A 72089-nucleotide genomic window follows, 5' to 3' on the forward strand; every position below is an offset into this window, starting at 1 on the left:
CATTTCACAGAGACTCTTAAATTCTCAGATTCACTGATTAAAGCCTCATGCCTTTTATTATCCTTTCTTTACCTTCTAATTTATTGAGTGCAAAGTGTGAAGAAAGTGTGAGGTCTCTGAGGGCAGAAATAATGAGGACCACAAAAAAGAAATGCCAATTATATGATGTGATGTGATGGAGGTGGTAGCTAGTGCTATGGTGGTAATAATATTGTAATATATAAGTTTATCAAATCAATATATTGTACACTTTAAGCTGACACAATGTTACATGTGAATTATATCTCGACAAAGCTGGAAAAAAACTCCCAAGAAACAAAAAACAGAAACAATGAGAAATTTGGACCTGTCCAGTCTGTGATTGGGATAATCCTGCTCTCTAATGGGGATTCAGTTGCTTCCCATGGGAGTGCTTAGCATCTGTGTTTGCTTAAGCCTTTCATGAATCCAGGTGAGCTGTCCAAAGCCTCTACTCATCATTTTTATTTCTTTATGAATATTCCCACTTATGGTGTCACCTTCCTCTGCCCAGGAGGAAACTATGGCCTTGGAGTGACTTTGGAATCCTCTCTCCCCAATAGAAATCACAGATTTGCATTGCTCAGGAGACCACTGATAGAGTTCTTCTTTCCAAATGTCAAATATTGGTATTGACTCCATGACTGTATTATTTTGTGGCTACAACGAGGTCACTGTTGCATGAACATGAACAGTTTTACACCAGTCTCTCCCTCCGCAAATACAGATTTCTTTGCTGTATTGTCTCTCTCTACCACGTTCCCTCTGAAACGGTCTCCTCACTGTCAAATGTCTTTTGAAGCTCTCAAGTAAAGTGCCTACAATATTTCCACAGCACTTTGTACATTCCTCTTATGGCATCTTGGAGTATGCCTGTAGGACAGTGATATCTCTAATCTTTCTGCAGCAGTCTGCATCCTACCTCTGTCAAGCATATAATATACACTTTGTAAATATTTGTGGAATGAATAATTGAAAGTAGGCAGTGGAAGACATGAATGGGTCTCACCTTAAAGCAGTATCACTGATAGGTCCCCAGCATGTACTATAGCACCAGCCTCTTTTAGGAACCATGGTATCCATAGATGCCCCTTTTTTTTGGCATTAAGGTTATCTCTTGCCATTTTGAGAAAGTGAAAGTTAATATCTATCTTTAAATTTTAGTGTTGACTCATCCTCATAGAATTTAAATCCTTTATGAATGACTTAGTCATTTCTTTAGTTTCCTCATGGCTGACTTCATTTCCTGATTTCTCAGGGTGTAGATCATAGGGTTGAGCAAAGAGGAGATGACAGTGAAGGTGACAGAAATGGCAGTATCTGTGGGGAGGGCAGTGAAGGGCCGGGCATAGACATAGATGCAGGGCACAAAGTGCAGGGTCACCACAGTGATGTGTGAGGTACAGGTGGAGATGACTTTCCACTTGCCCTCTCCAGTATGAGATCTTAGCATCTTCAAGATGACTGTGTAGGATATGAGGAGAAAGAAGAATATAAACCAAATGAGTAACCTACTATTGGAAATCATCAGGAGCTCCAGAGTTAACGTGTCAGTGCAGGTGAGTTTGAACACCTGGGGGACATCACAATAGAAAGTGTCAAGAACATTGGGTCCACAGAAGGGGACGGACAGCAGCAGGGAAATCAGCACAATGGAGTGGACAAATTCCCCCACCTGGGAAGCCACAACTAGGCTAGTGCATTGTCCCCTAGTCATGATAGTCATACAATGGAAGGGTTTTGAGATGGCTCTGTAGTGATCAAATGTCATCACAGAGAGAGGAAAACATCTACACTCCAAGATGGTGGAAGAAGTACATTTGAGTGACACAGCCATTGAAGGAGATGGTTTTTCTCTCTGACAGAAGATCAGCTAGGACGTTAGGCACTGTGATGGAGGAAAAGCAGATGACAAGAACAGATAGATTGCGGAGCAGGAAGTACCTGGGAGTTGAAGGTGAGATTCAGTGAATTGTAACCATGATGAGCAGGTTTCCCACCAGAGTTGTCATGTACACCAAAAATAAGAAGACAAATAAGACCCAGCTGAGCTGTTGTGACTGGATAATTCCCAAGAAAAGAAATTCTTTCACTGTGGTATAATTTCCCTGCTCCATTGGGTCCCAGATCCTTTTTGAAGTATATCTCTGGAAGAAATAACAGTGCAGTTAAAGAATGGGTTAGGGAATCTACTGTTGTCTTGTCTGTCACTTGAGTTTGGTGTTTTCCTAGGGAGGAAGTTCATTTTTTATGTATGCAATTCTGTATGCTGCCAGTAGATGGAATATGACCCTTGTTTTTGACTCAGTCACCCAAACAGGTAGGTTCTATTACTGTGGCCACTGAAACACAGGTGACAAGTCTGTGAACTTATTCAATTCTACTTTTCCTACAAAATATGACACTTAAAATAGTAAAAAATAAGCATGAAGCTGACATGAAGAAGTTTTGTTCACAAAAGACACCATTATGAGAATTAAAAGATAACCTGCAAATGGGAGGATATTGACAATAAGTATAAGATTTAAGTTCTAAATATGTAAAGAATTCTACAAATCAGCAAAAAAGATAGACAGCCAAATAGAAAATGGCAAAAGACAGGCAGCAAAACTTTACCAAAGAGGATATTCAAATACCAATTGAACTTCATTATCATGGAAATGCAAATTAAAATTACAGCAAGAAACTTTTACCTATGTACAAAAATGGCTAAACTGAAAAAGATGAAAAATATGAAATGATGTTGAAGATGTGGAAGAATTGGAACTCTCATAGCCTGCTGGTGGGTGTGTAGAATTGGGATAACCACTTTGCTGTTTGATTATATCTGGTATTGTCGTATATCCATATCCATATCCATATCCATATCCATATCCATATCTATATCTATGTTTATATCTATCTAATCGTCTATCTTAGAATGGATATATATATATATATTTTCTCTCATTCAATTGTATGTATAGATTGTTCTTAGGATGGAGATCTATCTCCATCTTTAGAATAATCTATTTCACTCTTAGGAAGTATGTACACATGTACATATGTTATGTCCAGCAAAAGGCATATCCTAGAATATTCATAGCAGCACTGTTTGTAATTGCCCCAAATGGTAAATGACACAAATGTCCATCAGCAGCAGAAAAGATAAATATATTGTTAAATTCATACAATGCTATACAGCAATAGAAATGATCTACATACACTACATAAAACAATATAAATGAATCTCACAAACATAATGTATAGTCAGATAATCCAGGCCAAAAACAGTGTGCATTTACTTATTTTGTTCATATAAAGAACAAAAAATATACAAAACTAAAGCGAATATGACGGAGACTTTTGAGGTGCTGACAGTGTTCTGTTTCTTGATCTGGGTGCTTGTTACAAAATATATTCAGTTTGTGTGAAAATTCACTGACCTGTACACTCATGTATACTTTTATGTATGTATGTACATTATCCCTAAGTAGAATGTTAAAAATAATTAACATGATGATTATAACATTTTACTCTCATGTCTAAAGAATGACTTTCATTTAAGTGAAATTTAATTGGCCATCCTCTTCATAATGGTTACTGTTATAGTTATGTAGTTACAGACTTTACCAGCTACAACTTGAGGGTTACATTTTTATCCTTTTCTCACCTACAGACTTTAGGTGTCTCCATCGAAATTTGTCTTATTCCAAAGACTTATTCTCTTAACTACTGCAATTATACTTCTTCACAGTGTTGATAAGCCCTTCCCAGAAAATCCTGAAAAGGAAAAGGCTCTGGAATATATTTTCAAATCAAGTGAAATTAGTACACGGATGTAAGAAGCCTTCACATGGTGAGTGAGAGGTGTGGTTGAGAGTGCCTTAGTGTGAGATGATGTCAGAAGTAACTTTGAAAGAAACCAAAACTTTGAAAAAGCAAACTTTGTAGCCTGTAGAGGTACCTCCACCAACAATGTGGATCAACTTCATAGTGCTCCAGTGGCAGGGGAAGAAATGAGTTCTGAATAGCATTTCTTCAAACATGAACTCTCAAAAATAATGGATCTGGTGGGTTCCTACGGATGCTGTCTTTTTACAAATAGCGGGAAGGATAATTTGAAGGTATAAGATTATGCGCATTATATTGAAACTCATGCACACAAGAGCGGGTGTGGGGAATGAATAAAGAAATATAATTATATGTTTTGCAGGGTCAAAATAAGGATCACGAGGATTTCTTAACAATCACCCCAATGGGGACCATCCTTCAGAAACAAGCTTATCAAGCATCTTGTAAGAACCTACAAACTGAGTGTTATCCCTATACTCCAGCTTCCCACTGAGCAAATGCTTCTCCGTTTTCTCTTTCCTAATATTGAAAAGCCTCTACTCTTGATTGAATCCATAGCAGTTTTAGCAGCATTATTCATATTCAGTAGCACATGTGGACACAGATAAGCTAGCCATTAAAACTCCTTACTTAAAGCCCCAAACATCCATTTCTAGACAAGAAGCACAGCTGGCCAGGCAGCATGTATTAAATTCAGGAATTGTCATTAGAGTGCTGTTTTTCAAGGCAATCATCCTCCTGAGAGCTGGGGATATCAGCATCTTCTCAACATCTTTGAAATCACTTTCAGCCTCAAGATCCTGCCAAGTAGAATACATCCCATCCCCTGAAGTCAATTGACCTTCTTCTAATATTTTGCAGGCCACACTTCCCCTCTTCCTAGTAGTGAAAATCTATCCCTTTTCTCTGCTTCATTGTGTTTTGGTTTCAATAGGACAATTTCACACAATTGCAGCATTTCTGAAAAATCAGCACTAACAGCTTTCCCATTTCAGAAGTTCACATACACCAACACTAACTGACACCAGCCTTCAAGTGGGAAATTGACCCTCTTGTGATGCTCCAACTGCATCTTAGAAGACTTAGGTTCTGGGGACATTCTATGTTTAATGGAAAGCCTACCTTAAGGCTACTGATTTTGTTATTTTCTTCCTTCAAATGGGAAAAGGCAACCTCAGGGCACCATATCATTTGGCTCTTCCACTTTTCCTTACAGTGCTTTGGCCACCTCTAATAATCCCTCAGCAAAAAGCCTAATCATGTAATCAGCAAAAGGAATATCGCTGGGTATGAATATGGAAACTGAGTGGCTAATTCAATGGAGTTCCTGTGGGTGTTATTGTAATGTTATCAAACCTTCCTCCTCTCTCTCCCTCCTCTCCTTTCTTGCTCATCTCACATGTACGTGCAGAGGCATCAGTGCACATTCAGTCCATATCTTTTTCTCTAGGCCATGCAATAACCCTCTTGGCTTATGAAGAAAATGTTGTGTTAAACCACACCAAGGACTGTGCTGTCTTCTTTCTAACAATAATTGCTTTGCTTTAATGGGCTAGGAAGTAAAGCTTAAATAAAATGGTAGCAATGGAAAAATCAAATCTTTCTGGTTACCATCAGGGTAGCTATCACAGAATGAATGATGTAGAGATATATATGCAATTTCTGTAGAATTCAATATACACATTGTACATATAGAATTATCTTAGTCTACATCTCTGAGATCCACAGGTCCCTTAGAATCTAGGAAGGTAGCATGGTGACAGCTGTTGATATTCATCAGTTTACTTGAGAATTATTTTATGTTATGGGTTCATGGGTACTCAGAGATGTTGATCATTGAAACATTTGATCCAGGGAGCAATATATGAAAGATTAGTTTGATAGGTACATGAGTGACCAGAGCCAGTTGACTTTTCCATGGCTCTTAGCAGCTGAGCTTAAAAAATGATAAAAGCTGATTGAATTGGAAAAAAGTGCAGCCCAGCTTGTGATTTTATGTCATCCAGATAAATGATATAGGTTTATGTAATCAAGTGTAATTCTTTCCCCTTCCCCTGAATTATTGAATCAGATTGTGTTATGTGTTTAAACGTACTTTGAGGATGTTTCAGGGACAGTGATGCAGCAGGAGTTCCTGAGTTCCTGCATCCTTGGGATTATGCTTCTGAGATACAGTGATTCAGACCCCATAGATCTTTGGTGCTATCCAATTCTGACATAGTGATAAAAATCTGATTAAGTGAGTCACAAGAGATAGGAAGGAAAGAAAAGGACACATTTGCATGAAATAGACTATAAATTGGTTTGTGTTATGCATTTTTCATAGGCAATTTCATATAGAAAATCTTAGAGACTTGTGACCAATGCTGAGCAAAGGTAGCAGGACCTTATGAATGGTGACTTGGCAAATGTGGATTATTCTTAGCATTTTCATGCTAAGGGAAGTAGGTTAATATTGAAAAAAGTTAGAATTTGTTGACCAGATGACAAGAAATGGCAATGAATTGAGCCAGTTAGTTAATGAATGCTCATGGTGTCATTCCAGATCCAATGTAGAACATAAGTGAAGTTTGTCCCCAACACTCAATATCTTTTGGCTGACTCTGCTTGGGATCTTCTCCATCCTGGGATATCTGATTTCCTGTTCTGATGCCTTATCTCTACTCTAAAAGCCAACGGTATATCTTTGACCCATTACCTTTTTTTTTTTTTTTAAGGAAGATTAGCCCTGAGCTAACATCTGCTGCCAATCCTCCTCTTTTTTCTGAGGAAGATTGGCCCTGAGCTAACATCTGTGACCATCTTCCTCTATTTTATATGTGGGACGTCTGCCACAGTGTGGTTGATAAGCAGTGAGTAGGTCTGCATCCAGGATCTGAACCAGTGAATCCCGGGATGCTGAAGGGGAACATGCAAACTTAGCTGCCATGCCACAGGGCCGCCCCCCCCCCCATTACCTTCTTTTAATGTGAAACTCTCCTATGCTTTATCTCAACAGCTTCAGGATGACACTTAAAGCTGTAAAAACAACAGGCAAACCTATTATCATGTTTTAATGACAGAAAGCTAGAAATTTTAAGATGAAAGATGCTTTGAATTCCATGTACATTCCAACGTTTTCTACCCCATTAGTTTTCTCCCAGTAATGAAGAGTATGGTTCATATAGCAGAGTGTAACAGGTCAATGGGGTTTAGGATTAGGTTTAGGGTAAGAATGTGTATTAGGCGGATCAATAAGGATGATATTAATAATGACATTAGCCTTTCACTGAGAACTTACTATCTGCCAGGCACTGTGTGTTTCACATATTGCATCTCATTTTAGCGCTGACAAAAACTCCATGAGATGGGTATTATAACACCTTTGTATAGGTGAACCATGACCTGTGCAGAGATAAAATAATTTGGTCAAGATCACACAGCTAGTGGATGGCAGAGATGGAATTTGCAGCCAAGTCTGTATGACTCTGAAGTTAGAACTTTCAGCTATAATGCTTTACTTTTACCATTCTTTCCCAGATGAAAACACTAGCCTGTATTTCCTCTTCACAAACACCAGCCGACTGAAAATACATTTATTAGAGTTTTAATTTCCTTAAACCTTCCTCTCTCTCTCTCTCTGGGAAGTGGAAAGTGGGAAGAATGTACATCCTAAATAGTGTAGCCCATCTGAGATTGGCCCTTCTAAGTCCACAACTGGGAAATCAGTTCTTGAATGAGAATTTCTTACTCTTTGTGTGGGATCTCTGAGTGTTTGCCCTTGTCTAAACTGATCACAAGACTGTGAATCTGAAATGTCTAGTTCTACATCAGATAAATCGCTTTAGGCTATTATGGGAAATCTTTCAAAGCTTCTTCATTCCTGATAAGAATCCAGAAGGACAGTCACTGTGTACCTTTGAGATTCTCAATAGGTCACAAGCCCATTTGAACTTTAAGAAGAAATAGTCTTAAACTTCGATTGGACATATGTATCCCATCTATATGTGTACTTCAGATGCACTGATTGTGAGATCTTCCTAGAAAACGATTGCAGTTTGGCATAGACAGGTCCAGTAATGTAATAAGTTATATTCAAATGGCATAAGAGCAATCAATGGGGTATCTGAAGACTTATCTCTGTAATTAAGTTGATATGAGATCTTGAGCTAATCATTCTATCTCTAGGCTTCTGTTTATTTACCTCATGAAAAGGAGTTGCATTCAATCAATCTCTTCACTTGCCATATAGTTGTCCTGATTGACACATTGTTACTTTGCTATTTGAATGGAAATGCATCAATCAGCTCAATCCTATAACACTAGTTACTTCATGCTTAGCAGAAGCTTAGGTTATCAGCAACCTATTTATGTAACTAGAAAATTAAATTCCCAACTAAGTGTAGTTTGTTTATTGACCATATATTTGAGTATATAAATAGGACTCTCAGGAAAATAATGATAGGTGTCCTTGGTGATGAGGAGGTTGGAGACTCTTACTCTGTTCCATCACAGAAGGCATGAGTCTTCTCTTCAGTCTCCTCATGGCTGACTTCATTTTCTCTTTCCTCAGAGTGTAGATCAAGGGGTTCAGCAGAGGACTGATAACAGTGAAGGTGACGTAGATGGCTTTCTCCATGGGGAGGACAGTGAAGGGCCTGGTATAGACATAGATGCAGGGCAAAATGTGAAGTGTCACCACAGTGATGTATGAGGTGCAGCTGGAGATTGCTGTCCTCTTGCCCACCCTGCTTGAGACCTGAGAATCATTAGAATGACTGTGTAGGACACAAGCAGAAATAAAACCACAGGGTAGTGACTAAGCCACTGTTGGAAACAATCAGGACCTCAAGTGCAAAGGTACAGGCAAGTTTGAAGACCTGAGGGACATCATCATAGAAGCTGTCAAGAACGTTGGGTCCACAGGATGAGAGAGGCAGCAACAGGGAAATCTGGATGAGGGAGTGGACAAAGCCACATACCCAAGAAGCCACAACGAGGACAGTGCATCGCCCCCTACTCATGATGGTCACATAAGTGCAAGGGCTTGGAGTTGGCTATCTAGCAATCAAACACCGTCACAGAGAGAGAACAAATGTCTGTTCTACCAAGGAGGTGGAAGAAAAACAACTGTGTCATGCAGCCTGTATAGGATATGATCTTTATCTTTGACAGAAGTTCTACTGGGATCTTCAGAGCAGTGATGGAGGAGAAGCAGATGTCAAGGATGGCTAGATTGGGGAGCAGGAAGTACATTGGTGTGTGAAGGCTAGACTCACAGGTGACAATGACTATGATGAGGAGGTTTCCCAGCAGAGTTGTCTTGTACACAAAACACGAAAAAAGAAATAAGACCAAGCTCAGGTTTTGGGACTAAGTCCAAGAAACATAGTTTCTTTTACCCTGGGGCCATTTTATAACTCCATTGAATCATATTTCTTCTTCTTCATGCAGCTTGGAAAAAATTAAAGTGTTATTTTAGAAAAGGTTTATCTCCCTTAATAGATTCAGGTTGACATAGTCAGGTATTAGGTCCAAAGACTAGTGAGATGTTATGACCACATGAAGAGCAGTTTTGAGGTTATAGCGAATGAGTCCAAAATGACATCTTATTACAGAAGCATGCATTTAATTATTTTTCTCCCGTATATTATAAATATTTTAGAAAATGCATAAAGACCATGTTCTCACTATACAAGTTCCAAGTATCTAAGGTAAACGGTTGGATGTTAAATATTCAGCAACAGACTATTGTGGCATGAGGGATATAAAAATGGATGCAGTTTGGTGTGTGGGTAAGGCAGTGCTTATTTGGTACAACTGGGGTCCTTTGAGGTTCCATAGCAGTGTGGGGTTTTTTCCAGACTGGGTTTTCTATTCAAATCGTTTAAGAACTCCTATGTGCAGAATGTATCTCTTTGGACTGAATTCTACAGGAGCATCTGTCCCTTTCCTAAATTACAAATTTAATGCTATGAAAAATTAGAACATTTTCAAGCCATAAAATTATTCTCTATTTTTCTATTTTTCTTTAGGGTATTTATTTTGTTTCTCTCTTTACTTTAAACTACTTTGGGTACCAAAACCCCTGTGTGCTCAATAGCTCCTCAGCTATGAAAAGAAAAGTGGCAACTCAGAGTTTCTCTTCTGTTTACTGGTCAAATTTCTGTGTTTTTTAAAATTTTTATTGTGGTAACATTGGATTATAACATTATGCAACTGTCAGGTGTACATTATAATATATTTCAAATTCTGTGTAGATTACATCTTGTTCACCACCCAAAGACTAATTATAACCCATTACCACACATGTGAGCCTAATCGCCCCTTTCACCTTTGTCCTTCCCCTCTTCCTCTCTGGTAACCACCAATCCAATCTCTGTAGCTATGTGTTTGTCATTGTTTTTATCTTCTACTTATGAGTCAGATCATACGGTATTTGACTTTCTTCCTCTGTCTTGTTTCACTTAGCATAATACCCTCCAGGTCCATCCATGTTGTAACAAATGGCCGCATTTCATTATTTCTTATGGCTGAATAGTATTCCACTGTGTATAAATACCACATCTTCTTTATCCATTCACCCCTTGATGGGCACCTAGATTGCTTCCCAGTCTTGGCTATTGTGAATAATGCTGTGATGAACATAGGGGTTCATGTATCTTTATGTATTTGTGTTTTGAAGTTCTTTGGATAAATACCCAGCAGTGGAATAGCTGGATCATATGGTAGATCTATTCTTAATTTTCTGAGGATACTCCATACTGCTTTCCACAGTGGCTGCACCAGTTTGCACTCCAAGCAGCAGTGTACAAGGGTTCCCTTCTCACCATATCCTCTCCAACACTTGTTTCCTGTCTTGTTAATTATAGCCATTCTCACCGGAGTGAGGTGATACCTCATTGTAGTTTTGATTTGCATTTTCCTGATAGCTAATGATGTTGAACATCTTTTCATGTGCCTGTTGGCCATCCATATATCTTCTTTGGAGAAATCTCCGTTCAGATTTTTTGCCCATTTTTTAATTGGGTTGTTGGTTTTTTTTATTGTTGAGACCTATGAGTTCTTTGTATATTTTGGATATAAACCCTTTATCTGATATATGGCTTGCAAATATCATCTCCCAATTGTTAGGTTACCTTTTCATTTTGTTGATGGTTTCCTTTGCTGTGCAGAAGCTTTTTAGTTTGATGTAGTCCCATTTGTTCATTTTTTCTGTTTCTCTTGCCCTGTCAGACATGATGTCAAAGAGCGTACTGCCTATGTTTTCTTCTAGAAGTCTCATGATTTCAGGTCTTACATTCAAGTCTTTAATCCATTTTGAGTTGATTTTTGTGCATGGTGTAAGATAATGGTCTACTTTCATTCTTTTCCATGTGACTGTCCAGTTTTCCCAACACCATTTATTGAAGAAACACTCCTTTCTCCATTGTATGCTCTTGGCTCCCTTGTTGAAAATAAGCTATCCATAAATGTGTGGGTTTATTTTTGGGCTCTGAATTCTGTTCCATTGATCTGTGTGTCTGTTTTTGTGCCAGCACCATGCTGTTTTAGTTATTATAGCTTTGTAGTATATTTTGAAATCAGAGAGTGTGATACTTCCAGCTTTGCTCTTTTTCCTCAGGATTCCTATGGCTATTCAGGGTCTTTTGTTGTTCCATATAAATTGTAGCATTCTTTGTTCTATCTCTGTGAAAAATGTTGTTGGAACTTTGATAGGGATTGCATTGAATCTATATATTGCTTTAGGAAGTATGGACATTTTAACTATGTTAATTCTTCCAATCCAAGAGCATGGAATATCTTTCCATTTCTTCTTGTCTTATTCAATTTCTGTCAACAATATTTTATAGTTTTCAATGTATGCATCTTTCACCTCTTTGGTTAAGTTTATTCCTAATAGTTTATTCTTTTTGTTGCAATTGTAAATGGGATTGTATTGTTGATTTCTCTTTCTGCTACTTCGTTGTTAGTGTATAGAAACGCAACTGATTTTTGTATGTTGATTTTGCATCCTGCAACTTGACTGTATTCATTTATTATTTGTAAAAGATTTTTTAGTGGATTCATTAGGGTTTTATGTGTACAAAATCATGTCATCTGCAAATAGTGGCAGTTTCACTTCTTTTCCTATTTGGATCACTTTATTTCTTTTTATCTCCTGATTGCTCTGGTTAGGACTTCCACTATTATGTTAAATAAGGGTGATGAAAGTGGGCATCCTTTTCTAGTTCCTGCTATTAGAAGGTTAGCTTTCAGTTTTTCTCCATGAAGAATGATATTAGCTGTGGGTTTGTCATATATGGCCTTCATTAGTTTGAGGTAGTTTTCTTCTATATCCATTTTATTTAGAGTTTTTATCATAAATGGTTACTATATCTTGTCAAATGCTTTCTCTGTGTCTATTGAGATGATCATGTGGTTTTTATTCTTCATTTTGTTAATGTGGTATATCACGTTGATTGATCTGTGGATCTTGAACCATCCCTGCATCCCTGGAATAAAACCCACTTGGACACGATTTATGAGCTTTTTAATGTATTGTTGTATTCGACTTGCTAGCATTTTGTTGAGGATTTTTGCATAGATGTTCATCAGTGATATTGGTCTGTCGTTTTCTTTTTTTCTGTTGTCCTTATCTGTTTTGGTATCAAGATATTGTTGGCTTTGCAGAATGAATTAGGAAGCCTCCTCTCCTATTCATTTTTTTTGGAATAGTTTGAGAAGGATAGTATTAAGTTTTCTTTGAATGTTTGGTAGAATTCACCAGGGAAGTCATCTTGTCCTGGACTTTTATTGTTTGGGATGTTTTTATTGCTGTTTCAATCTCCTTCCTGGGGACTGGTCTATTCAAATTCTCTACTTCTTCTTGGTCCCCTTTTGAAGGTTGTATGATGTTAAGAATGTATCTATTTATTCCAGATTATCCAATTTGCTTGCACATAGCTTTTCATAGTATTCTCTTATAATCTTTTTTATTTCTGAGATGGCTGTTGTAATTTCTCCTCTTTCATTTCTGATTTTATGTAGTTGGGCCTTCTCTCTTTTTTCTTGATGAGTCTAGCTAAAGTTTTGTCAATTTTGTTTATCTTTTCAAAGAACCAGGTCTTTGTCTCATTAACTTTTTCTAGTGGTTTTTTTCGTCTCTTTCGGTTATTTCTGCTTTGATTTTAATTATTTCCTTCCTTCTGATGATTTGGGGCTTAGTTTGTTCTTTTTTTTTCTCATTCCTTTAGGTGCACAGTTAGATTGTTTATTTGGTATTTTCCTTGTTTGTTGAGGTGGGCCTGAAGTGCAATAAACTGCCTTCTTAGAACCACTTCTGCTGTATCCCATAGATTTTTGGTATGTCATATTTTCATTTTCATTTGTATCCAGGTATTTTTTATTTCTCCTTTGATTTTTTTCATTGACCCAATCGTTTTTCAGTAGCATTTTGTTTAATCTGCACATATTTATGGGTTTTCTGATTTTCTTTCTGTAGTTGATTTCCAGTTTCATACTTTTGTGGTCAGAAAAGATTCACTGTATTTTTCGGTTTTCTCAAATTTATTGAGACTTTTTTGTGGCCTAATTTGTGTTGAATCCTGGAGAATGTTCAATGTGCATTTGAAAAGAATGTGTATTCTGTGGTTTTTGGATGGAATGTTCTAGATATATCTGCTAAGTCCATCTGGTCTAATGTGTCCTTTAAGGCCAGTGTTTCCTTATTGATCTTCTGTTTGAATGATCTATCCATTGCTGTAAGTGGTGTGTCTAAGTTCCCTACTATTGTGTTATTGTCTATTTCTCCTTTTATGTCTGTTAATACTTGCTTTATATATTTAGGTGCTCCTGTGTTGGGTGCATAGATATTTACAAGTGTTATATCTTGTTGTATTGTTCCCTTTATCATTATGTAGTGCCCATCATTGTCTCTTGTTACAGTTTTTGTTTAAAGTCAATTTTCTCTGATATAGGTATTACTACCTGCTCTTTCTTTTCTTTGCTGTTTCCATGGAGTATATTTTTCCATCCTTTCATTTCCAGTTTGTGAGTGTCTTTGTGTCTGAAGTGCGTCTCTTGTATGCAGCATACATATGGGTTTTGTTTTTTATCCAATAGAACACCCCATGCCTTTTGATTGGAGCATTTGCTCCATTGAGATTTAAAGTAGCAATTGATTAATATGAATTTATTGCCATTTTGTTACTTTTTTCTGTGTTTTAGTAGTTCTTCTCTTTTCCCTACTTCTCTTGATCTCTTCCCTTGTGATTTGATGACTTTCTTTAGTAATATGTTTGATTTCTTTCCTCTTACATATTTGTTTGCTTATTATAGGTTTCTGGCTTGTGATTACCATGAGGTTCTTAAATAACATTCTACGTATATAGCAATCTACATTGAGTTGATAGTCTCTTTAGCTTGACCTCTTTCTAAAAGCTCTACTCTTTTACTCCTCTCCTCCCACATTTTATGTTTTTGAAATCATATCTAATCTCTCATTTTGTGTGTGTCTATCCATTATCCTCTTTTCCTTGAAGTAGGTAATTTAATACTTTTGTCGTTTAACCTTCATATTATCTTCATAGGTGGGCGATCTGTCACCTTTACTATGTTTTTGACTTTATCAGTGATTTTATTGCCTGATTTTTTCTCTGATAATTTTCTTATCCCTACTTGTGGTTTTCTCTTTCCTACTTAAATAAGTCCCTTCAGCATTTCTTGTAGAACTGGTTTCTTGGTGATAAACACCTTTAATTTTTGCTTGTCTGGGAAGCTGTTTATAAATCCTTCCATCCTGAATGATTACTTTGCTGGATAGCATATTCTTGGCTGTAGGTGTTTTCCTTTCAGCACTTTAAATACTTCATGCCACATTCGTTTATCCTGTAGGGTTTCAGCTGAGAAGTCCACTGATAGCCTTATGGGCTTTCCTTTGTATGTCACTTGTTGTCTTTCTCTTGCTGCTTTTAGGATTCTCTCTTTATCTTTAATTTTGGACATTTTAATTATAATGTGTCTTGGTGTGGGCCTCTTTGGGCTTTTCTTGTTTGGTGCTCTCTGTGCTTCTTTTACTTTGATGTCTGTTTCTTTCCTTAGATTAGGAAAGTTTTCAGCTATTATTTCTTCAAATAGAGTCTCTGCCCCTTTGTCTCTCTCTTCTCCTTCTGGGACACATATCATATGAATGTTAGTGCACATGATTGTCCCAGAGTTCCCATAGACTGTTCTCATTCTTTTAAATTCTTTTTTCTTTTATCTATTCAGTTTTGGTGATCCCCTCTAGTCTTTCATCCAACTTGCTGATCCATTCTTCTATATCATCTACTCTGTTATTGAGTCCCTCTAGTGAAATTTTCATTTCCAGTATTGTAATCTTCATTTCTGGTTGGTTCTTTTTTATATTTTCCAATTCTTTGTTGATGTTCTCACTGTGTTCATCCAGTATTCTCCCAATATCCGTGAACATCCTTATGGGTTTTTGTTTGAACTGCCTTATTCTGTTTCATTTAGCTCTTTTTCTGGGGTTTTATTCTGTTCCTTTGCTATTCCTTTGAGGAGTCATTATGCCTCTTTCTGCGCTTATATCTATGTATTATGTAAGTTGGCTATGTCTCATGATCTTGGAGAAGTGGCCTTATGTAAGAGATGCCTTTTGTGACCCAGCAGTGTGCTTCCCTCTTGTCACCAGTCCCAATGATCTAGGAATGACCCCTGTGTGCTACTTGTGTCCTTATGCTGTGGCAAGGTTACTCTTACTGCAGGTACCCAGGAAGTCTAGTCTTTCCCTCCCTGGCTGGCTGTTTATAAATTGGGTTTGGGGAGCCCCAGGACCTTTGGCTACAAGGTCTAATAGCACACTCCTGTTGCGATTTCCCTGTCAATTCGGTAGGCACTGAGTGTAGCTGGTTGCTAGGCTCAGGAACTCACAGTTGCTGTAGGCCTCAGGCTTGCAAAGCTGTTGTCAGCTGTCTTAGGTTTGCAGCTGAGTGGGGCTGGCCCTAGGCACAGGGAGCACCCAACTGTTTCAGGCTTTGGTAGGTGGGGCTGATAGTCTTTGTGAAGCATAGATCTTCTGCCACTGATAAGCCCCACCCCCCCACAGGTCCACACCCACTGCCAACACAGTCCTCGTCTGTGCACACTTCCCAACTCCCTGGAGCCTACCCAGTCACCCCACTGCAGAGGCCCCCACCCCTCCACCAATGCACCTCACAGTTCACCTGGTCCTCACACAGAGGCAGATGCACTTGCCTACCTATGGAGGATCAAGGCACCCAATCAATGCAGGTGGACAAGTAGCCTGAGAGCTGGCTGTTGGGTGGGGCCGGTCCCTAAGGCAGGCTGCCTGCACTGGCTGAACCAGATTAAATCTGTGCTCTAGTGAGTGTGGCATATCCCTGGGCTAACAGGCCAGTGGATAGCAGCAACAGAATCTGGCAGCATCTGTGTCAGAACATCTGTACCAGAGCACAAGAATGGCCACCACCAATGTCTCAGTCTCTGGAGAGGTCTCACCTCTCACTGAGATGCACCCAGAACCTACCAAGTGAGTCTCTTTTCACCAAAGGACTGTGCAGCCTTCTTTCTGGTGATTTTGGTTTGCTCTCTGAGATGAGTGAATTTGTGCATGAGCCCTTTAAGAGCTGGGTTCTTTTGGCCTTCATCCGATAGCTTTTCTGGGGGTATTCCCTGTTACAGTTAATAGCCAGAAAAGCCAGATAGTAGGATACTCATCTCAGTTGTGCTGAGTCTGAAGTATGCGTATAGCAGTAATGGGCCCCTTGCTCAAGATCCCACTGCTCCAGGGAGGGATGCATACCTTAGAGTGTCTTCCGTCCAGCCTGCTGTGAAGGTCTGTAGCTTGTGAAGGTGGCTTTTTTTCTCTCCAGGAGGAATTTCTGCCTCTTCGGCCTCAGTCAGGACTCTCCCTTGTGGGGGTTCTTTTTATTCAGTTTTCAGTTTTCTCTTCAGGGTATTTTTTCGAAAAATAATTGTAACCTGGCTGTGTTCATGGCAGGAGGTGAGTTCAGAGTCTGCCTATGCTGCCATCTTGACAAGATCTCCCTCAAATTTATCTCTTAAAAGGTATTTTTTAAAATTTTGCTATCATTGATACACAACAGACTCATGTGTTTGAAGTGTACACTTTGATAAGTTTTGATGTAATCATATACCCATGACATCATCACTATGTTTAAGATAGTTAATATTGCTATCACCCCAAAAGTGTCCTTGTGACCCTTTGTAATATGTCCCCTCTGCCCCTCTTTCTTCAGGTAACCACTCACCTGCATCTGTCACTATAGATTAGTTTTTATTTTCTAGAATTTCTATAAATGGAATCCTAAAATATGCACTCTCTTCTTGTCTGGCTTCTTTCACTCACAAAATTAATCCATGATTTTGTGTATATCAATATTTTGTTCCTTTCTTTTGTGTGGATAAGCCACATTTCGTTTATCCATTCACTTTTTCATGAATATTTTGGTTGTTTCTAGTTTCTGGTTGTTACACATAAGTCTGTTATGAACGTTCATATATTGGTCTTCGTGTGGGCATATGTTTTCATTTCTCTTGCATAAGTATGTAAGAGTAGAATGGCTGTAACTCTTAAAATTCAATAAGAAAACAAACAACCCAATTACAAGAAAGGGACAAATGGTTTGAACAGACATTTCAACAGGAAGATATAGTGATAGGAAATAAGTACGTGAAAAGGTGCTCAACATCATTGATCACTGGTGAAATGTAAATGAAAACTACAGTGAGATAACAGTACACACCTATTAGAATGGTTAAAATAAGGAAGATGGATATATCAAGAGTTGACAAAAAATGTAGAGGAATTGGAACTCTGGTGATGTACAACAGAGCAAGCACTATTGAAAGCAATTTGTCAGTTTCTTAAATTGTTAAGATGTGCTTAAAATATAATCGTTTTGCTTTTGAATTTCTTTATTTTTTTTTTTTGGCAAATTCTTGAAATGGACCTTAATTTCTTTCTTTAAATTTTATCTCCTTTTTCTTACCATAATCAGAAACAAAAGAAAGGTGAAATTTACTTCTTTCACTTTTTGGACGTGCTTTCCAGTTCAAATAAAGATATTTCTTTTCACCTATCTCACTTTCCATTCAAATTTTCTTTCCTCTGCATGCAATCTTGTCCAAAGCCTACTTAATATGGAGAAGCAAAAAAGCTACCTAGAGGTATCAGAGCATGTAGGAAGATACCTTGGGGCCTCTGGTATCACACAGCCTCTTCAAATCACACCTGGTCACTTACTGCTTATGCATATAGGAGAAATTACTTTACCCCTTTGGCCTCAGCCTCTGCATCAGTGTTTGGAAACAATAGCATCTCTCTCATGTGACTTTTGTGAGGAATAAATGAATTAATCTATGCAAATGCATCAATGCTTAAAGCATTGCCTAACCAATAATGCGTGGTTTTATGTATGTCACCTTAAAGAAACACTCTGGGTTAGTAACTGTCACAGGCACACAGCTTCTTGAATGTACCAAAAATGTTTTCGAGGAGCTGTACACTTCCCAGAACATGTATTCAGAAACAGCTTCATCAGAACACATTGTTTTGGGGAAAATAGGAGGTATTTTTCTTTTATTGTCAATGATAATGGCCCAGAGGATGGTGAGAGGATGGCAAGGAGAATGCCTAGTTTGTTTTCTTATCTAACATCTATCTTAGCAGACCAGTCTGGTGCAGGTCTCTGCAGGAAGAGCCATCTGGGCTCAAGTCCTGGCTTGATCACTGTGTGGCTTGGGTAAGTGAGAGACCTCGTGGAGTCTGTACTTCTTCAGCTATAGAATGGGGATTATAATAATACCCACCTAACAGGGAAGTAATGGGGATTAGGTGAATTAACATACACAGAGTCTCACCACACATGGCTGGTTATCTAATTAGTACTATGTCGGGTAACCTTAACACTGGAAGCTCATCAGGAAATGGATTGTGTTGAACTAAATGGGACCACCTAAAGACAGATGAGGTGTGTGTGAGGAAAGGATGACTTCTTGTCAAGAGGCCCAGAGAAACGTGCATGGACGCAGTGATACCTATGTTTGGGGCACATGGGAATGTAAAGCAAAGGAGACCTGGATTTAGGGGACCACTTGAATATATAAAAGGTACTCAGTATTGGGACATTTGGCTGGAAAGAAAGGATGAAACTATGTGGGCATGGAAAGAAAATCATTGCTATAAAATTTTTATTTTTTGGTAAATTTTAAGGGTATGTATGTGATCATTGTACTATTCTTTCAACTTTTTTGAAGGTTTAATATATTTCATTTTCTCTCTAGTTTTAAATTTAGCATAAGAAATAGCTGTGCAGATTTCAGTCTGAGGAGATCCATCTATAGGTAATAGAGGTGAGAAAATTCTCTTCTTTGTGCAATTCAAGCAATCTCACAAATAAAGAGCTGCCTTATCCCCAATTCCTAACTAAACTCATTTCTATAACTCTCATTTCACAATATCCTCTTTATTCATATTTCTTAGCTGTGGTGTCTGTCACTGAAGTTTCACCCTGGAAAGTAACATCTTGCATACTTATTACATTATTTTTTAGAAAGAATGTATTTATGAATATTAATGATTACATCTAGAGTTCAATTATTGTCATTCTTCTTTTCTCAAGCTTATACATAGACACCCAGACACCACAGGTATTCACTCTCTTTAGTTGTATTTCTTACCTAAATTTTCCAACTTTCTTCTCCAACATCTTAAATTATATTCACACGGACCTTGGGAATCATTTAGCTTCAAAAAATTCTGTTAAATTCTCCTTCAAAGGCCAGTGATTTCAGTGACTTCTATCTTTATATGGAAAAGAGTACACTCAGGAAATAACATTTTCTTGGCTCTTCCACACTGACTGACAGTGCTCCATCATATTTATCAAGTCCCTAATCCCATAACTAGTGTGAGAATTATCAAAGGGGATATTGTTGGATGTGGCTTTGGAAAAATTCTGCTGATGGTGAGGTTGTTTCGGTGGGAGTAATTAAGATGTGACTCAGGAAGATATGCTTAGGAACACACATTTTTTCTAGGGTCTAAAATTTTCTAGAGGCAACAAAGATTTGACCAAACTCCACCTAGGCTCTCCTGAACTTTTCAACTAGGCCGGGCATAGACATAAATGCAGGGCACAAACTGCAGGGTCACCACTGAGATATGTGAGGTGCAGGTGGAGATAGCTTTCATCTTGCCTTCCCCTGCCTGAGACCTCAGCATCATTAGGTTGACTGTATAGGAAACAAGCAAGAAGTTAAACCACAGCATCGTGAGTAGTCCATTACTGGAAATCATCAGGAGCGGAAGCATAGAATTATCTGTACAGGCGAGTTTGAGGACATGGGGGCTTGCTGGATCATATGGTAGTCATATTTTTAATGTTTTGAGGAACCTCTGCACTGTTTTCCATAGTGACCATAACAATATATATTTCTATCCGCAGTGTACAAGAGTTGTCTTTTCTCCACATCCTCACTAACACTTGCTATCTTTTGTCTTTTTGATGAGAGCCATTCTAACATGTGTGAAGTGATATCTGACTGTGGTTTTGAATTGCATTTCTCTGATGCTTAGTGATATTGAGTACCTTTTCACGTACCTGTTGGTCATTTGAAAGTCTTGTTTGAAAAAATTTCTATTCAGTTCCTCTGCCTATTTTTAAATCTGATTGTGTGTTTTTTGCTTGAGTTTATGAGTTGTTTACATATTTTAGATACTAACTCATCATCTGATATATCATTTGAAAATATATTGTTCCATTCTGTGAGTTTTCTTTTCATTTGTTGATTGTTTCTTTCACTGTGCAGAAGCTTTTTAGTTTGATGTAGTCTCATTTTATTAATTTTTGCTTTGTTGCTCGTGCTTTTAGTTTCATTTCCAAAATATTATTGCCAAGACCAATGTCGAGGAGATTTTCTACTATTTTTCCTTCCAGGAATTTTATGGTTTCTGGTCTATGTTTAAATCTTTGATCTATTTCAAGTTACTTTCTGTGAGTGATGTAAGATCGGGGTCTGATTTCATTATTATACATGTGGTTATCCAGTTTTCCCAGTATCACTTATTAAAGAAACTATGCTTTCCCCATTGTATATTTTTGACATTTTTTGTTGATAATTAATTGAATGTATGTGCATGGGTCCATTTCTGGGCTCTTGATTCTGTTCCATTGGTCTACATGTCTGTTTTTATGCCAGTACTATAAAGTTTTGATTATTATATCTCTGTAGTATATAGTTTGAAATCAGAAGTGTGATGCCTCCAGTTTTGTTCTTCTTTTTCAGGATTGCATTGGCTGTTAGGGATCTTTTGTGATACTACACAAATTTTAGGGTTTTTTTTCCTATTTCTGTGATCTATTAAGATTTGTCTCCAGGTATTTTTTTATTTCTCCTTTGATTTCTTCACTGATCTAATCATTGTTCAGTAGCCTTTTGCTTAATCTCCACAAAAGGAAGAGTCCCTTTCTTTGGACACTTTGTTCTTGACAGCTTCTACAGTGATGTCCCCCAGATTCTCAAACTCACCTGTACAGATGCTTTTGCACTTGAGCTCCCGATGATTTCCAATGATGACGTAGTCACTACTCTCTGGTTTCTGTTCCTGCTTGTGTCCTACACAGTCATCCTAATGACACTGAGGACTCAGGAAGGGGAGGGCAAGAGGGAAGCCATTTCCACCTGCACCTCACACATCACTGTGGTGACTCTGCTCTTTGTGCCCTGCATCTATGTCTATGTCAGCCCTTCAGTGTCCTCCCCACAGATAAAGCCAGGTCCATCACCTTCACTGCCATCTCCCCTCTGGTGAGCCCCATAATATACACTCTGAGGAACCAAGAAATGAAGTCAGCCTTGAATAGACAAGAGAAAACTCATGCCTTCTGTGATGAAACAGAATAAAAATCTCCAAGCTCCTCGTCACCAAGAAGTCCTTTCGTTATTTCTCCCACAGAGTCCTATTTATATTCTCGAATATATTGTCAATGAACCAACTACACTTAGTAGGTAACAATTTATTTTTCTGGTTAAGTTAATAGGTAGCTGGTAACCCAACCTTCGGGTAAGCATGAAGTAATTAGTGTTATAGAGTTGAGCTGGTGTGTTTCCATCCAAAGAGCGAAGTAGCAATGTATCAATCAGGAAAACTATATGGCAGGTTAAGAGATTGATTGAATCCAGCTCCGTTTCCAGAGGTAAATAAACAGAAGCCTAGAGGTAGAGTGATTTGCCCAAGATCTCACATCCACTTAAATACAGCGATAAGTCTTCAGATACCCAGCTGATTGCTCTTAAACCATTTGCAGGTAATTTATTACATTACTGGACTCGTCTATGCCAAACTGTAATCCTGTTCTAGAAAGATCTCATGATTACTGCAAATGAAGTGCACATATGTACATATAGCCCATAACAGATAAAGAAATTTTTTCTGATTAGTTCAACTTCATATGGGCTTATGATGTATTGAGAACCTTAAAGCTACATAATGGTTGTCCTCCTAGATTCCTATCAGGAATGAAGAAGCTTTGAAAGATTTCCCCGTAATAGTCTAAAGGGATTTATATTATGCAGAACTAGATATGCCAGATTCACACTCTTGTGATAAGTTTAGACAAAGGCAGAGCCTCAGGGATCCTACACAAAGAGCAAGACATTCTTATTTTTCAAGAACTGATTTTCCAGTCCAGCCTTCCCAGGGCCAATCTCAGATTGGCTTCACCATTGAGGATTTACACTCTTCTCACTTCCCACTTCCCACTTCCCAAGAGAGAGGAAAGATTAAAGAAGAGAAAACTCTAATCAGTATATTTTTCAAGCTATTGGTATTTGAGAAGAAATGTAGGGTATTATTTTTGTTGGGGAAAGCATGGTAAAAGTAAAGCATTATACCTGAAAGCTCTAACTTCAGAGTCATACAGACCTGGGTCCAAATCCAATCTCTGCCATCCACTAATTGTATGATCTTGCCCAAGTTATTTTATCTCTTCACAGTTCACAATTCACTTATAAAAAGGTACTTATAATATCCACCTCATGAAATTGTCATGCAGGTTAAAATGAGATGGTACATGTGAAACATACAATGCCTGGCAGATAGTAAATGCTCAGTGAAAGGCTAATGTCATTATTAATCTCATCCTTATTGATCTGTCTAGTGCACATTCTGACCCTAAACCTAATCCTAACCCCCATCTACCTGTTATACTCTTTTCCTATAGGAACCAGAGTCCTCACTATTGGGAAAAAACTGATGGGTAGAAAACATGAGGATGTACATTGAATTCAAAGCATGTTTCATCTTAAAATTTCTAGCTTTTTGTCATTAAAGCATGACAATAATTTTACCTGTTATTTTTACAGCTTAAAGGGTCATCCTGAAGCTGTTGCGGTAAAGCATAGGAGAGTTTCATATTAAAAGAATGTAATAGGTCAAAGACAAATCCTTGGGTTTTAGAGTGGAGATAAGAGATCAGAACAAGAAATGAGATCTGGTGAGGTAGAAAAGAGCCCAAGCAGAGTTAACCAAAGGATACTGAGTGTTGAGGACAAACTTCACTTATGTCCCACATTCAATCTGGAATGGCACCATGAGTATTCATTAACTTATCAGCTCAATTGAGTGCCATTTCTTGTCACCTCGCCAATCAATTATTACTTTTTTCAATATCAACCTACTTTCTCTAGCATGAGAATTCTAAGAATAATTCACATTTGTCAAGTCACCATTCATAAGGTCCTGCTACCTTTACTCAGGTAGCTCTGGTTGCAAGTCTCCAAGCTTCTCTATATGAAATTGCCTATGAAAGATGCATACTACAAACCACTTTGTAGTCTATTTCATGCAAATGCTTCCTTCTTTTCCTTCCTATCTCTTGTGACTCACTCAATCAGATTTTTATCAGTATGTCAGAATCGGATGGCACCCAAGATCTATGGAGCCTGAATCACTGACTGTATCTCAGAAGCATAATCCCAAGAGGCCAAGAATGCAAGAACTCCTGCCACATCGTAGTCCCTGAGACTTCCTCAAGCCATGTTTAAACACACAACACACAACACAATCTGATTCAATAATTCAGGGCAGAGAAGTGTCAAGATGGCAGTATAGGCAGACTCTGAACTCACCTCCTCCCATGGACACAAAAAATTTACTACTTCTCTAGGAACAGTTACCCCTGAGAGAGAACTGAACTGGATAAAAAGGAACCCCTTCCATAAGGGATAGTTCTGACTAAGGAGGAAGAGGCAGAAATTCCTTTCTGGAGAGAAAAAAAAAATCCACCTTTACAAGCCATGGTGCTTCATAGCCAATTGGGAGCAATCCTAAGGTATGCAGCCTTCCCTGGGGGAGTGTGGGATCTGAGTGGGGGAATGTTACCACTACAAGCATCTTTTGGACTCAGCACAACCAAGAAGAGTGTCATCATATCTGGTTTGACTAGCTACTAACAACACTGGGGAATACTCCCAGAAACGTTATCAAACATAAGGGGAAAAAGCTGGCTGTTAAATGACACATGCACAAACTCAACTCTTTTGGAAAGCAACCTAAATTCACCAGAAAGAAAGGTGCACAGTTCTTTGGTGGAAAGAGACTCAATTTATAGGCTCTGGGTGCATCTTACTGAGAGGTGGGACCTCTCCAGGGACTGAGACATGGGCAGCAGCTACTATTGTGACTTAGTATGGGTTTGCTGACACAGACACTGGCAGACACCATTGGAGTTCTTCCCCTGGCCTGATAGCACAGGGTCTGCCACACTCTCTAGAGCATCAGTTTAATCTAGCACAGCCAAGGCAGGCAGTCTGCCCTAGGGACAGCCCCCACCCAACAGAAGCCATTAGGCAACTTGTGAGCCTGGTAGGTTGGGTGCCTGGATCCTCTGAAGCTGGGTGAGTGGGTCCACCTTTGCAGAGCAGGGCATGTACAAAGAGCAATTGGAGGGTGTGGGGCATTGGTAGAGTGTGTGGGGCCTCTGAAGCGGGGCAAATGGGTCCACATCAGGGTGTCGAGGCAGTGCATGGGGCAGGACTCTGTTGCCAGTGTGTGTGGTCCTGTGGTCAGTTGGGCTTGTCAGCTGCAGAAGACTTGTGCTTCTCAAATAACCACATAGGGGATCATCCTCACCTTCCAAAGCCTGAAACAATTGAGTGCTTCTGTGCCTGGGGCCAGCCCCACTGTAGGCTGGAGGCCTACAGGAATCGTAAGCCCTGAACCTAGTAACCAGCCACTCTGGGGGCCTGCTCACTTAACAGAAGAACTACAACAGGTATGTGCTCTTCGACCTTGCAGCCAACTGTTCTGGGGCTCCCCAAACAAGATAAACTGATTGAAGTGTCCATAGCAGCCACACAGAGTTGAACATTACAACCAGCTGGTTAGGAGGACAGCTTACCCTCCCTTGGCACCTACAGCAAGAGCAACCCTTCCACAACAGAAGGACACATGTAGCCCATACAAGGGTCACTCCTGGAACATTTGGGACTGGTGATGAGAGGGAAGCACACTGATGGGCCTCAAAAGGCATCTCTTACATAAGACCACCTCTCCAAGATCAGGAGATGTAGCTGACTCACCTAATACATAGATATAAGCACAGAGAAACAGGTAAAATGTGGAGGTAAAGGAATATGTTCCATGTCAGGGAACAGGACAAAACACCAGAAAGAAACTAAATGAAACAGAAATAAATGATCTATCTGACAAAATGTACAAACTAACAGTCATAAGGATGCTCATTGATCTTGGGAGAAGAATGGATGAACTCAGTGAGAGCGTCAACAAAGAATTGGAAAATATAAAAAAGAACCAATCAGAAATGAAGAACACAATACTGAAAATGAAAAATTCACTAGAGGGACTCAATGGCAGAGTAGATGATACAGAAGCATGGATCAGTGAACTGAATGAAAGACTGGAGGAATTCATCAAAGCTGAACAGATCAAAGAAAAAAGAATCAAAAAAAATTGAAACAGTCTAAGAGACTTCTGGGACAACACCAAGTGCATTAACATTTGTATTATAGGTGTCCCAGAAGGAGAAGCGTAAGACAATGGGGCAGAGAATCTATTTGAAGAAACAATAGCTGAAAACTTTCCTAACCTAAGGAAGGAAACAGGCATCCAGGTACAGGAAGCACCAAGAGCACCAAACAAGATAAACCCAAAGAGGCCCACACTAAGACACATTATAATTAAAATATCAAAAAGTAAAGATAAAGAGAGATTCCTAAAAGCTACAAGAGAAAGACAACAAGCAACATACAAAGGAAACTCCATAAGGCTATCAGCTAACTTCTCAGCAGTACCTTACAGGCTAGAAGTGAGTGGCATGATATATTTAAAGTGTTGAAAGCAAAAATACCTACAGCCAAGAATACCCTACCTGGCAAAGTTATCATTCAGAATGGAAGGAGAGATAACGAGCTTCCCAGACGAGCAAAAATTAAAGGAGTTTATAATCAGGAAACCAGTTTTACAAGAAATGCTACAGGGATTTAAGTGGGAAAGAGAAGACTACAAATAGGAATAAGAAAATGATTTTAAAAAGGCAATAAAATCACTAGTAAAGGCAATAATAAAGTGAAGGTAGCAGATCAATCACCTATGAAGAAATAAGAAGGTGAAAAGACAAAATAACTAAAATTACCTATTTCCAAGATAAAAGGGTAATGGATGTACACACAGAGAGAAAGAGGTTAGATATGATATCAAAGCCAGAAATTGTGGAAGGAGGGGAGTAAAAGAGTAGAACTTTTAGAAAGAGGTCAAACGAAAGAGACCATCAACTTAATGTAGATTGCTATACACATAGGTTATTATTATATATGAACCTCCCGGTAATGACAAACCAGAAACCTATAATAAATACACAAAAGTTTCAGAGAAAGGAAGTCAAACGTATTACTAAAGAAAACCATAAAACCACAAGAGAGAACTGCTAAACACCCAGAAAAAAAGTAACAAAATGGCAATAAGTACATACTTATCAATAGCTTCTTTAAATGTCAAAGAACTGAATGCTCCAATCAAGAGGCATAGGGTGATTAGATAAAAAAACAAGACCCATATGTATGCTGTATACAAGAGACACACTTTATACCTAAAGATGCTCACAGACTGAAAGTAAAAGGATGGAAAACGATACTCCATGCAAATGGCAAAGAAAAGAAAGCTGAGGGAACAAACTTATATCAGACAAAATAGACTTTAAAGCAAAACTTTAACAAGAGACAAGGAAGGGCACTAAATAACTATAAAGGGAACAATCCAACAAGAGCATATAACACTTATAAATATCTATGCACCGAACATAGGAGCACCTAAATGGTGCATCAGCAAAAGGGAAATCTGCGTGATGGAGTGACCAAAACACCCCCCCCCCCCCCCCAGCAAAGAAGTCACAATGATGGCAGTGCATCGCCCCGTAGTCATAATGGTCACATAATGCAGGGGTTGGAGACGCTGTGTACTGATCAAAAGCCATCACAGAGAGAGAAAATATCTGCTGCACCAAGGAGGTGGAAGAAAAACATCTGTGTCATGCAGCTTGTATAGGATATGGTCCTTATCTTAGACAGAAGGTCTTCTAGGACCTTTGGAGCAGTGATGGAGCAGAAGCAGATGTCAAGGCTGGCTAGAGTGCAGAGCAGGATGTACATGGAGGTGTGGACGCGACACTGACAGGTCACAGTGACCATGATGATGAGGTTTCCCAGCAGAGTTGTCATATACACAAAATACAAAAAAAGAAATAAGACCAAGCTCCGGTCTTGGGAACAAGTCCTAGAAATACAAATTCTTTTACCCTGGGGTCATTGTCCAACTCCATTGAATCATGTTTCTTTTTCCTCGTGTAGCTTGGAAAAAATTAAAATGTTATTTCAGAAAGGGTTTACTCCCGCTTAATAGATTCAGGTTTACAGAGTTAGGTATTAGGTCTGAAAACTAGTGAGGTGCTATCACCACATGAAGAGCCTTTCCAAGGTTATTGTTAACATGTCCAAAATGACATCTTATTACATAAACATGCATTTAATTATTTTTTTCTTCTGTTAATTATAAGTATTTTAGAAAATGCATAAAAATAATGTTCTCAGAATATAAGTTATAAGTATCCAAGATAAAGAGGTGAATGTTTAACACTCAGAAAGGGACGATCGTGGCACGAGGGATACAAAAACGGATGTAGTTTGGTGTGTGGATAAGACAATGCCTATTTGGTACAACTGGGGTCCTTTGAGGTTCCACATGAGTGTGGGTTTTTTTCCCAGACTGGGTGCTCCATTTAAATAGTTTAAGAACTCCTGTCTGTAGATTGGTTGTCTTCAGACTGAATTTCACAGAAGCACTCCTCCCTTTTTTGAATCCCAAATTTGATGCTGTGAAAAATCAGAAAACTTTAAAGCTATAAAATTCTTCTCTATTGCTCTATTGTTGCTTAAGGGAATTTCTCTGTTTCTGTCTTTAAACTACTTTAGGTACCAAAACCCTTGTATGTTAAATAACTCCTCAACTATTAAGGAAAACTGGCAACTCAGAGCTTTTCTTCTGTTTATTGGTCAAATTTATTTCTTAAAAGTTATTTTTTTATTGCACTATCATTGACATACAGTAGACTCATGTCTTTGAAGTGTACACTTTGATAAATTTTGATATAAGCATATATGCATGAAATCATCACTTTGTTTAAGATAGTTAATATACCTATCATGGCAAAAGTGTCCTTGTGACCCTTTGTAATATGTTCTCTCTGCTCCTCCTTCTTCAAGAAACCACTGATTTGCATTCTGTCACTATCCATTAGTGTGCAGCTTCTAGAATTTTATATAAATGGAATCCTACAATATGTACTATTTGTCTGACTTGTTTCACTTCCAAAATACATCCATGTTTTTGTGTGTACCAATAGTTCGTTCCTTATTATTGTATGGATAGGCCACATTTTGTTTATCAATTCACTTGTTGATGAACATTTGGGTTGTTTCTAGGTTTTTACTATTACATGTAAAGCTGCTATGAATATTTGTGTAAAGGTCTTTGTGTGGACATATGTTCCCATTTCTCTTGGGTAAGTAACTAGCAGTACGACAGCTGTAAGTCTTAAAATTCAATAAGAAAACAAACAACACATTTGAAAAAAATGGGCAAATGGTTTGAGCAGACACTTCAACAAGAAGATATAGGGATAGCAGATAAGCACGTAAGAAGAATCTCAACATCATTTATCACTGGGGAAGTACAAATGAAAGCCATAGTGAGATAACAGCACATCTATTAAAATGGCTAAAGTAAAGAAGATGGATATGTCAAGAGCTGACAAAAATGTAGAGGAATTGTAACTCTGGTGGGAATGTACAATGATGCAAGCATTTTTGAAAACAGTTTGTCAGTTTCATAAAATGTTAAGCGTGTGCTTACAATATAATCATTTTGCTTCTGAATTTCTTTCTTTTTTTTGGTGAATCCTTCAAATGGACTTAATTTCTTTCTTTGCAGTTTATCTCCTTTTTCTTATCATAATCAGAAACAAAAGAAAGGTGAAAGTGACTTCTCTCACTTTTTTGGGTGTGTTTTCCAGTTCAGATGAAGATATTTCTTTTTACCCAGCTCACTTTCCATTCAAGTTGTCTTCCTCTGTATGCAATTTTGTCCAAAGTCTATTAATATGGAAAACTACAAAAGCCACCAAGAGTTATCAGAGCATGCAGGCGGATACCTGGGGCCTCTGCCATCACACAGCCTGTTGCAATCCCAGCTGGGTACTTACTGGTTACACTACAGGAGAAGTTACTTTACCCCTTTGGCCTCAGTATTTGGAAACAGTAGCATCTTCCGTGTGTGATTTTCATGAAGATTAAATGAATTAATCTATGCAAAAGCATCAATACTTAGAGCATTGCCTAAGCAATAATAAGTGTGCTTATACATGTGTTACCTTAAAGTAAAACTCCAGGTTAGTAACTGTCACAGGCACACAGCTCCTTTAAATGTACTGACAATCTTTTAGAGGAGCTGTACATTTCCCAGAAGATGTATTCTAAAACAACATCATCGGAACATACTTTTTTGGGGAAAATAGAGGGTATTTTTCTTTACTGTCAATGAGAGTGGCCCAGAGGGTGGTGACAGAGTTTGGTAGTAAGGAGAGCACTTGCTTGGTTTGGTTTCTTTTCTGACAACATCTTAGCAGACCAGAGAAGTCTGGTGCAGGTCTCTGCAGTGACAGCCATCTGGGTTCAAGTCTTGGCTTTGTCCCTGTGTGACTTGGGTAAGTGAGAGACCTCATGGAGTCTCCACTTCAACTTTGGAATGGGGATTATAGTAATACCCACGTCACAGGGAAGTTATGAGGATTAGGTGAATTAACATATGCAGAGTCTCAGCATACATGGTTGGTTATCTGCTATGATTAATACTGTGTTGGGTAAACTTAACATGGATGTTCATCAGGAAATTGAGTGTTTTGAACTAAGTGGTAGCCGAGCTACCAATTCTGACTAGTTAAGGAGAGGAAATAATTGCAGAAAAGATCAACTCAGTACAGTTACTAGAGGTAGTGAGGAGGTCCTACCTGGTCATGACAGGCTTCCATAGGGACTCCCTGCAGATAATAGACTATGGTCTCCACAGAAGTGTAGAAGGTGTAGTCTCTCAGACCACAAGTCAGGCTTGTTTTCAGAAAAGTCGCCACAAACTGCCTTTCGTAATCAGACAACATCCTCTACCTTCTGCTCCATTTTTCTGCTATTTGTAATCCATCTTATTATTTAACAAATATTGATAGAAAATTGGCAGATTTCTAGGTTATTTGAGAGAAGTGAATATAATCCAACACCAGTAGAAAATAACAAATCCAATAGTATTATGGGAGTGATGGGGATCATCTAAAGACAGACGATCTGTGGGTGAGAAAAGGACAACTTCTCACCAAGAGGCTCAGAGGAACCTGCAGGGAGGAGGTGACACTTATGTTTGGGACACATGGGAGTGGAGAGAAGGGAGATTTGGCTTTAGGGGACCGCTTGAAGATACAAAAATTGCTTATGAATTGGAAGTTTGGCTGGAAAGAAGGCAAACGTGTGCACGGAAAGTCATAAAAAGAAAATCATTGCTATAAAATTTTTATTGTTTTATAAATGTAAGGAAGGGTATGTAGGTGTTCATTGTCCGATTCTTTCAACTTTTTTGAAATATTTTATTTTCTTTCTAGTTTTAAATTTAGCATAAGAAAAACCTCTGTACATATCAGTTTGAGGAGATCTATCTACAGTAACTAAGCCTGAGAAAAATCTCTTGTTTGTGCAATTCAAGGGATCCCATGAGAAAAGAGCTTCCTTTTCCCTACTTCCAAACTGGACTCATTTCTATGGCTGTCACTTCACGATATCCTCTTTGTGCATATTTCTTAGCTGTGCTGTCTGTCTGTAAATGTTTACCATGGAATGTAGCATGCTGTGTATATATTTCATTGTTTTTAGTCAAAACATATTTATAAATATTAACGATTCCATCTAGATTCAGTTTTTCTCACTCTTTTGTTCTCATGCTTATGCATAGACACCTAGGCACCACGGCCGTTCACACTCACGCAGAGTTATGTTTCTTTCCTAAAATCTCCTACCTCCTTCTCTAATATCTTAAGTAATGTCCACATGTACCTTGGAAATCATTCAGCTTCAGAAAATTCTGTTAAATACCCCTCTGAAGGCCAGTGATTTCAGTGGCTTCCCATCTATCTTTATGTGGAAAAGGGCAGACTCAGGGAATAATATTTCCTTGCCTTTTCCACACTGATTCACAGTGTTCCATCGTATGTACCAGTTTCTTAATCCCAGAACAAGTGTGAGAATTATCAGAGGGAATATAGTTGGATGTCCCTGTGGAAAAGATCTGCTGATGGTGAGGTGGTTTCAGTGATGGTATTCAAGATGTGACTCAGACACATGTTCTTAAGAACATACTTTTTGTGTAGGGTCTAAAAGTTTCTAGCAGTGACAAAGATTCTCTCCTTGACCAAACTACTCAGGCTCCCCTGAACTTTTCACCTAAGCCTCAACTTTGGGACCTCCATGCTTGTCTCTCTGCATTGTCCAATTTTAGCAAGAATCCTGCTAATTCAGTTTAGCTAAAATACCCCACCCTCCATGTTGATCACCCTCAGTATCTAATCAGGTTCCTCACCATCCACCATCCCCTAAGTGATATCTTATCACCCTGGCCTGCTTTCAGCAAGAATCCTGTTAGGTCAATTTAGCCAGAATCCTACCCAACCTCTGATGTTTTCTCTTAGTAGATTTCCTATTGGGACATAAATGTCTATTCTTAGGGATTCTGAACAACTTCCTTAGGTAGTTTCACCCATGGGGAGTGAATCCTGAAGTGTGACACACAGTATTGGATGGAGCCATTGGACCTGGAAGGGTTATGTAGACGAGAGTAAAGGAGCTCTCAATGGGCGGATGAAGAAACTGGGTGATGGAGTTCTCACAGGACACATTTGTAACCAGGAAATCCACAATGGATTCATCAGTAACTCCCAGTTGCTCAACTTTCAGACTTTTTAAAATTCTCACCACCTCCATCATTACTACCCTAAGTCATGTCTTCATTTTTTCTTTCATGGGAATGTTGCAGTGACCTCTTATTTGGTCTCCCTGTTTTTGTTCTCACCCCTCTTCGTTCCATTCATAACAGTAACCTGTGCAATTCTGTTAAAACATCCATCACTATTCTGCTCTTCAAAGCCCTTCAAATGCATCCCTTCTTGTTTAATGTGAAAGTCAAAATCCTCACAGTGGTTTAAAAGGTCCTAAGGGTCTAGTCCCATGGCCTCATTATTTCTCTGACTTCAATTATTACCTGTCCCCTCCTAGCTTCCTCTAATCTTCTTACAAAGACCTGGCACATCCCAACCTGAGGACCTTTGCATGTCTGATTTTTGTACTGAGATTTGTACTGCAACATGAACATTTTTCTGGTTTCAAAAATTTTAAGATCTAGGATATACCTTCAGAAATGAGGGGCAAAAAAGAAAACCTCACAGCACCTGTAAATAGCAGAAAGCCAAGCTCATATATTGAATAATGTTTTTCACTCATGCCAACCGTTTTGAATGGATATGCATAGCCTGAAGCAGCTTCATAAATTTCTGTCATTTTTAGGGAGCAATGTTAACCGAATAACAATGAATCAATTGTTTTGTTAACCCTATTCTCCAATGACTTGAGGAACAGAAACGAGTGATAGGTGATGTTCCTTCACTGAGTTTTGTAATTCAACCATCTTTATGAGTGTTTTCTATGTTCTACTTTCTGTGCCAGGTGCTGGGGATACAATAAAGAAAGCATTGTCCTACTTGGGGCGGATGGAAAGAAGGAGGACAGGGAATTGGAAACAAGGTCCTGAGTTATGTGCTCAAGCTGAGCCCAAGTCACTGAAGGGATGTGGTGGAAGTATGTACAGCGGGTGTGGGGTTCAGAGGACGGCCAGAGTAAGGGCCTTACATGAGGTGACAGAACTCATGGTTATTGAGGTCCGTATTCTAACTCAAGCTGTGCTGGCTTCAAGGAACCTGCACTCAGCCACTGGAGTGTAGGCTTTAGATGGAAAAATATTCAGGTAATAGTAATTTAGTCATATAAGAGAGTCAGAGGAGGAATGTAATCTGAATGTGTTTACCTCATTAAAATGTGATAACATCAAGAAATTCCTTATAGAATCCATGCCCAAGACGCATTGTGTTTCTCCTATGTATCTCAGCACACTTCCTGGTAACGTGTATATAATGGGAATGTCTGAGTATATATATTTTTGCTTTTTCTTATTGATAATTTTATTTAGACAGTTGTAGATCCCATGCAGTTGCAGGAAACAACAGTGAAGGATTCCACCTAAACCCATTTTCTCCCAATGATCATTTCACAATCTATATGTATATCAAAACATCAAGTTGTACATCTGAAGTAAACAACATTTGTGTTTCTCAATTATATTGCAATAGAATAGGGAAATAAAACCCAGAACAATTTCAATGTGATTGTTTGAGTGTATATCGATTCTGTTTTCTTTATTTCTTCCAAGTCTGCATTGCGTAAGCAATATGCAAATCTCCAGCTAACAATTTGATTTCTCTACTTTATTTTGTAACATGAAAACTCTCTTTTCACATTATTATTGCATACTGATCAGAATCTTCGAAAGTCATGTGTATCTTAGTAGAAATATCAAGATTATTTAGAAATCCTTTAGACAATCCAGGTTATTGGATGTACAAACATTTTCAAAGGCAGTGACAAGGAGTGAATGACCAGTCTATACCTTGTCTGAAGGCACAAATCTTCTCTTCAGTCTCCTCATGGCTGACTTCATCTCCTGGTTCCTCAGAGTGTAGATTAAGGGGTTCAGCAGAGGGGAGATGACAGTGAAGGTGACAGAGATGGGCTTATCCGTGGGGAGGGCAGTGAAGGGCCGGGCATAGACATAGATGCAGGGCACAAAGTGCAGGGTCACCACAGTGATGTGTGAGGTGCAGGTGGAGATGGCCTTCCTCCTGCCCTCCCCTGCCTGAGACCTCAGCATCATTAGGATGACTGTGTAGGACACAAGCAGGAAGATAAACCACAATGTGGTGAGCAGTCCACTGTTGGAAATCATCAGCAGCTCAAGCATGAAAACGTCAGTACAGGCGAGTTTGAGGACCTGGGGAACATCACAGTAGAAAGTGTCAAGAACATTGGGTCCACAGAAGGGGAGGGGCAGCAACAGGGAAATCTGCACGATGGAGTGGACAAAGCCCCCCAGCCAGCAGGCTACAATGAGGGCAGTGCATCGCCCTCTACTCATGATGGTCACGTAGTGCAGGGGCTTGGAGATGGCCACATACCGATCTAAGGCCATCACTGACAATGAACATGCATCCAACCCTCCAACAAGGTGGAAGAAAAACATCTGGGTGAAGCAACCATTGAAGGAGATGGTCTTTCTCTGTGACAGAAGGTCCACCAGAACCTTGGGAGCTGTGATGGAGGAAAAGCAGATGTCGGCAATAGACAAATTACGGAGCAAAAAATACATGGGGGTGTGAAGGCGAGATTCACAGGTCACCGTGACCGTGATGAGGAGGTTTCCCAGCAGAGTTGTCACATACACCCAAAGCAGGAAAAGAAATAAGACAAAATTCAGTTCTTGATTCTGAGTTAGGCCAAGGAAAATAAATTCTTTGACCCTGGTGCCGTTTTTCAGCTCCATTGAGTCATCTTCTTTCTCTCTCTTTTGTTTCAAGCTGCTTCATTTGAAAAGTGTTGGCTATTTTATTTTCTTCCTAAGCACTAAGAATGAAATTCAGAATCTTCTTCATGTGACTGTGGTCTTTGTAATTTGTTGAGTTGTCCAAATTTTTAAGATTGCAATCAGTTTGGTGATCAAATCAAATTATCACATGCAAGGCCGTTCAATAATTCTGTTCCTATAAAACTATTTTGAAAAGAATAAGCATTTATATTCAGCAGAGACATTTGCAATGCATATTTTATTTAATTAATTTATTTGTTTTAAAATTTTATAAATATTTTTTATTCCACACAAATTTATTGAATTTCCTGAACCATTTGAAGCATTATATACAAAGATAAGTTAGAACTGTCTCCAGTCATTGTAGACGTATTGTTTACAAGTTTAAAATTCATATTAGCAAATATTCTGGTGACTCCAAGAGGCTCTTGTTTTTCTGAATAAAAGGATGTTATTCAGTTTCTTATTGCAATGTTGTGTGGCATCAGTTTCCTTGCTGTTGGCCATTTTACATTGAATTTCTTAAAACTGCTGATTATTCCATGTAGGTACCTTGTCATTGTGATTTCCTTATACTAATCAGATTGTTTGCTTAATAATTATTTAAACATATTTAAAATGTATTATGGGAAACAGATTGAAACAATATGTAAATTCTAATCTCAAAAAATATCTTTATTTTATTGTGAGAAAAAAACTTAAACTTGAGACTTACCCTCTCAAATTTTTAATTGCACAATACAGTATAGTTACAATATTGTAGAGCAATTCTCTAGAGCTTATTCATCTTGGATAACTGATGTGATCCTTGCTTGAGTGTGGGGAAAGAATAAAGATAGTGACCAACTTTTGAGAGATGGTTCATATTGTATCAACCACACTCTCCTCTGCCTCTTTCTGTTTGTGGATCAAGAGAGTGGAGGTGTCCCACAGTAAGGAGAGATAACGGTATCATTAGAATAATGCCTTTTTTTGTGTGTGAGGAAGATTGGCGTGAGCTAACATCTGTTTTCAAGTGGAGTGAGCCAACTTCACCACTGTGCAACAAGGCTGGCTCCTATAACGTCTATTTTTAACAAACTCTTATTGATAATTCTTAGGAAATTTTGTAATTATTATTTTCTCCACCTTGTTCTTAGAAAGTGAACACTTCTTGTAATTTCAAATGTACATGGATAAATCAGACCACGTTGTCTAAGTGTTTGTAGCCTAACAAAAGTAGATGATTTTTATAAACTGATGAACATAATGCAAGATAAAATGTGAAATGTGTCACAAGAATAGAAGTAGATTTGGGGGGGATAGGAGATATTATGGTTTCCAGCAGTAACAAAAGCTACTATTTTTTAAGTATTTACTATGTGTTAAGACTTAGGAAAAGTTGATTTACTTAATTTTCCCCACCATATTTTAGTAAGTATTATTGTTATACTTGATTTTGTTACAGAATATATGATGAATCTATATTTGGTTTAAAGGAAGGAAGAGATGGAAATAGGATGGAAGAAACAGTGTTTTTTTCCTGCTTCAATCTTATATGTATAATGTCTAATTTTGTATAACAGGAATGTTTGACAGAGTCTGTCTGAAGATAAGAATTTGGCAGAAAGGGGCTCTTGAAACCCAATTTACATTGACTTTGGTCTGAGGTGGCCTCACCAATAAGCAGCTCAAAGGATATAACAAATGTATCATGCCTTCTCTCACACAGAATGGACCACATTTCTAAATCCCTCTTAACACGGCATCTCTCTTTCCAATAGTTAATACCCACCTTTGTTGTTTCTGTCACTGAGAAGATTATCTTGGCTCTGAAGCATTTAATATACCTGGAAAATATCAAAGTATTTATACATAATTGATAATTACATCTCAATTTCACTATCCATAACCTTTACCTTAGCTAAAAGCTTAACGTCTTTACCTAATATCTTTGATCCTGAAACTCCAACTGCAAAATGTAAGTTATTGGTACAGTACAGAACAGAACACTGGTGACTTTAATTCTTGAAATTGTTGTTTTGGAAGGCAGAGCCTTTGGAAGACTAGTGTCTATCTCCCCTTTCAGGAAAGAAAGGGCAGATTCAAAGAATCACATCTTCAAGAATTTCCACTGTGTCCCTGTCTGACATACAAATCTCTCAGTTTGAGGCTTAATATAAGAACTACAAAGGGAATAATATTGGACAAGGAAGGGGAAGTCAGTGTCTGATTCTGCTCTTAGTGATGAGGTTTCAGTGGGAGTTATTAAGAAGCTCCTGAGACATGCACATGTGTAAACACACACACACACATAGACAGATACATTTTGGTTTCTGTCCAAATTATTTAGAGGCAGTAGAGGAAATCTATCTGTTTATCCATAGCTCAATCAGAACTATTTTAAAATCTGCCAAATTCTGTGCCCAAGAGACTACAAGGGTCCAATTTTCATCGCTTGTAAAGCTAAGAGGACACTATATATAAATGTTTCAATTCGATTCTCAAAAAACTAGAAGAGAACTGGACCTTAAAGCCTTTGCTCCTAGTCCAGTATTTAATTATACGCAGACTTGTTATAGTCTCATGATGTTGCTATATGTCTCCACATGTAGAGAAACATGACTTAGATGATCTTTGAGGAATGCAATTTTTTCCTGTTTTCCAATACTGTATTCATATGGAATCTCTCAATTTGGATTACTGCTAGATAAGTTATGTTAGTAAAGCTGTCTACAAAATTACAATAGTTACTCACGCTTAACTCAAATTATTGAATGGTTTTTTCTTATGTAGAACGCACTTTCACTGTTTCCGGAATGCTTATGGGTTTGGATTTACCTGCTTTTCCATTTTTTTTAGTACATTGAACTAGTCAATACAGATTAAAAACTTCATGATACAGGTTGTGTGTTTGGGATGGGTAATTCTTCTCTTTTTTCCCTGCTTTCTGGGATATTATTGACATGTATCATTTCTCATGTTTAAGGTATACAATGGTCGATTTGATACATTTATATGTTGCGAAATGGTTATCATCATAGTGTTAATTTACAGCTTCCTCACCTCACAAAAGTACCACTTTTTTGTATGTGATGAGATCATTTAAGATATACTCTCTTAGCCACTTTCAGGTATCATTATAGTATTGTTAACTATAATCACCATCTGTACATTAGATCTCCAAAACTTATTCACCTTATAACTGAGAGTTTTACCCTTTCACCAACATCTCATTTCACCAAACCCCCAGCACCCCCATACGACTCTCTGTTTCTGTGAGCTTAGAGTTTTAGTTTACACAGATATATGAGATAATACAGTATCTGTCTTTCTCTGTCTGACTTACTTCACTTAGCATAATGCCCTCGATGTCCATCTAGTTGTCACAAATGGCAGGATTTCCTTCTTTTTTATAACTGATAATATTCCATTGTATATATATACCATGTCTTTATCCATTCATCCATTGATGGACACTTAGACTGTTTCCATATCTTGGATATTATGACTAATGTTGCAATGAACATGGGAGTACTGATACCTCTTTAGGATCCTGGTTTCATTTCCTTTGGGATAAACAGCCAGAGATGAGATTGCTGGCTCATATGATAGTTCTACTTTTAATTTTTTGAGAAACCTCTATACTATTTTACATAGTGGCTGTGCAAATTCACTTTCCCATCAACAGTGCACAAGAGTTTCCTTTTCTCCACATCTTCGCCAACACTTGTTATTTCTTGTCTTTCTGATGATAGACCTTCTTATAGATATTAAGAGATATCTTACAGTAGTTTTGACTTGCATTTCTCTGCTGGTTAGTGATGTTGCGCACCTTTTCACATAACTTTTGGGCATTTATATGTCTTGTTTGGAAAAATATCTATTCTGGTCCTCTGCCCATTTTTATATTGAATTGTTTGTGTTTTTGCTATTGAGTTGTTTGAGTTCTTCACATATTTCTGATATTAACCTCTTATCTGATTCATGATTTGCAAATATTTTCTCTCATTCTGTAGGTTGTCTTTTCGTTTGTTGATTATTTTTGTGCTGTACAGCAGCTTTTTAGTTTGTTGTAGTCCCATTTATTAATTTTTGCTTTTATTGCTTGTGCTTTTTGTGTCATATCAAAAATTATCGCCAAAATCAATATCAAGGAAACTTTACACTATTTTTTCTTCTGGGAGTTTTATCATTTCACTTCTTATGTTTAAATCTTTACTATATTCCTAGTTAGTTTTTGTGAATAGTGTAAAATAGGAGCTTGATTTCTTTATTAAGCATGTGGTTATCCAGTTTTACCTGTACCATTTGTTGAAGACAGTATCCTTTCCCCATTGTGTATTCTTGGCTTCTTTGTTGATAAGTAATTGACTGTATTTGCATGGGTTTGTTTCTGGGGTCTTGATTTGTTCCATTGGTTTATATGTCTGTTTTTATTTCAGTACTCTACTGTTTTGATTGTTATGGCTTTATATATAGTTCGAAGTCATAAGTGTGATAGGCATAAAATAGAACACATGAAGGAGTAATCAACAAAGAAGATGGCACGCATCTCCACAGGAGCTTCTGCACTATTAAATGTTTGTTTACAACTAGCTTATAGAAAGTATGAGGATAAGTGAGGGTTGTCTTCTTGACTAGTCTTCTTTGGACACTCTCCTCCAGTGTACTATGTTTTGAGACCTGACCTTCTAGCCTACTGTCATTCTAGTTCCCAGGCTTACCTTGATCACCTTTTTCTTCCTCTTATTTAAATTTCCTTTCCCCATATCTCCCTCATTTCAGTTTGGTTCTCTGTGAATTCCGAGGGTGCAGTAGTACTTCCAGCAAATGTTTCTACGTATTGAGAGAATCATTTTAGAGACAAAGTCTTAGTCCTTGTCATCTAATCCAATTGTAATTTCTTAGTAATGAACTACATATGTTGAAGAGATTGTTGGAGTTCATCGTCTTCCATGTTCTCTTCCTTTTTCTGGTGACAGAGCAGGATTAAATTTTCCAGACTCCCTCATAATTAACTGAGGCCATATGACTAAGAGCAGGGCAATGGAATGTGGTCAAAAGGGATGCACATTACTTTCAGGACTGGCCCATAACCATCTCTCCTTTCTCACCATAATTCTTAATCCTCTCTCCTTTCCTCCATTTTCTGGATGAATGGAGAAGATTCTGAGAATCTAGAAAGAGGTGGAGCCCAAGATGGAAGCATCGGAAGCCTGTCTCTCTAAATGAGTGCATGGAACATCTCTTTCTGAAGACCAGTTCTGGCCTTTGACATGAGCAGGAAACAAACTTTTACTGTTTTTAACTACTTCCATTTTGAACTTTTTTTTGTCACAGCGTTTATTTACTCAGATGAATAAATGAGTTCCAGTTTCTATGGCTTGAGCTTTATCATAGTGGGAGTCATTGTACAGTAAAGCCAACAATAGATCTCAGTGAAATATCAGCTGGATTGTTAGATAAACCTTCTCCTAGCACCATTTTCATTCCTTTCATTTCATAGAGACTAGCAAATTCTCAGATCCACTGATTAAATCCTTGTGCTTTTTATATCTTTTCTTTACCTTCTAGTGGATTGAGTGGGAAGCATAAAGTTATGAGGTCTCTAAGTGCAGAAACAATGAGGACCACAAAAAGGAAATGTTAATTATGTGATGCCATGTGATGGAGGTGGTAGCTAATGGTATGGTGGTAATCATATTGTATTATACAAATTTATCAAATCAGCATGTTGTACAACTTCAACTTACAGAATGTTACATGTCCACTATATCTCAACAAAGCTGGGAAATAACCTCCAAAAAACCAAAAAACAGAAACAAAGGGGAAATTTAGGCCTGTCCAGTCTGCGACTGGGATAATCCTGCTATGTAATGGTCAGCTGCTTCCCAAATGCTTAGTATTTGTCTTCCCTTAAGCCTTTCATTAATCCGTGTGAGTTTTCCACAGCCTGTACCCATCAGTGTTATTTCTTTCTGAATACTCCCTCTTGCATCATTGCCTCCTTCTGCCCAGGAGGAAACTATAGCCTTGGAGTGAGTATGGGGATCCTCTCTCCCCTGTAGAAGTCATGGATTTGCATTGCTCAGGTGACCATAGATGGAGTTCTTCATCTTGAAATTTCCTTTTAAATATCAAATACTGGTATTAACTCCTTGAATGTACTAGTTCCTTGCTATAATGAGCTGACTGTTGCATAATGTGGCACACTTTTATACTATTCTCTCCCTCTGCACGTATTGATTTCTTTCCTTGGATTGCCCCTCTTTGCCTTTTTCCCCTTGAAAACATCTACTTATGGTCAAATTTCTTCTGAAGTTCTCAAGTAAAGTGCCTACAATATTTCCACAGCACTTTGACCATATCCTCTTAAAGCATCTTGGAATATGACTGTGGGACAGTGACTATCTTTAATCTTCCTGCAGCAGTCTTAGTCCTACCATTGTGAGGCACGTAATATGTGTTTTGTCAATATTTGAGGCATGAATAAGTGAGAGTGGGTACTCAAAGTCATGATTAGGCCTCACTTTAAGGCAGTATCACCTATAAGTCCCAGCACATAATATAGGACCCGCATCTTTTATGACTCCATGGTATCCATAGATGCCCCTGTGCTTTTAGCATTAAGGTGATCTCTTGCCATTTTGAGAAAGTGAAATTTGATATCTATCTTTAAATTTTAGTGTTATGTCATCCTTATAGAATTTAGATCCTTTCTGAATGTCCTAGTCATTTCTTTAGTTCCCTCATGCCCGACTTCATTTCCTGATTCATCAGGGTGTAGATCATAGGATTGTGCAAAAGAGAGATGACAGTGCAGGTGATCAAAATGGCAGTATCTGTGGTGAGGGCAGTGAAGGGCCAGGTATAAACATAGACACAAGGCACAAAGTGCACCATCACCACAGTGATGTGTGTGGTGCGGGTGGAGTTGAATTTCCTCTTGCTCTCTCCAGTATGAGATCTCAATATCTTCAAGATGACTGTGTAGGATATGAGGAGAAAGAAGAGTAAAAACCAACTGATTAATCCCTTATTGGAAATTATCAGGAGCTCCAGAGTGACAGTGTCAGTGCAAGTGAGTTTGAGAACCTGGGAGACATCACGGTAGAAAGTGTGAGGAACATTGGTTGCATAGAAGGGAAGGGGCAGCAACAGAGAAATCTTCATGATAGAACGGACAAAGGCCCCCAACCAGCAGGCTGAAACCAGGCTAGCGCATCATCGCTTACTCCCTATGGTCATATAATGGAGGGGTTTTGAGATGCCTACATAGCAATCAAATGCCATTTGAGAGAGACAAAACATCTGCACCTGCCAGATGGTGGAAGAACATTTGAGTGACACAGGCATTGAAGGAGATGGTTTTTGTTTCTGATAGAGGATCAGCTAGGACCTTAGGAGCTATGATGGAGCAAAAGTGGATGTCAAGAACAGATAGACTGTGGAGCAGGAAGTACATGGGAGTGTGAAGGTGAGCTTCGCAGGTAACTGTAACCATGATGAGGAGGTTTCCCATAAGAGTTGTCATGTACACCAAAAACAAGAAGACAAATAAGACCCAGCTCAGCTCTTGAAACTTGGTAATTCCCAGGAAAATTGATTCTTTCACTCTATAATTTCCCTGAACCATTGGGTCACAAATTCTTTTTGAAGCATATCTCTAGAAGAAAGTACAGCACAGTTAAAGACTGGGATATTAAATCTACTGTAGTCTGTTCTGTTACTTGAGTTTGGTGTTTTAGTGGGGAGGATGTTTTTTTATGCATGCCCTATGTCTACAATTTTGTATGCTACCCTTAGATGGAAGATACCCAGGTTTTTCACTCAGTCACCTAAACAGGTTGGTTCTATCACTGTGGCCCCTGAAACACGGCTGACAGGTCTTTGAACCTGTTCAATTCTACTTTTACTCTAAAATATGACACTTAAAACAATAAAAAATAAGCATGAATTTGACATGAGAAATTTTTGTTCACAGAGGACACCATTATGAGAATTAAAGATAACCTGCACATGGGAGGATATTTACAATACATGTAGCTGAGAAATGTTTCACGTCCAAAATATATAAAGAACTCCTACAAATCAGTAAAAAGAAGATAGATGAACAAACCAGAAAATGGCAAAAGACACGATCCAAACTTTACAAAAGAAGATACTCAAATGCCGATTAAATTTCATTAATTATCAGGGAAATGTTAATTAAAATTATAGCAAGAAACTACAACCTACCTACCAAAATGGCTAAACTGAAAAAATGAAAAATATCAAGAGATGGTGAGGACGTGGAACAATTGGTACTCTCATAGCCTGCTGGTGAGTGTGTAAAATTGGGATAACCGTGTTGCTGTTTGATTGTATTGACCGATGCTATATATGTATATCTATCTGTATATGTATATCGGTATGTATGTCTATATCAATCTAATCATCTATCTTAGGGTAGAGATATATATATATATATATATACAAATTGTTTGTTCAGTTGTTGATGTTGTTATATATATACATACATACATATTTATGTATATATATATGTGTGTGTGTGTGTGTATATCTCCATCCTAACAACAATCTATATCACTCCTAGGAAATAAGTAGATATGATATGTCCACCAAAAGACATATCCTAGAATATTCATAGCAGCATTGTTTGTAATTGAGTCAAAATGGAAAATGGCACAATTGCCTACCAACAGTAGAAAAAATAAATAACTTGTTAAATTCATAGAATACTACACAGCAATGGGAATGAGCTACATATATTACATGAAACAACACAAATGAATCTCAAAAACCCAATGTCAACTCAAATAGTCCAGGCACAAAAGAGTGTGAAATCTCTTATTTTTTTCACATAAAGAAAAAAAAATTACAAAACTAAAGGGAATATGAGGGAGGCTTTTCAGGTACTGATAATGTTCTGTTTCTTGATCTGAGTGCTTGTTACAAAATATAATCTGCTTGGGGGAAAATTCATTGAGCTGTACACTTATGTGCATTTTTCTGTATGCATGTACATCATCCTTCAGTAGAATATTAAGAATAATTAACATGGTGATCATAACATTTTAATTTCATGTAAAGAATGACTTTCATTTAATGTGAAATTTAATTGACCACCACTTCATAATGGTTACCTTTATAGTTGTATAGTTACAGTCTTTACCAGTTACAACCTGAGAATTATGTTTTTTTTCCCTCTCACCTACAGACTTTAGGTCCTCCCAAATTATTGTGTTATTCAGGTTGCCATGCTGTCCACTTGTAATTTTTTCTCAGATTCTGGTTTCAATTTCTCTATTTTTTTCATTTTGCTCTTTAAATCTTAGAAAATATCTTTAAGAGACCACGTTCCTCCAACCAGCAATCTCCTTTTTGCTCACACAGAAGAATAAGACAGGAGCCCCATTTCTGACTCCGTTGTCATCAGTTAGGATTCATCTCAATCTCTCCCTCTTTGATGTTTATGTCAACAATATCGAGTGATAAGAATGAATGTGCAGAGTAATGAACGTAGGAGATTTCAGGTCTCTAGAATCCCAGAAGTAAGAATTTCCCACACTATACTTACCATAGCTTGAAAGTGGAGAAATCATCCCCAAAGGAGTCTTTGGTTAATCTGGCATGTAGAAATATATTTTAATGAATGACAGCAGCCCACTCTAGAATCTTTCTTTTGGATACTGGAATGATAAGTCAATGGTTTTCAAATATCCTACTCAGGAAACCACTGTGACAAGCCTAACAGCTTCCTGTGTCACCTGTCCTCTCTCTTCCTCTTTTCTTTCTCTCTCCTGTTTCTTTTACTTTTCCTATTTTATTTCCTTCTTTGTTCTTTCCTCTAGATACCATTTTTATGACTGTATTAGGGTTCACCAGAGAAACAGAACTAATAGGATATATACAGATATATAAAGGAAAATTATCATGAAGAATTGGTTCACGTGATTATGGAGGCTGAGAAGTCCCACGATCTGCAGTCTGCAAGCTGGAGACTCAGGAAAGCTGGTGGTGTAATTGAATCTTAGTTTGATGGCCTGAGAACCAGGGGAGCCAATGGTGTAAATCCTAGTCTGAAGGCAGAAGATGAGATGAGATGTCCTAGTTCAAGCAATGAGGCAGGAAAATGGGGGTGAATTTCTGCTTCCTCCACCTTTTGTTCTATTTAGGTCCTCAACGGATGATGTCTACATATGTTGGGGAGGCAATTAATGTGTTTTACTCAGCCCATCAATTGAAATTCTAATCTCATCTGGAAACACTGTCACAGACACACCCAGAAATAATGCTTAATCTTGGCACCCTGTGATCCATCAAGATAACACATAAAATTAACCATCATAATGACATTGAGATGGTCTTTTTTGAGGGAAATGTGACTCAAACATAGATCTTTTCCTTAGGAAGTTTACAGTTAAGCCAATAAAAGTGTTGCAGACTGTGGAGTCAGCAGAAAGAAAAGTGAGGAGTTACAAAATCATGGGGATATATAGGAAAATAGTACCGTTTGGGCATATAATGTTGGTAAACTCCATCCAGGAGGTGTACTGAACAGTATCCAGTCCCACACTTGCATTTTGGATATATATATGTAGATCATCTGGAGCATTTAAGCAATTTAGGTTTTATGACTTCCTAGTTGGTGTGACCTTGGGTAAGTTACTCAATAATTGTACCAAACCAATGAAAAATACACGTTAGGTTCATAGGGCAGGGCTTGGAGTCAGTTCTTAGCCTGCACCATTATATACTTTACCCACAATATGATGATAATAAGACCTACCTCATACGATGAGATTTTATGTCTGTTTTGGAAACTGAAAGAAGCTGAGGATTCTGATGTTGCCAATCTGTTCAGCCCGAGGTGAGTGCTTCTTTTGTTACAAATGCCAGGTTCCTCTGTGGGGGTTTGTCTGAGAGTGGCTCATCTTGCTATTGACCCTGTGGTTCAACTCCCTCTTCTCAACACTTGGGGTAAGTGGCAAATGCGATCTCTCCTTTGGGGATATTTTCCTTTTCCCTTAGGGGTTTGAGGTAAGACATACGTTCAAAAAATCAAAGTATTGTATCACAAACCTGCTTATAAACATAAATAAATGTTTGTATGGAGTTGTAAATAAATATATTTATATTATAAACATTTACAGAAAGAAAATAAATTATAATCCTCATTAACAAATACATTCATCTGGACATCAGGCTCCAGGGGTGTCCATGCAACTTTCAAGGTCTCAACATTATGGAAATGTGGGCATAATAATGGAGCTCTGCTTTGCTTATTTTTTCTTGCTTTAAGCAAACATTTATGGGATGATTCCTATGCGTATGTGGGTTTAAGAAGCCTGCACATGGTAAGAGAAGTGTAGCTGAAAGTGTGTTAGCATGAGAGGATATCAGAGGTGACATTGAAAAAAGAAAAAGGCAGAGTTTGAAAAGCAAACTTTACAGTCTTTAGAGGCACCTCCACCAAGAACCTGGGTTAACTACGTAGCACTCCAATGGCAAGATGCAGAAATTAGTTCTGAGTAGCATTATCTCAAATGAACTCCTCTTGAATATAATGGATCTGGTCTGTTCCTATGGATGCTATCTTTTTACAAAGAGTAGGAAGAATACTTTTAAAGTATATGATTATGCACACTGCATTGAAACTAATGCACCTCAGAGGGAGGGGGGAAATGGATAAAGAAATACTATTTGATGTGTTATTGTAAGGTTAAAATACAGATCACAAGGATTTCTTAGAAATCACTCTAAAGGGGACCATCCTTTGGAAACAAGCTTATCAAGCATCTTGGAAACAACCTGCAAGCTGAGTGTAATCCCCATACCCCAGCTTCCCACTGAGCAAATGTTGCTCCTTTTTCTCTTTATTATTATTGGAAAGCCTTTGCTCTTGATTGAATCCCTAAAAGTTTTAAGAGCATTATTCATATTCAGTAGCACATAAGGGTACAGATAGGCTAGCCGTTAAAACACCTTACTTAAAGCCCCCAAACTTCCATTCCCAGCCAAGAAGCAGAGCTGATTGGCTGCACTTACTGAATTCAGGAATTTCTGTCTTTGAGAGCTGTTTTTCCAAGGCAATCACCCTCCTGAGAGCTAGGGATATTAGCAAACTCTAAACTGCCTTCAGAACCCCTCCAAAATCACCATCCTTCCAAGTAGAATGCAGTACATCCCCTGGAGCCAACTGACCTTCTTCCAACATTTTGCAAGCCACACTTCCCCTCTTCCTAGTATTGAAAAACTACCTCTTCTGTTTGCTTCATTAAGAGTTTTGGTTTCAATAGGAACATTTCATGCAATTGCAGTATTTCTGAAAAATCAACTCTAACCACTTTTCAGTTTCAGACGTTCACAAACTCCAACACTATCTGACGTCAGTCTCCTAGTGAGAAATTGATTCTCTTATGATGCTCCAACTGCACCTTAAAGGAACTGGATTCTGGGGAAATTCTATGTTTAATGAAAAGCCTACCTCACGGCTAGTGATTTGTTATCTTCTTCCTTCAGATGGGAAAAGCCAACCTCAGGGAATCAATCAATTTTGATTCTTACGCTTTGACTTACAGTGCCTCAGCCATCACTATTAGTCCTTCATAAAGCCTAATAAAGAAATTAGCAAAGGGAATATTGTTGGGTATGAAAGTGGAAGCTGAGTGTCCAATTCAATGGAGTTCCCATGGGAGTCATTAAAATGGCATCAAGCTCTCCTACTCTCTTGCACTTATCTCCTCTCTGTTCCATCTCATAAGTAAATACAGACGCACCGGTGTACATTCAGTCATTATCTTTTTCTCTAGACAGTGCATTTATCCCTCTTGACTCAAGAAGGAGGTGTCATGCACACCATGGACTGTGCAGTCTTTCGCTTGACCAAAATCAGTTTGCTGGCAATCGACTTGGAAATAAAACTTGAATAAAATGGTAGCAATGGAAAAATCAAAGTTCTGTGGCTGCTGTCAGGGCAGCATACAGAGACTGAATGTTGTAGATTTATATGTGCAGTTTCTGTTTAATGCAATATATACATTGACACTAATCAATTATTTTAATCTACATCTCTAAGATCCACAGCACACTTAGAATCCAGGGAGGAAGCATGTGACAGCTCTTGATATTCATCAGTTTAATTACTTCAGAATTATTTTATTTTATTGGGTTTATGGTTACCCAGAGATGTTGATCATTAAAATGTTTGATTCAGGGAGCAATGTTGGAGAGGATAGTATGAAAGGCTTGTGTGCCCAGAGCCAGTTGACTTTTCTGGCTCTTAGCAGCAGAGCTTAAAAAATAGTAAAAGTTGATTTAATTGGAAAAAAAATGCAGCGCAGGTTTTGATTTTATGTCATCCAGATAAATGATATATGTTTGTGCAGTCAGATACAATTCTTTCCCCTTCACCTAAATTAATGAATCAGATTGTGTTGTGTGTTTACGTGGTTTGAGAAAGTCTCAGTGACAATGATGTGACAGGGGTTCCTGGGTTCTTGCGCCATTGGGATTATGCTTCTGAGACACAGTGATTCAGACCCTAGAGATCTTCGGTGCCATCCAATTCTGACATAGTGATAAAAATCTAATTTGAGTGAGCCACAAGATCTAGGAAGGAAAGGAAAGGACACATTGGCATGAAATAGGGTATAAGTGGTTTTTGGTGTGCATTTTTCATAGGCAATTTCACATAGAAATGTTCAGGAACTTGAGACCAGAGATACCTGAGCAAAGGTAGCAGGACCCTGTGCATGGTGATTTAACATGTATGAATTATTGTTAGAATTTTCATGTCAGGGGAGCTAGGTTAATATTGTAAAAAGTAGAATGGACTGACCAGGTGACAGGAAATGGCAATCAATTGAACCAGTTAGTTAATGAATGCTTCCGGGGCCATTCCACATTTAATGTGGGACATAAGTGAAGTTTGTCCTCAACACTCAGTATCCTTTGGCTAACTTTCCTTGAGCTCTTTTTTGTCCCATGGGATTTGACATATTCCTCTGATCTTTTACTTCTACTCTAAAAGCCAAGATTTTATCTTTGACCCATTACTTTCTTTAGATATGAAACTCTCCTACGCTTTATCTCATCAGCTTAAGGATGGTTATTCAAGCTGTAAAAATAACAAGCAAAGTTATTGTCATATTTTAATGACAGAAAGCTAGAAATTTTAAGATGAAAGATGCTTTGAATTCAATGTGCATTCCCCTATTTTCTACCTCATTAGTGTTTTCCAAGTAATGGTGAGTATGGGCCACATGGGAGGAGTGTGAAACAGGTCAATGTAGGACATCATGTGTGTTAGGCCGAGCAATACAGATGATATCAAAATGACATTAGTTTTTCCCTAAGCATTTACTATTTTTAGGCATTGTATGTTTCACATATACCATCTCATTTTAACCTTCACAACAACTCTATGAGATAGATATTATAAGTATCTTTGTATAGGTGAACCATGACCTGTGAAAAGATACAATAACTTGCTTCAGATCTCACTGCTGGTGGATGACAGAGATAGGATTTGGACTCAGGTTTGTATGACTCTGAAGTTAGAGTTTTCAGCTGTAATACTTTACTTTTACTGTGTTTTTCTAGACAAAAACACTAGCCTGTACTTCCTGTTCAAAACACCCACTGACTGAAAACTAGATTCATTAGAGTTTTATCTTCTCTAACCCTTCCTCTCATTCTCTGGGAAATGCAAAGTGGGAAGAGTGCAAATCCTCAATGAGGAAGCCAGTCTCAGATTGGCCCTGGTAAGGCTGTAATTGGAAAATCAGTTCTTGAATAATGAGAATGGCTTGCTCTTTGTGGAGGATCCCTGAGGTTCTGCCTTTGTCGAAACTGATCACAATAATGTGAATCTGGCACATCTATTTCCACACGAGATAAATCTCTTTAGGCCATTCCGGAAAATATTTCAAAGTTTCGTCATTACTGATGGGAATCAAGACAGACAACCATTATCTACCTTTGAGGGTCTCAAGGTCACCAGACCTTTTAAAGTTGAAGCAGAAAAAATGTCTTATACTGTGATGGGCCATATATACCCATATATATGTACTTCAGATGCACTGATCAGGAGATCCTTCTAGAGCAGGATTTCAGTCTGGCATAGACATGTAATGTAACAATTTACATTCAATTGGTGGAAGAGCAATTGATTTGGTTTCGGAAGACATCTCTGTAATTAAGTTGATATGAGATCTTGAGCAAAGCAAACCTATGTCTGGGTTTCTATTTACTTACCTCTTGAAAAGGAATTGGATTCAGCAGTCTCTTCACCTGCCTTATAGTTTCCTGACTGACACATGGTTACTTTGGTCTTTCAATGAAAATACATCAACCAGCTCAATCCTATAACACTAGTTCCTTCATGCTTACCAGAAGCTTGAGTTATCAGCAACCTATTAACTTAACTGGAAAAATAAATTGTTACCTATTAAGTGTTCTATCACAGAAGGCGTGAGTCTTATTTTCAGTCTCCTAATGGCTGACTTCATTTTCCACTTCTTCAGAGTGTAGATCAAGGGGTCCAGCAGAGGGGAAATGACAGTGAAGGTGACAGAGATGGCCATATCTGTGGAAAGGGCAGTAAAAGGCCTGGGATAGACATAGATATTGGGTACAAAGTGCAGGGTCACCCTGGTGATATGTGAGGTGCAGGTGGAGATGGCTTTCCTCCTGTCCGAGACCTGAGTATCATTAGGATGACTGTGTAGGACACAAGTAGGAAGATAAACCACAGGGTAGTGACTAAGCCATTGTTGGAAATCATCAGGAGCTCAAGTGCAAAGGTGGCTGTACAGGCGAGTTTGAGGACCTGGGGGACATTGCAGTAGAAGCTCTCAAGAACATCGGGTCCACAGAAAGGGAGGGACAGCAAGAGGAAAATCTGCATGATGGAATGGACAAAGCCCCCCACCCAGGAAGCCACAATGAAGGGAGTGTATCGGCCCCTAGTCGTGATGGCCACATAGTGCAGAGGCTTGAAGATTGTTATCTAGCAATCAAACACCATCACCGAGAGAGAAAAAATGTCTGCCCCACCAATGAGGTAGAAGAAAAACATCTGTGTCGTGCATCTTGTATAGGAGATGGTCTTTATCTTTGACAGCAGGTCTCTGGGACCTTCAGAGCAGTGATGGAGGAGAAGTAGATGTCAAGGATAGCTAGATTGTGGAGAAGAAAGTACATGGGGATGTGAAGGTGAGACTCACAGGTCTCAGTGACCATGACGAGGAGGTTTCCCAGTAGAGTTGTCCTATACACAAAACAGAAAAAGAGAAACAAGACGAAGCTCATGTCTTCGGACCAAGTAAGTCCCAGAAATAGAAATTCTTTTATCCTCAGGCCATTTCCCCACTCCATTGAGTCATATTTGTTCATCCACATGTAGCTTGGAAAAAATTAAGTGTTATTTCAGAAAGGGTTTACTCTGTCCTAATAGATTCAGGTTTAGAGTCAGGTATTAGGTCTGAAGACTAGTGAGGTGTTACCACCACATAAAGAGCTGTTCTGAGGTTGTAGCTAATGTTTCCAAAATGATATCTTTTACACAAGCATGCATTTATTATCTCTTTTGTAAATTACAAATGTTTTAGAAAATGCATAAGAACAATGTTCTTGGAATGTAAGTTTTAAGTATCAAAAATGAACAGGTGAATGTTAAATATTCAGAAATGCACTATTGTGGCATGAAGGATATAAAAATGGATGCAGCTGGTGTATGGATAAGGCAGTGCCTATTTGGTACGACTGGGGTCCTTTGAGGTTCGACAGGAGTGTGGGTTATTTTTTTCCAGACTGAGTTCTCCCTTTAAATAGTTGAAGAACTCATATCTGCAAAATGGTTCTCTTTGGACTGAATTCCACAGAAGCACTCCTTTTTTTTTTTTTAAATATTGGCACCTGAGCTAACATATATTGCCAATCTTCTTTTTTTCTTTGCTTCTTCTCCCCAAAGCCCCTCAGTACATAGTTGTACATTCTCGTTGTAGGTCCTTCTGATTGTGCTATGTTGGACACTGCCTCAGCATGGCTTGATCCTAACCAGTGAAACCCTGGGCAGCCAAAGTGGAGCCTGTGAACTTAACCACTTGGCCACAGGGCAGGCCCCCACTCCACTTTTTAAGTCAGAAATTTAATGCTATTAAAAATTAGAAAATTTTAAAGCCAAAAAATTCTTCTCTGTTGCTCCATTCTTCTTAAGGGGATTACTTTATTTATGTCTTTACCTCAAACTACTTTAGGTACCAAAACCCCTGGGTGTTGAAGAGCTCCTAAGGTATTAAAGGAAAGCGGTAACTCAGGGATTCTCTTCCGTTTATTGTTCAAATTTATTTCTTAAAAGTTATTTTTGTATTATGCTATCATCGATATTCAATAGGCTCATGTATTTGAAGTATATGCTTTGATGCATTTTTATATGAGCATATACCCATGACATCATCACTATTTTTAAGATAGTTAACATTTATGTCACCTCAAAAGTGTCCCTGTGACCCTTGTAAAATGTGCCCTCTGCCCATCCTTCTTCAAGCAACCACTGATTTGCTTTCTGTCACTATCCATTCATTTGCATTTCTCTACAAATGGAATCCTACAGTACGGACTCCTTTTTTGTCTGGTTTGTTTCATTCATAGAATTCATCCATGTTTTTGTGTGTACGAATATTTTGTTCCTTTTCATTGTATGGACATGCCACATTTTGTTTACTCATTCTATTTTTGCTGGACATTTGGATTATTTTTTGGTTTGGACTATTACAGATAAGGCTACTATGAATATTTGTGTACAGGTCTTTGTGTGGACACAAACTTCCATTTCCCTTAGGTAAGTATCTAGGAATAGAATGGCTGTTAGTCTTAAGATTCAATAATAAGAAAAAAAACAACTGAATAAAAAAAGGGATAAGTGGTCTGAATAGACAACAACAAGATACAGGGATAGCATACAAGTACGAGAAAAGATACTCAACATCATTTATCACTGAGGAAATATAAATTAAAGCCATAGTGAGATAACAGTACACATCAATTAGAATGGCTAAAATAAAACAGACTTGTATCAAGAGTTGACAAAAATGTAGAAGAATTGGAACTCTGGTGGGAATGTGCAACGGTGCAACCAGTTTCCAAAAACAGTTTGTCAGTTTTTTAAAATGTTAAGTGTATTCTTACCATATCATTGTATTGTTTTTGGATGCCTTTCTTTTTTCTTGAATCTTTGAAATAAACATTAATTTCTTTCTTTGCAGTCTATCTCCCTTTTCTCACCATAATCAGAAACAAAAGTTGAGCATCACTTCTCCCACTTTTTGGGTGTTTCCCAGTTCAAATGAAGATATTTCTTTTCACTTAGCTCACTTTCCTTTCAAGTTTTCTTTTGTCTGCATGCAATTTTGTCCCAAGTCTACTTAATATGGAAAACTAAAAAAGCTACCAAGAACATCATAGCATACAGGGAGATAATGGGGACCTCTGGCATCACACAGCCTGTTCAGCTTCTAGTTGGGCACTGACTGGCTGTGCTACAGAAGAAGTTACTTTACCTCTTTGGCCTCAGGCTCTGCATCAGTATTTGGAAACAACAGCATCTCCCTCGAGTGATTTTTGTGAAGATTAAATGAGTGAATCTATGAAAAAGCATCAAAACTTAGATTATTGCCTAATCAATAGTGTGAGCTTATACGTGTGTTGCCTTAAAGAAAAACTCCAGGTTAGTAAGTGTCACAGATACACAGCTTCTTTAAATGTACTGACAGTCTTTTAGAGGAGCTGTACATTTCCCAGAAGATGTATTCTAAAACAGCTTCATCAGAACATACTGTTTTGGGGGAAATCAGAAGTGTTTTTTTTTTCAGTGTCAATGAGAGTGGCCCAGAGGGTGGTGACAGTGTATGGTAGTACAGAGAGTGCTTGCTTGGTTTGTCTTCTTATCTGACAACATCTTAGCAGACCAAAGAAGTCAAATGCAGGTCTCTGCAGTGAGAGCCATCTGGGATCAAGTGCTGGCTTTGTCCCTGTGTGACTTGAGTAAGTGAGAGACCTCATGGAGTCTCTACTTCTTCAGCTATAGAGTGGGGGTTATAGTAATACCCACCCAACAGGGAAGTTATGGGGATTAGGTGAATTAACATATGCAGAGTCTCAGCACACATGGCTAGTTATTGGTTATAATTAGTACTATGTTGGGTAACCTTAACACTGCAAGCTCATTGGCAAATGGATTGTGTTGAACTAAACAGTAGGTGAGCCATCAATTCCGACTAGTTTAAAAAGAGGAAACGATCACCAGAAAACATCAACTTAATATAGTTACTAGAGATATAGCAGAGGTCCAATCTAGTTATGAAAGCAGTCCACAGGGACTGCATGTAAATAACAGACTATAGTCTACACAGAAGGGTAGAAGGTGGACAGTACCTCAGACCCCAGGTCAGGCTCGTTTGTCAGAAAGGAATGGGTCCCATGTTGACAAACTACTTTTGGTAATTTGGACAACATCCTCCACATTCTGCTCCATCTTTCTGCTATTTTTAATCCATCTAATTATTTAGCAAATATTGATAGAAAATTGGAAGAGTTCTAGGTTATTTGAGAGAAAGGAATATAATCCAAAAGCAGTAGAGAAAGAACTGAAATCTAATAGTGATATGGGAGTGTTGGGGACTGTCTAAAGACAAATGAGCTGTGCGTGAGAAAACTGTGACTTTTCACCAAGAGGCTCAGAGAAACCTGCATGGAGGAGGTGACACTTATGTTTGGGGCATGTGGGTGTGGACAGAATGGGAGATCTGCCTTTAGGGGACCACTTGAATATATAAAAGTTGCTCATGAGTCAGAAGTTTGGCTGGAAAGAAAGGATACAAATATGAAGGCATGGAAAGACATAGGAAAGAAAATCATTGCTATAAATTTTTATTTTTTGGTAAATCTAGAGAAGAGTATATAGGTGTTCATTGCACTATTCTTTTAACGTTTTTTGAAGGTTTGACATATTTTATTTTCTCTCTAGTTTTAAATTTAGCATAAGAAATACTTCTATAGATTTCACTCTGATCCATCTACAGGAAATAAGCCTGAGAAAAATCTCTTCTTTGTGTAATTCAAGGGATTCCAGAAAAAAAGTGTTGCCTTTTTTCCAATTCCAAACTAAACTCATTTCCATGACTCTCACTTCACAAGATCATCTTTGTTTATATTTCTTAGCTGTGCTGTCTGTCACTGAAGTTTCACCCTGGAATGTAGCATCTTGTTTATTTATTACATTATTTTACATTCATAAATATTAATGATTACATGTAGAGTGAAATTATTCTCACTTTTTCCCCATGCTTATGCATAGACTTCCAGACATCACTGGCATTCACACTGATGTAGAGTTATATTTCTTACCTAAAGTCTCCAACCTCCTTCTCCAACATTTTAAATAATGTTCACCTTGGGAATCATTCAGCTTCAGAAAATTCTGTTAAATACCCCTGTCAAAGCCAGTGATTTCAGTGGCTTCCATTGTGTCTTTATGTGGAAAATGGCAGACACAGGAAATAATATTTTCTTGGTTAGTCTACACTGATTGACAGTGCTCCATCATGTTTACCAATTCCTTGATCTCCAAACTAGTGTGAGAAGTATCAGAGGGAATATAATTGGTTGTGGCTGTGAAAAAATTCTGCTGAGGGTTAGGTGGTTTCAGCGGGAGTAATTAAGATGTAACTCAGGCACGTATGCTTAGGAAAACGCTTTTTGTCTTAGGTCTAAAATTTTCTAGCAGTGACAAGGATTCTCTTCTTGACCACATTCTACTCAGTCTTCCCTGAACTTTCAACTGGGCTGCTACTTTTGGACCTCAATGTTTGTCTCTGCATTGTCCAATTTTAAAAAAACCCTGCTAAGCTAGTTTAGGAAGAACTACCCATCCTCCATATCGTATCACCCTCTATTCAGGTTCCTCACCTTCCACCATCTCCCCAGTGATGTCTGACAACCCTGGCCTGAATTTAGCAATAATCCTCTGAAGTCAGTTTAGCATTCCATTAAGAATTCCACCTTACTCTTAATATTTCCTCTTAGTAGTTTTCCTATTGGGAAATAAATGTGAATTCTTAAGGATTCTGAGCAATTTCCTTAGGCAGTTTCATGAACACAGGGTGATTCCTGAAGTGTGATACTCAAGTATTGGAAGTAGCCTGATGAGGTTATGAAGGTGAGTCTGAGGGAGCTCTCAAAGAATTGATGACCAAAGTGGGTGATGGAGTTCTCACAGGATACACATGTAACCAGAAAATCCACACTGGATCCATCAGCAAATCCCACTTGCTTGACCTTCAAAGTTGTTTGAAATTCTCACCACCTCTACTGTTATTACCCTAAATCTTGTTTCCATTATTTCTTTCATGGGACTATTGCAGTAACCTCTTAATTGGTCTCCATGTTTTTGTCCTTGCCCTACTTCAGTCTATTCATAACAGTAAGCACTGCATTGCTGTTAAAACATGCATCACTATTCTGCTCTTCAACGCCCTCCAAATGCATCACATGTTACTTAACGTGAAAGTCAAAATCCTCACAATGGTCTAAAAGGTCCTAAGGACCTGGTCTCACGGCCTCATTATCTCTCTGACTTCAATCATTACCTGTCTCCTCCTTGCTTCCTCTCATCCCCTTACAAAGACCTGGGCACATCCCCACCTGAAGACCTTTGCATGTCTGATTTTTGAACTGACATTTGTACTGGGACGTGCACATTTTTCTGGTTTCAAAAATTTTAAGATCTAGGATCTACCTTCAAAAATGATGGGCAAAAAAGAAAACCTCCCAGCAGCTGTAAATAGCAGAAAAATAAACAAATCAAAACCAAGCTCCTATGTTGAATAATGTTTTGCAGTTCATGCCCATGTTTTTGAATGTATATGCATAGTCTGAAGCAGCTTCATAGGTTTCTGTCAGTTTTAGGGAGTCGTGTTAACAGAGAATAATCACAAATCAATTGTTTTCTTATCCCTACTCTCCAATGATTTGAGGAACAGCAATGAGTGAGAGGTGATATTCATTCACTGAGTTCTTTAATTCAACCGTTTTTTGGACGGTTTTCTCTGTTATACTTGCTGTGCCAGGTGCTGGAGACACAATAAAGAAAGCATAGTCCTACTTGAGGAATAGGAAGAAGGAGGACAGGGAATTGGAAACAAGGTCCTGAGTGTGGTGCTCGAGCTGAGCCCCAGTCGCTGAGGCAATGTCATGGAAGTGTGGCCAGTAGGTGTGGGGTTCAGAGGAAGGTCAGGGTAAGGACCTACACAAGGTCACAGAACCCATAGTTATTGGGGTCCACATTCTAACTCAAGCTGTGCTAGCTTCAAGGAACTTGCACTCAACCACTGGAGTTTGGGCTTTAGAAGGAAAAATCTTCAGGTAATAGTTATTTAATTTATTCATATAAGAGAGTCCAAGGAGGAACTTAATTTGAGTGTGCTTACTTCATTAAAATGTGATTACTTCATGAAAGACAATTCTCAACACCTCCACCAATATTACCCTAAGTCATGTCTTCACTATTTCTTTCACGGGACTACTGCAGTAGCCTCTTAATTGGTCTCCCTGTTTTTGTCTTCATCCCTCATCAGTCTATTCATAATGGTAGCCCCTGCAATTCTGTTAAAACCTGCATCATTGCTCTTCTCTTCAAAGTCCTCCGAATGCATCCCATTTTACTTAATGTGAAAATCAAAATCCTCACAGTGGTCTAAACATTCCTAAAGACCTGGACCTGTGGCTCCATTATGTCTCCAACCTCAACTGTTACCTCTCTCCTCCTCTCATCTACTTACAGAGGCCTGCTTACTGTTTCTTGGATGCTCTGGACACACCCCCCTCGCATGGACATTGCATGTCTGACTTTTGGACTGAGATTTTTATTGCAACATGAACATATTTCTTGTTTCAAAGATTTTAAAATCTAGAATCTACCTCCAGAAATCAGAGGAAAAAACCCCCAAACTCCCAGCAGCTGTAAACGGCATAATAAGTAAACAATAAAAGCCAAGCTGATATATTGAATAATGTTTTCTACTTCATATCAACCTGTTTGAATGCAAATGCACAGTTGAAAGCAGCTTCATAGGTTTCTGTCATTTTTAGCGTGTCATGTTAACAGAAAATAATAACAATGTATCAATTGTTTTCTTAACCATATTATCCAATGACTTGAGCAGAAATGAGTTAGAGGTGATAGTCATTCACTGAGTTTTGTAATTCAACAATTTTTATGAGTGTTTTCTCTGTTCTACTTTCTGGGCCAGATGCTGGGGATATAATAAATAAAGCATAATTCTACTGAGGGAGACAGGAAGAAGGAGGACAGGGAATTAGAAACCAGGTCATGAGTTCTGTACTCAAGCTAAGCCCAGGGCACTGAGGGAAAGCAGTGAAGGCATGGCAAGCAGGCCTGGGGTTCAGAGGAAGGTCCGGGTAAGGACCTTGCATGAGGTCACAGGATTCATGGTTGTTGAGGTCTATATTCTAACTCAAGCTGTGCTAACTTCAAGGCATCTGCTCTCAACCACATGAGTGTGGGCTTTAGATGGAAAAATATTCAGGTAATAGTTATGTAATTTATCCTATAATAGAATCAGAGGAGGAACTTAATTTGGATTGTTTACTTCACTAAGATGTGATTACTTCATGAAAGAGCATTATTTCTCATATGTGTCTCAGCTCCATTCCTGGTAACAGGAATGTAGTGGGAATGTCTGAGTATATATATTTTTACTTTTCTTACTGATACTTTTATTTAGACAATTAGAAATTCTGATGCAATTTTAAGAAAGAACAGAGAGGGGCCAGCCCAGTGGCGCAGCAGTTAAGTGTGCACATTCTGCTTCGGCGGCTCGGGGTTCACTGGTTTGGATCCTGGTTACGGACCTTGCACCATTGGCAAACCATGCTGTGGTAGGTGTCCCACATATGAAGTGGAGGAAGATGGGCATGGATGTAATCTCAGGCCCAGTCTTCCTTAGCAAAAAGAGAATTGGCAGCAGCTGTTGGCTCAGAGCTAATCTTCCTCAAAAAAAAAAAAAGAGAAAGAACAGAGAGACAGATCCCAAGTTAATCTGTTTCCCCCAATGATCATTTCACAGTCTATACGTATATCAAAATATTGTTGTACTTACATATATATATATGCCATTTTTATTTTTCAAATACACTACAATAGAGCTGGAAAAAAAGCCCCAGAACAATTCCAATGTGATAAAATTGTCTGAGTGTATTTCGATTCTGATTTCTTTATTTCTTCCAAGACTGTATTGAAGAAGCAATAAACACCTCTCCAGCTAACAATTTGATTTCTCTACTTTCTTTCATAACATGAAACCTATCTTTTCACATTATTATTGCATACTGATCAGAATCTTCGAAAGTCGTGTGTTATCTTGGTAGAAATATCAAAATTATTTAGAAATCCTTTACGCAATACAGTTTACTTGATGGACAAACATTTTCAAAGGTGGTGAGGAGGAGTGAGCAACCAGTCTATCTCTCAGCAGAAGGCACAAATCTTCTCTTCAATCTCCTCATGGCTGACATCATCTCCTGGTTCCTCAGAGTGTAGATTAAAGGGTTCAGCAGAGGCGGGATGACAGTGAGGGTGACGGAGATGGGCTTATCCGTGGGGAGGGCAGTGAAGGGCCGGGCATAGACATAGATGCAGGGCACAAAGTGCAGGGTCACCACAGTGATGTGTGCGGTGCAGGTGGAGATGGCCTTCCTCCTGCCCTCCCCTGCCTGAGACCTCAGCATCATTAGGATGACTGTGTAGGACACAAGCAAGAAGATAAACCACAATGTGGTGAGCAGTCCAGTATTGGAAATCATCAGCAGCTCAAGCATGAAAACGTCAGTACAGACGAGTTTGAGGACCTGGGGGACATCACAGTAGAAAGTGTCAAGAACATTGGGTCCACAGAAGGGGAGGGGCAGCAAAAGGGCAATCTGTACGATGGAGTGGACAAAGCCCCCCACCCACGAGGCCATTATTAACCCAATGCAACGGCCTCTACTCATGATGGTCACGTAGTGCAGGGGCTTGGAGATGGCCACATACCGATCTAATGCCATCAGTGACAAAGAAAATACATCCACCCCTCCAATGAGGTGGAAGAAAAACATCTGAGTAAAGCAGCCATTGAAGGAGATGGTCTTTCTCTCTGACAGAAGGTCCACCAGAACCTTGGGAGCTGTGATAGAGGAAAAGCAGATGTCGGCAATAGACAAATTACGGAGCAAAAAATACATGGGGGTGTGAAGGCGAGATTCACAGGTCACAGTGACCATGATGAGGAGGTTTCCCAGCAGAGTTGTCACATACACCCAAAGCAGGAAAAGGAATAAGACCCAGTTCAGTTCTTGATTCTGAGTTAGGCCAAGGAAAATAAATTCTTTGACCCTGGTACAGTTTTTCAGCTCCATTGAGTCATTTTCTTTGTCTCACTTTTGTTTCAAGCTATTTCATTTGAAAAGACTTGGCTCTTTATTTTGTTTTCTTCCTAAGCACTAAGAATGAAATTCAGAATCTTCTTCATGTGATTGTGGTGTTTGCAATTTGTTGAGTTGTCCAAATTTTTAAGATTTCAATCAGTTTGGTGATCAAATCAAAATATAACATGAAAAGTCATTCAATATTTCTTTACCTATAAAACTATTTTTGAAGAGAATAAGCATTTATGTTAAGAAGTGATGTTTACATTGCACATTTTAGTTAATTAGTTTATTTTCATTTGTAAACTGTATTATTTTTTATGTATTACTCACAAATTGATTGAATGTCAGGAACTGTCTGAAGCATAAATACAAAGATTAGTAAAACATGGTTCCAAGCACTGTAGAGTCATAGTCTACAAGTTTAATATTCATATGAGCAAACTCTGTGTTGCACTTCAACAGGGTTTTGTCTTGCTAAAAAAAAAGATATCACTCTGTTTCTCATTGCGACGTTGATGTCACATGGGTCAGTTTCCTTGCTGTTGGCTGTGTTGTGTTGAATTTCTTAAAATTGCAACCGATTGTTCCATGAATGTAACTTGTCATAGTGATTACCTTATACTAATCAGATTATTTGCTTACTAAGTATTTTAAAATATTTAAAATTTACTATTGGGAAACACATTGAAACCATATGTAAATCCAAATCTCAAAGAATATTTTTAATTCCTTTTATTGTGATAAAAACACTTAAACACGAGAGCTACCCTCTTAACAAATTTTTGGGTGCACAATACAGTATAGCCATAGAGCTGTACAGCAATTCTCTAAAACTTATTCATTTTGCATAACTGATGTGATCCTTGCTTGAATGTGGGGGAGAGAGTGAAGACAGTGACCCACTTCTGAGAGGTGGTGCATACACAGTATCAACCTCACTCTCCTCTGCCTCCTTCCCTTTGTGATTCAAAGCCAAGAGAGTAGAGGCATCACACAGCAGGTAGCGATGTACACATCTTTAGAATAACGCCTATTTTTTATAAGCTGTTATTGATCATTCTCAGGAAATTTTATAATTACTATTTACTCCACCTTACACTTAGAAAGTGAACATTTATTGCAATGTTCGAATGTATACGAACAAATGAGATCACATTGCCAAAGTGGTTACAGCCTAGCAAAAGTGGATGATTTGCATAAACTGATGAACATAATGCATGGTAAAATGTAAAATGTCAAGAGAAAAGTAGAGGTAGATTTGGGTGAGATAGGAGCGAACCTAGGAGATATGACTTCCAGCAGTAACAAAAGCTACTACTTTTTGAGTGTTTACTGTGTGTGAATAATTATGAAATGCTGATTTATTGAATTTTCACCACCATCCTTTAGGAAGTATTAATGTTATTCTTTTTTTTCACATGGAATATATTATGCATCTATGTTTGGCTGAAACAAAGGGGAAGATGGAAAAAAGGATGGAAGGAACAGTGTTTTATTTCCCCCTTCAATCTTATTTATATGGGGTCTAATTTTGCATAACAAGAGTATTTGGTAAAGCCTGTTTGAAGATGAGAATTTCACAGAAAGGGGCTCCAGAAAACCAATAAATGTTGACCTTAGACTGAGGCTGCCTCATCAATAAGCAACTCAAAGGATCACAGCAAATGGGTGATGCCTTCTCTCACACTGAATGGACCAGATTTCTGAATCCCTCTTAACACATCACCTCTCTTCCAATAGTTAACACCCACCTTTGTTGTTTCTGTCACTGAGAAGATCATCTTGTCTCTGAAGCATTTAATATACCTGGAAAATATCAAAGTCAAACTATTTATACGTAATCAATAACGACATCTCAATGTCACTATCCATAACTTTAACTTTAGCTAAAGCTTAACATCTTTACCTAATACCTTTGATTCTGAAACTCCAACTGCTGATTGTATGTTAGTACGTACAGAGCAGAACAGAACACTGGTCATGTTAATTTGGAAAATATTGTTTCTGAAGGTAGAGCCTTTTGGAAGACTAGATATCTTAGTGTCTTTATTCTTCTCTCAGGAGAGAAAGGGCAGATTCAAAGAATCACATCTTCTTGATCTTCCAGTGTCCCTGTCTTATGTGCAAATCCCTCAGCCTCAGGCTTAATATAAGAATTGCAAAGGGAATAATATTGGACAAGGAAGCAAAAGTCAAGTGCCTGATTCAGCTTTTGATGATGAAGTTTCATCGGGAGTTATTAGGAAGTTACTGAGACATGCACATGTGTAAACACACATACACACACACAGACGGACACATTTTGATTAGTATCCAAACTACTTAGAGTCAGTAGAGGAATCTATCTGCTTATCCATAGCTGAATCAGAACTTTGTTAAAACATGCCACATGCTGTGCCTGAGAGTACCAGGGTCCAGTTTTCAAGGCTTGTGAGGCTCAAAGGACACTATATATAAATGAGCTTCAATTAGATTGCCAAAAAAATAGTAGAGAACTGGACCTCAAATCCTTTGCTACCACTCCAGTTTCTAATTACACACAGAATTGTTATAGTCCCCTGATGTTGCTATAAGTCTCCACATGTAGAGAAACATGACTTAGATGACTTTGGGGAGTGCACATTTTTCCTGTTTTCCAACACTTTACTCATATGGAATCTCTAAATTTGGATTACTGCTAGATAAGTATGTTAGTAAAGCTGTCTACAAAATCACAATAGTTATTTAAGATTAACTCAGATTATTGAATGGTTTGATCCTATGTAGAATGCACTTCCACTGTTTGCAGAATGCTGATGGGTTTGGATTTACCTGCTTTTCCATCTTGTTTTAGTACATTAAACTAGTCTACACAGATTTAAAACTGCTTGAAACACGTTGTGTGTTTTAGGTGGGTAATTCCTTCTCCCCCCAGCTTTACTGAGATATAATTGGCATATATCATTGAGTGTGTTTAAGGTATACAATGTGTTGATTTAATACATTTTTGTGTGCGAAGAAGATTGGACCTGAGCTAACATCTGCCAATCCTCTCATTTTGCTTGAGGAAGATTGTTGCTGAGCTAGCATTTGTGCCAATCCTCCTCTGTTTTGTAAACAGGATGCCTCTACAGTATGGCTTGATGAGCTGTGTGTAGGTCTGCACCCGGGATCTGAACCTGCAAACTCCAGGCTGCCCAAGCAGAGCGTTCAAAGTTTACCACTGCATCACTGGATGCCCTGATTTGGTACATTTTTAAATGGAAAATGATTATCATCTTAGTGTTAGCTAACACTTTCATCACCTCCTGTTCTTTTTGGTGGTGAGATCATTTAAGATATACTCTCTTAGCAACTTTCAAGTATTGTTACCACAGTGTTAACTATAATCACTATCTGTACATTAGATCTTGAAAACTTACTCATCTTATAACCTGAGTTTGTATACTTTGACCAACATCTCCTCACTTCTCCCACTCCCCAGGACCTAGTAACTTCCATTCCCTCTACTCTGTTCCTATGAGTTCAGACTTTTAGATTCCATGTATATATGTGGTCATACAGTATTTGTCTTTATCTGATTTCGTTTACTTTGCATAATGCCCTCAAGGTCTATCCATGTTGTTGCAAATGGAAGGATTTTCTATTTTTTATGACTGACTACATCTTCTTTATCCATCTATCCATTGATGGGCATATAGATTGTTATTATATCTTGGATATTGTGAATAATGCTGCAATGATCATAGAAGTGCTGATACCTCTTCAGGATCTTTAATTTCATTTCCTTTGGACATATACCCAGAGATGGGATTGCTGGATCATATGGTAGTCCTATTTTTATTTTTTTCAGAAACCTCTATAGTGTTTCCCATAGTGGCTGTGCCAACGTATATTTCTACTAACAGTGCACAAGGGTTTTCTTTCCTCCACGTCCTCATCAACACTTGTTATCTCTTGTCTTTTTGATGATAACCATTCAAACAGGTGTGAAGTGATATCTCATTGTGGTTTCGATTTGCATTTCTCTCATGTTTAGTGATGTTGAGGACCTTTTCATGTGCCTATTAAATTTGAATGTCTTGTTTGAAATAATATTCAGTTCCTCTGTCCCTTTTTGAATCTGATTGTGTATTTTTTTGATATTGAGTTTATTAGTTCTTTACATATTTTATCTGATATGTAATTTGCAAATATTTTTTCCCTTTCTGTAGCTAGTCTTTTCATTTGTTGATTGTTTCTTTGGTTGTGCAGAAGATTTTAGTTTGATGTGGTGTCATTTATTATTTTTGCTTTTGTTGCCTGTGCTTTTGTTATCATATCCAAATAATTGTTGGCAAGACCAATGTCAGGGAGCTTTTCCACTGTTTCTTCTTCTGGGAGCTTCATGGTTTCAGGTCTTATGTTTAAATCTTTAATCCATTTCAAGTAATTTTTGTGAGTTGTGTAAGATAGAGGGCTGATTTCTTTATTATGTATGTCGTTATCCAGTTTTCCCAGGATCATTTATTGAAGAAAGTATCGTTTCTCCATTGTATATTCTTGGCTGCTTTGTTGTAAATTAACTGACTGTATATGCATGAGTTTATTTCTGGGCTCTTGATTCTGTTCCATTGGTCTGTATGTATGTTTTTATGCCAGAATTCTACTGTTTTGTAGTATATAGTTTGAAATCATAAGTGTGATGCCTCCAGCTTTGTTCTTCTTTCTCAGGATTGCCTTTTCTATTTCTGTGAAAAATGCTATTGGAATTTTGATAGGGATTGCATTGAATTTGTAGATGTCTTTGAGTAGCATTGACCTTTTACAATATTAATTCTTCTAATCCATGAGCATGGAATATCTTTGCATTTATATATACCTTCTTCAATTTCTTTCATCAGTGTCTTATGGTTTTCAGTGAACAGATCTTTCATCTCCTTGGTTAAATTTCTTTCTAGGTATGCTATTCCTTTGCTGCAATTGTAAGTGACATTGTTTTATTAATTTCTTTTTCTCATAGTTCATTGTTAGTGTATAGAGATGATTAACTTTTTGTCTTTGATGATTTTCAATTTTGCTACAATATGAGTATATGTGGATTACTTTTTATGTATTCTGTCATGATGTGTTGTGAATCTGAGAATTTGTATTTTTCATTAGTTGTGGAAATTTCTCAGTTATATCTCATAAAATAGTGACTCTTCCTCCTCATTTTTTCTTCCTGAAACTCATGTCACATATATCATTAATTGAACTAGTTTGTTTTCTTTTCCATGTCTCCTAACCACCGTTCTCAGGTATTCTATCATGTATTCCATCACGTATGTGATCCATTTCTGGGAGTTTCTTCAGTTCTTTATAGTTTTCATTCCTAGAAGTTCTGTTTTATCTTTTTACAAATCTCCTTCTTTTCTTTTATCACCTTGTTTCTTGCTCATGTTTTTAAAATATCTCCTTTAAATTTTTTTCTTTTAGCTTTAATATTTATGTAATATTATATATCTGATTATTCCAGTAGTCAAAGTCCTTGAGAGCCTGATTGTGTTTTGGTTGTGTCTTTTGATTCTTGCTAATAAGGACTTGTTTCTTCATGCTTTTTGCTATTTTGAATTATGAATTTATGCTGAGCTATTTATGTGGCAATCTTGGAAGGCTTGGGTTCAGCGTGCATTCCTTCAGAGAGGGCAAATATTTGTTTCTTTTGGGCATCATAGGGCATTACTAACACTGCATCACTCTTAGTTAATTTTTCACTTTGGGGCTTCCCATTCCATGTAGCCATTACAGAATTGAACCCCAAACTCGCACCAGGGTTTTCAATTGTCAGAAGAGATTATCTTTATTCCACTCAAAGCCCAGATTGAGGCAGATAAGTTTTACTCTTATCTTCTTTGCTGGTCGGTGGATTTTTTTTCCAGTTTACCCTTTCACTGGTGGAGGAGTATTCAATTTTCTGGTTTCCTGCCCTCTATCTGCTTTTGGTCCTGAGCCTTTCCCTTCCTTTCCTGTGAGTCTTGGCATACACTTAAGTGGATGTTTGCTAGAAGCACTTCTATTGTGTGTGAGTGTTTAAATCAGGACTTTATGTCAGTATATGTGGTCTTTCATATTGCCTGAAATAGCTCTGTTACATTTTCTCCGTGGATATCAGTGGTGTGTAGGAAACCAATGATGTATGCAGTTTGATTTAATGTGTGAGCGCCTAATTGAATTCTTTTAATATTATCAATAGTTTTTCAGCGAATTCCTTTATATTATTTAGAGTACATCTTTTCAATAACTGGGAATAACTTTTTCCTCCAGCTTTCCAAAACTTATATACTTTCTTATTTTTTTCTTGTGTTTTTGAAGTGTAAGTGAATTCAAGTTTAAAGATTAATATTAGTGGTGATGATGTGCATCAATGTGTAGTCATGGATAATAATGGAAATTATTTTAATCTTTAATCATTAGGTATAATGTTTACTATATGGTTCTTGTAGATATTCTTTATCTTTATTCCTTATCTTCTCTATCTTATTTGATAAAGAATAAAGATGTTCTTTATCAAGATATTTTTTTTTCTTCAGTTCCTGAGCTGTTAGGTGCTTTTTTTCCACAAGGATGTGGGTTAAATTGTATTGAATATCTTCTGCAACACTTAGATAATCACATGGTTTATCCTTTTAATCTGTTATTTTGGGAACAATATTACTGCTGAATATTAATATAATGATAATATTAATATTCAGCATTATTTCTTTTTAAATTTCTGGAATAAACACTTCTCAATAATTATTTGACATTGCTGTATTTCATTGCTATGTAATTTGTTAATGTTGTATAAGATCTTTATGTCTATGTTCAAAGATGTGATTTTTGTGTGTACATTTATTAGATGTGTGATATTATTAGGTATATTCGATGCTAACATCTAGCTTGCAGATATAGTTATGCTGTCCATATATAGTATTAAGAGCTTTCTAAAATTCGTAAGAAAATTGAAAGTTACTGGCTCCTTAAATATTTATTGGAAATCACCCACAACAAATTTGAGCCTGATGCCTTTTTAAATGGTCTGTCTTTGACAACCTTTTCAATTCTTTTACAATTATTGATCTGTTAAGATTGTTTTCCCTTCCTTTTAGTCCATTTTCATAACCTATATTCCATGAAAATTAGATGCTCCATTCTATCCAGTAAATTTTAAAAATTACATTTCTATGAACTGAGACTTCACTTCTCTTTTTTAGTTGGCTGTGAGTCCGTAGAGTGCATTTGTTTTCATGTTCAATCAGAAAAGTGTAACTCTTGAATTTGCCTGGATCATTGGGAAAAAAAGGAGGGTGTCTAGAAGGGAGTATCTTATTAGGTTCCCATAAGATAAGTATTTTCATGGCTTCCAAAATAAGGAATTGTACCAGTAGCATCTTTGGTCCCCTACAGCGAAGAAAAATAGGATTTTCAAACTTTCTTTTAATACCAAGAAAATGATGAACTGCACATAAAAAATGTAATGTGTTGTCAATGATCAGAATTTGATTATAAAAACATCTGTTTTGTACTAGTGAGTTGATTGCAGTCTTACGTGTTCCTAAAACACGTGCTTGACAAAATAACACTTGTTTCCTTTTTTTTTGTTTTTTTGTGTTTCTTTTAAAAATTTTATTGAGGTCATAATAGTTTATAACATTGAGAAATTTCAGGTGTACATTATTATTTGTCACTCACCATATATATGTGGCCCTTTACCCAATATGCCCACCCCAAAACCCCTTCCTCTCTGGTAACCACTAATCTATTCTCTTTGTCTTTGTTTTTTTTCATCTTCCACATATAAGTGAAATCATACGGTGCTTATCTTTTTCTGTCTGGCTTATTTTGCTTAACATAATACCCTCAACTTCCATCCATTTTGTTGTAAATGGGATGATTTTGTCTTTTTTATGGCTGAGTAGTATTCCACTTTATGGCTGAGTAGTATTCCATTATATATATATATATACCCACACACCACATCTATATATATATATATATATACACTGCATCTTCTTTAGTCATTCTTCTGTAGAAGGGCACTTGGGTTACTTCCATATCTTGGCTATTGTGAATAATTCTGAAATGAACATAGGGGTGCATAAGTTGCTTTGAATTGTTGATTTCAAGTTTGTTGGATAAATATCCAGTTGTGGGATAACTGGGTCTTATGGCATTTCTATTTTTTAAATTTTTTGAGATGTCTCTATACCATTTTCTGTAGTGGCTGCACCAGTTTGCATTCCCATCAGCAGTGTGTGAGGGTTCCCTTTTCTCCACAACCTCTCCAACATTTGTTGTTTTTTGTCTTGGTAATTGTAGCCATTCTAACAGGTGTAAGGCGATATATCATTGTAGTTTTGATTGCATTTCCCTGATGACTAGTGATGTTGAACGTCTTTTCATATTCCTGTTAGGCCATTGTACATCTTGTTTGGAAAATGTCTGTTCATATGCTCTGCCCATTTTTTGATTGGGATTTTTGGTGTTTTGTTGAGTTGTTTGAGTTCTTTATATATTTTAGAGATTAACCACTTGTCAGACATACGATTTGCAAATATTTTCTCCCAGTTGGTGGGTTGTCTTTTCTTTTTGTTCATGGTTTCCTTTGCCTTTCAGAAGTTCTTCAGTCTGATGAAGTACTGTTTGTTTGTTTTTTTCTTTTGTTTCCCCTCCCCAATTAGACATAGTATTCGAAAAGGTACTTCTAAGACGGATGTCAAAGAGTGTAGTGCCTATGTTTTCTTCTAGGAGTTTTATGGTTTCATGTCTTACTTTCAAGTCTTTAATCCACTTTGAGTTAATTTTTACCTAGAGACCAGTGTAAAAGTAATGGTCTACTTTCATTCTTTGGTATGTGGCCGTCCAGTTTTCCCAACGCCATTTGTTGAAGAGACTTTCCTTTCTCCATTATATGTTCTTAGCTCCTTTGTCAAAGATCAGCTGTGCATAGAAGTGTGGTTTTATTTCTGCACTTTCAATTCTGTTCCATTGATCTTGTGTCTGTTTTTGTACTGGTGCTATGCTGTTTTGATTACTATAGTTTTGTAGTGGATTTTGAAGTCAGGGATTGTGATGTCTCCAGCTTTGTGCTTTTTTCTAAGGATTGCTTTAGCTATTCTGGGTCTTTTGTTCCTCCATATGAATTTTAGGATCCTTTGTTCTATTTCCATGAAGAATGTCATTGGGGTTCTGATTGGGATTGCATTGAATCTGTATATTGCTTTAGGTAATATCGACATTTTAACCATGTTTATTCTTGATCCATGTGCGTGGACTATCATTGCATTTCTTTATGTCATCATTGATTTCTTTCAATAATGTCTTATAATTCTCAGTGTATAGGTCTTTCACCTCCTTGGTTAAATTTATTCCTAGATATTTTACTCTTTTTGTTGCGATTGTAAATGGGATTGCATTCATGAGTTCTCTGTGTGATAGTTCATTATTAGAGTATAGAAATGCACTGGTTTTCATAAATTGATTTTGTACCCTGCAACTTTGCTCTAGTTGTTGATTATTTTGAATAGTTTTCTGATAGATTCTTTAGAGTTTCCTATATATAAAATCATGTCATCTGCAAACAGCAAGAGTTTCACTTCTCTCTTTCCAGTGTGGATACCTTTCATTTCTTTTTCTTGCCTAGTTACTCTGGCCAAACCCTCCGGTACTATGTTGAATAAGAGTGGTGAGAGTGGGCACGCTTGTCTTGTTCCTGTTCTCAGAGGGATAGTATTCATTTTTTCAGCAGAGTTTGATGTTGGCTGTGGGTTTGTCATATATGGCCTTTATTATGTTGAAGTACTTTCCTTCTATATCCATTTTGTTGAGAGTGTTTTTTTTTAAATCATAAATGGATGTTGGATCTTGTCAAATGCTTTCTGTGCAACTATTGAGATGATCATGTGATTTTTATTCCTCATTTTGTTAATGTGGTGTATCACATTGACTGATCTGCAGATGTTGAACAATGCCTATGTCCCTGGTATAAATTCAACCTCATCATGGTCTATGATCCTTTTAATGTATTGCTGTTTTTGGTTTGTCATTATTTAGTTGAGACTTTTTGTGTCTATGTTCATCAGTGATATTGGCCTGTAATTTTCTTTCTTTGTGTTGTCCTTCTCTGGCTTTGGGATCAGGGTGATGTTGACCTTGTAAAATGTGTTATGAAGTGTTCAGTCTTCTTCAATTATTTGAAATAATTTGAGAAGGCTAGGTACTAAATCTTCTTTGAATGTTTGATAGAATTCTCCAGAGAAGCCATGTGGTCCTGGACTTTTATTTTTTGGCATTTTTTTGATTGCTGTTTCTATCTCTTTGCTTGTGATTGGTCTATTCAGATTCTCTATTTATTCTTGGTTCAGTTTTGGAGGAAGTATGAGTGTAAGAATTTATTCATGTCTTCTATGTTATCCAATTTGTTGGTACATAGTTTCATAGTATTCTCTTATAATCCTTTGTATTTCTGCGGTATCCATTGTAATTTCTCCTCTTTAATTTTTAATTTTATTTATTTGAGCCTTCTCTCTTTTTTTCTTAGTGAGTCTTGCTACAGATTTGTCAGTTTTATTTATCTCCTCAAGGAACCAACTCTTAGTTTCATTGATCCTTTCTATTGTGTTTTTGGTTTCAATCTCAATTGTTCCTGCTCTAACTTTTATCATTTCCATCTTTCTGACTTTGGGCTTTGTTTGTTCTTCTTTTTCTAGTTCTGTTAGGTATAGTTTATGATTATTTATTTGAGATTTTTCTTGTTTGTTAATGTGGGCCTGTATTGCTATGAATTTCCCTCTTTGAACTGCTTTTTTTACATCTCAAGTGAGTTGGTATGGTGTACTTTCATTTTCATTTGTCTCCAGATATTTTTTGACATCTCCTTTAATTTCTTCAATTATCCATTTGTTGTTCAGTAGCATGTTCTTTAGTCTCCACACATTTGTGTCTTTCCCAGCTTTTTACTTGGAGTTGATTTCTAATTTCATACCATTATGGTTGATATGGTTGGAAAATCTTCTTAAATCTACTGAGGTTTACTGTGTTTCCAAATATATGGTCTATCTTTGAGAATGTTCCATGTGCACTTGAGAAGTATGTGTATTCTGCTGATTTTGGATGGAGTGTTATTTTTATATCTATTAGGTCCATCTTGTCTAGTTTTTCATTTAGTTCCACTATTTCCCTGTTTCTTTTTTCTATTTTATAATCTTTTTATGGCTTTCCATTCTTATTGCAGTAACATTGGTTTATAACATTATATAAATTTCACTTGTCCATCACTATATTTCAATTATGGTGTAGATTACATCATGTTCACCCCCCAAAGACTAATTACAATCCATCATCACACATATGTGCCTAATCACCGTCTAATGGAATTTCTGTATGGATGATCTATCCACTGGTGTATGTGTGGTGTTCAGGTCCCCTAATGTTATTATGTTGCATTTAATATGTCGTTTTAGGTCAATTAATAGTTGCT

General features: G+C 37.8%; 2 protein-coding genes and 5 pseudogenes across 2 annotated transcripts; all 7 read right to left on the reverse strand.

Moving 5' to 3' along the window:
• Positions 1 to 1228: 1228 nt before the first annotated feature.
• LOC124229277 (olfactory receptor 4D9-like) lies at positions 1229 to 2135 on the reverse strand (annotated as a pseudogene).
• A 4703-nt stretch (positions 2136 to 6838) lies between these two features.
• On the reverse strand, positions 6839 to 18405 carry LOC124229038 (olfactory receptor 4D11-like; annotated as a pseudogene).
• Positions 18406 to 21298: 2893 nt separating this feature from the next.
• Positions 21299 to 27695, reverse strand: LOC124229039 (olfactory receptor 4D11-like; annotated as a pseudogene).
• Positions 27696 to 34177: 6482 nt separating this feature from the next.
• On the reverse strand, positions 34178 to 35113 carry LOC124229437 (olfactory receptor 4D10-like). The gene has a single exon (XM_046644648.1). It carries the CDS (start codon positions 35111 to 35113, stop codon positions 34178 to 34180), a length of 936 nt encoding a protein of 311 aa, XP_046500604.1.
• A 6756-nt stretch (positions 35114 to 41869) lies between these two features.
• On the reverse strand, positions 41870 to 42773 carry LOC124229488 (olfactory receptor 4D9-like; annotated as a pseudogene).
• Positions 42774 to 50559: 7786 nt separating this feature from the next.
• On the reverse strand, positions 50560 to 51520 carry LOC124229040 (olfactory receptor 4D11-like; annotated as a pseudogene).
• An 8163-nt stretch (positions 51521 to 59683) lies between these two features.
• Positions 59684 to 60619, reverse strand: LOC124229438 (olfactory receptor 4D10-like). The gene has a single exon (XM_046644649.1). It carries the CDS (start codon positions 60617 to 60619, stop codon positions 59684 to 59686), a length of 936 nt encoding a protein of 311 aa, XP_046500605.1.
• Positions 60620 to 72089: the final 11470 nt, after the last annotated feature.

This window comes from Equus quagga, chromosome 17, assembly GCF_021613505.1.
Source record: "Equus quagga isolate Etosha38 chromosome 17, UCLA_HA_Equagga_1.0, whole genome shotgun sequence".
NCBI classification, from domain to species: domain Eukaryota; kingdom Metazoa; phylum Chordata; class Mammalia; order Perissodactyla; family Equidae; genus Equus; species Equus quagga.

Coding starts and splice junctions, on each gene's coding strand:
- LOC124229437 (XM_046644648.1), bottom strand. CDS start 35,113: ATGGAGCTGAAAAACGGCACCAGGGTCAAAGAATTTATTTTCCTTGGC.
- LOC124229438 (XM_046644649.1), bottom strand. CDS start 60,619: ATGGAGCTGAAAAACTGTACCAGGGTCAAAGAATTTATTTTCCTTGGC.